General features: G+C 45.0%; 2 protein-coding genes and 1 pseudogene across 2 annotated transcripts; 2 read left to right on the top strand and 1 right to left on the bottom strand.

Annotated features, from left to right (window-relative positions):
- The first annotated feature begins 23,078 nt into the window (after nucleotides 1-23,078).
- Nucleotides 23,079-26,882, top strand: LOC128707872 (trithorax group protein osa). The gene has a single exon (XM_053802831.1). It carries the CDS (start codon nucleotides 23,079-23,081, stop codon nucleotides 26,880-26,882), a length of 3,804 nt encoding a protein of 1,267 aa, XP_053658806.1.
- Nucleotides 26,883-26,884: 2 nt separating this feature from the next.
- On the top strand, nucleotides 26,885-40,360 carry LOC128717798 (venom allergen 5-like). Its single transcript, XM_053811475.1, has 7 exons — nucleotides 26,885-26,962; nucleotides 39,100-39,261; nucleotides 39,334-39,480; nucleotides 39,562-39,643; nucleotides 39,749-39,896; nucleotides 39,977-40,191; nucleotides 40,257-40,360. The coding sequence occupies exons 1-7, from the start codon at nucleotides 26,885-26,887 to the stop codon at nucleotides 40,358-40,360; spliced, it is 936 nt and encodes a 311-aa protein (XP_053667450.1).
- Nucleotides 40,361-45,302: 4,942 nt separating this feature from the next.
- Nucleotides 45,303-52,240, bottom strand: LOC128707875 (uncharacterized; annotated as a pseudogene).
- Between the last annotated feature and the right edge of the window lie 19,849 nt (nucleotides 52,241-72,089).

Genomic DNA, 72,089 nt, shown 5'->3' with positions numbered 1-72,089 from the left:
TTAGAATATTTGAGGGTCTGAGTCCATAGTAATAGTACTTTTTGCGGTCTCTGAGGATATCCTTGGTGGCTCTTGACACACTCTTATTTATGGTGCGGTGCTGTTGGGTCATTTGTTAGTTGGATAACGCTTATTTAGTTATATGTCAATAGAGTTGCTCATTGCTGGACTCAATAACGATAACATTAGGTACACTGTGACTTTTTGCGGAGCAAGATATAGGGCAATCGTTACTGACGAACCATACAGTAGTAAAGTAGTAATGTCCAAACAAGAGCTTTGTTAGCAGGTAACGTTGGGTGTACCCTTTACAATTAATCGTGATTCATCACTTGTAGTGCGTTTAATTAAATGTGTATTAGCAATTGTAAAGTAATTCTTCAAACTAGAAAACATTATGTACCAAATACTACTTCGCGTTTTTAGGGCAACTTCCAACAACAACAACGACCAGAAATCTGTGGAATAGAACATTACTATCAACCACTTTCAGCGCATTTATTTATACTGCTCCCTTCAACAAGTTATCGTGCGTTGGTTAGGTACCAGCTTGGGTCGCACCACGATAAACCTGCCCACCACATTGATTGCGGACAAGTGGACACAAAAACGGAACCTTACAAAAACGATGTGAGGTCCCCATGTCCTTCTCCCCACAAACACACACACATGCCCGTGTGTCTCATCCGAACCGATGGGAAACCGACGACCGAAGCAAATGAATTTATTCTTCGGACACTAACAAGTGGTAAAATTGATTTCGGTCAACGGTGTAATCAAATAAACACTGAAGAGAATCTAACCTTTTTTGCACCTCGATTGCAACCCCCCTCCCCATTCCCCCCCTCCACCGCTCTCTACTCCGTTTAGTCACCTCATCTCGCCTCTGTTGAGTCCTTTAGAGCCGATTTTTCCTCACCCAAAGCATCTTTGTGTTGGGTGTGCGGTGGGTGAAAAAATCTTCAGGAGGTCACCGTTAACGGACGGTCGAGTTCGTTTGGATCCAATTTTTGACCCACACACACATACATACACACACTCAGCCACATCTCATTGTGAATGCTAAACCGTGCCTCTCGTCTTCATTTGTCGTTGAGGTTGACTGGAAAATCTTTCCCTGTGGGTCTTCCGGTCGGGCATCAGCGCGCCGGTTTTTTGGACATGGACCGATTGGCACATAATTTCGTACCAGAGGGGGGGCTGGCCGCTTTTGGTAAAGGGATTAAAAAGGCCGTAAACTGGTGGTTTGTGTAACGGTTCGGGTCAACACTTCCACTCCGTCGGGTCCACGTCGGTTGGACGACGGGCGAGGACAAGGAGGGCTATGCTAAAGGGGTGTCAATTCAAGAAACGCTGATCAGTTTTTGTCCCTCAATTTGATTTGCTCCCTAATGAACCGAACCGATAATAAGTGGTTGGACGTTAGCGTTCGAAGCCAAACCAGGCAATGGCACGGTTTGGAGACTTGTCAATCGGATGTGAAGATTTTTTTCCCAGAGATGATGAATTTATCTTGTGGAAAATCACACACACACCCACACTGAGGAAGTGGAATGCTTGCTTTGCTGACCGACCGACGGATTAGGACCTTGATTGCATTAGTGTGAGCAGCATGTTTGAATGATGGCATTTGTATGTGATTTTATGGACAAAGAAGAGGAATAGGTCCTGCTGTGAAACTGTTTAAAATTGTTCTAACGAATCTTGAGATGTTATATTATGTACAAGACGTAATTAGAGCCTTTTGTTTAATTTATGTGGCCAACGTTAGGCGAAAGTGAATCAATTTGAGCTCGGAGCGTTTTTGCTTATGTTTGCTTAATGAGTGCCGTTTTTTTTTCGTAGCTACACATAACATTTCCTAAATTATTTATACCTTTCTTCACATTTTGTCTTCCATCGACATCGCGTTGCTTTTCTTTCGTGGGGAAAACCCCGAACCCGGAGAAGGAAGTGCAAATTAATAATACACCTTAAGGATTTTCTTCACGGACCACGGATCGCCTTCTTTATACCACTGACCCATCTTTCCAGCACATGCAGACACACACACACACCGGTCTGTCAACAAAAATTGGGATGTAAATTAGCTTAAAAATTATCCGACCAACCCAACCGCTGCATAACAAAGTCATTGAGTCAGCCTCCCAGCGCCAAGATGTGTTCTTGTTTTTTTTGCTTCCTGTTGTTCGGCATCTTTCGGATATGGCTTTTTAATTCAATGCACCCTCCAGCCTGGATTTCTCCCGCTTTGGTGTTGATCTCGTGTTTTTTGTTCGTGTTGTTTTCATTTCTGAATGATGACCTTTCACCCTGGCACCATTTTTTCCCCCCTTTCGTCCACGATCCGTCAAACCGATAGCGATGAAAGTAAGCGTTAATTGAAAATAAAGCGTATGCAAAAAAGGACCTGTTTTATTAAGAAAAGTAAGGAAGGTACGAAAAAAAAACAGGCCAAAGGAAGTCGGCAAAGGGACTGCACCTTACACACTACCTTATGCGGGATTAGTATTTTTTATGTGCGTGTGTGAGATGCTTTATGTGAAGTGGCGCTGTTGCTCTTTCCCTTTTTTTCAGGGTCGTTGTTTGCTTCGTGTGCCTACATCGTTGCATAATTCATTGACCGGTCGACCGGTCATTCTTAAGTTTCAGTTTGCCGTTACCGGTTACTTAGGCTGTTGAAGTGTAAACAAGAAAAAAAATCACGTTAAAACAGAAACTCGACTCGAACGCACACACAAATTGATGAGGGAAATGAAATAACGTAGAAGTAGATAATAATTAACATGATAACGGTTATAGCAAAAAACTAATCAGATAATCTTCTGCTGAGTTTAGTAACATCAAAGCAAAGCTAGAGCACAGTACTGCAGGTATAGTAAAGAAGTATAAAAAAGGTATTTGATTATGTTCTATTCTAAATAATTGTATCACAAACTTCGGTTTCAGGTACCTTCAAACATGGTATGAAGTGTTTCAACATAACTTTGGCTTAAGCACTCAAAGAAGTTACTGTTGACGCACTGAGTAACCCAGAATGGCCGGTGTGCTTACGCTGCTGTAATTAATGACAAATATTCCACTGAAAAGATTATGAACTGTTCATTAAAAATAAAGGTCGAGATGGGAGGTGAAGTTTTACGAAAAGTGGGAAAAATATGCACACAGAAATACAAAAAAAAAAACGAAAATCAAGCAACCAAACCAGGACCTTACGTCCCTGGAACCTTTTTTTTTTTTAATTCGGTTCCGCCCCACCGTGAATGATGAAGATATGGGTGGGAAGTGAGTGAGTGCTTTCGGTAAGCACATTCCATAAAGTAGGTGAAAGTGAGTGTTTCATTTTGTGTTTCTTTTTCCTTCAGCGCTTAGTGAACGATCTTTCCCTTTTTCCCGTGGAGTGTGTTTGCATCAGCTAATAAGCGCTGGGCAAATGTTTGACCAGGCCGTTGTTAAAAGTGATAATACATTTTTGATACGGTTTAGGTTTGTTGTAGAGTACTTTGCGTGCGTGTCAATAAAAGTATATCATGTGCATGATTTAGAACATTTTCCTATCCCGTACGGTGGCAGGATTTTGGGCTGCTAATGGAGTGGCATGGAGAGTGGAATGGAAACGGGAGGAATGGATGTCAGGTAGATGTTAAATTAAAACAACCGTAAGAATTAAAATAACGCGTAAAATTTAGAAAGAGGGAAAAGATGAGCGAAGAATGCGAAAGAAGTCACATTCACAAAAAATGAAGTTCTTGTGTCGTTTGAAGAAAGAAATGTCAAAAAATACGAGAGAGTTTTGAAGTTACTGGTTAGTTGTAAAAATAAATTGCATCCTTTGGGGCGGTTTTAATAAGTAACTATAAATTTAACGCCTGAAAGTATACTATTCATACATAAACTGTCATTTTTAATGTAACAGTCCGGTCGTCGTAATTGTGGATTTACAATAATGTGTCGTTTTGGACATTTTGGCTGCAATAAAAATAATATTCAAACTTGTTTCTGTCCATTACGCAAATAGCCCATTTTTTAAACTATCTGAGCGTTTGGTTGATTTGAAATAGTTTTTAAATATAAAAACGCATGACAGAAGTGGATCTTTAACACTAGAACTATAGAACCAGTCATATTCATTGGTACGTTTTATGTTCAATACTCTAATTTTTGAGGTAAAACAATTCTACCATAGCTGATGCATGGCATTTACATATTTCTTCTGTAGTATGAGCGCAAAAACGATTTTTTTCATAATCCAGGTCTTCGACATTGTTTGTAAAGTGATCATCAATGAAAATCGCTAAAAACGCTCGGTAGTTGTAGTGTTATTAACTTCTTTTAAAATTTACCCCTTTAAAAAAGCCTGTTTAAATGTAATTTTCATTCCAATTGAAATAAACTATTCGTCCTCGGGCAGTTGCTGTCAGAGGCAATAATGAAGTAATAATGTCAGGATACTTTTTCACCCAGCAGCCATCCAATTCGCTTCACCTTTCCAGTGTATACCAGGCGGCCGGTTGGTTCGGTGAAGTAATATCGTTCACGCTTTTCCATTTCCCGAACAATTAATAAATAATTAACGATTTTGAGCACAGTCCACCAGTGAACGGTTGGCTCCTGGGCGGAAGTTCGAATTCACTTCGCAACCGGCCATCTCGCCGAGAAAACCAAATAGTCTCCGAATGGCTTGGCGGAGATCGGCAGCCACCATCCATCCCGCGCGTCTGATTGCCCCTCCCTGACTAATAATGGAGAAATAATCGTAAAGTTTTATAGAATAGTATTTCACCCGAAAGGTTGTGTCTCGCCCGTACCCGGTGGCTGTGTTCGATGTCGCCAGAAGACGCTGGGCAGGATGTCTTTTCAAAACCAGCTGGTGTCACAAAAGGCTTTGCAGACAGTGATCCCCCCACCAAGCGCTTGTGGGAAACGGTGGCAGAAAGCGACGTGCGCCTTCGTGTAGGCACGTATTAATGGAGGGCACCATGCTGAAACACCGGCAAAACGATAATACGCTCCTAAGGAGAGCGCCTAAGTGGGCCGGGAGATGGAGAATAGGAGATTAATTAAGCCTCCTGGTACCCGATGTGCGTGTGTGTGTGTGCGTTACGCAGCCAACGTGGTCCACCGGGTAGAAATGAAAGGAAAGGACAACCACATTTCTTTGCACCGGTTTAAGGTTTCGTTGGGTGGCACAAACAAAAAAAACGCACACAACTCAAACGGCACACAACCAATATTCATTCCTCATCGTTTGAGAGCGATGCCGGGCGGATGAAGAAGTTTTCGTGCAGCAAATGACCTACGGAAGCAATACGTAAGTCACTGCTGGATCGTGTCCACTTTATTGGGGGGCGAGGTGGCGGTGAGCATGTTATAAGCGTGCAAATTTATACTTTGAAATATTTCACCCGGTGCTATTTTTTTTTGCTGCTCCCATTATTTTGAGTGCTATTTGAAAACTTTCAAGAACAATGCCTAGAATTAATGTACACCGCTTGAGCAGAGCGTGGTGAAAAATTGGAAAATCATAAATCCGTGCTTTTGTGCACTGTGTATGTGCGTGTTTGGGTGGTGTTGTGCACCGGGAAAAGTGGGTGGATAATTTGTAATGCTCCGGTTGGCTGTACCGTGTAGCGTTCTCACGTGACAGGAACATGAATTGGCAAGCCATTAGCAACGAAGTGGTGCTCGTGGCTGTGGACTGAGCGCTGGGTCCACCCGATTCCAGTGAACAATCATTAATCAATGCACCTCACGGAAACGAGAGGCTGGTCAGTCGGGTCAGCGGAAAAGGAAACACGCGGCGGATGAGCTACGGGCGGCAGGGGATGCAGAATGGTGGGCTGGGGGGAGCAAGGTTTAAAATGCGACAATCAAAAATGTTCACAAATGGACATAAATTGAGGTTCGTTTTCATGCGGAGAAGTCGTCCGAACGCTAAAAGATGAATTATGGTTAGTTAAGGGATGGTAAAGGAAATGCGGAAGGCAGAAAAGGGATGATAAGTTTTCCTTCCTCTATTTTCCAACCAGAAGAACTAGTTGATCCGGTTGTTTTTTCCCCCGTGTGGGAAGATGCTGTGTACGCATTGGTGCTTTCTTATTTTCCCAGCAATTTTTTGTTGTTGTGTCCGGTGTCGTACGCGAAACAAAGTAAGCCATGAAGCCATATTTAAACCCCCTGCTCGGTGGAGTTACGGCGTGAAGCGTTTTTATGTATTGCGGGTTGCGTTCGGGGTTTTGGTTGAATTTATTTTACACCCTGGACGTGGGTGGTCAAGCCCGGGCGCGGTGAGACGGGCGTGAATGACTGGACTTTCTCTTTCTTTCGGAGCACAGCGTTTCCGAACTGGTTGTGTTGGTATCGGTGAGCTTTTGTGTAAAATTCTACCTCGCATACCCAAGGAAATTCAAACACACACACGCGCGCACGCTGCGAAGAAAAGAACGTATTGAGCAGTGGTCAGCAAAAGGGAAAGCGATTTGAAAGTGGACCAAGGAAAATTCAAACTAAAGCAAGCAAGCAACAAAAAAGCGCCTTTTTTCCTTTGAAAGTGAAAGGACTGAACGTTCTTTTCCCGCCCTCGTTCGCGTTTGCTCGTTCTCTTTCCCGTTTCTTCACATTTCCCAGTTCCAGACGAAAACCCCTTTCAGACGTTCCGTGCACTAGGTTCACATTTTCCGGGGGTGGAATATTCGCTGCGGAAAATAGAAACGGGAGCACCATCACCATCATGTTCTCATGGTCAGTAGAAAAAAAGGGGGAAAAGAAAAACAGACGGGCGTTGAATGGTGCTGCTGCTGGCACATCCTCCACGGCATACGTAAGTTGTTCAGTTGATTTTAGAATTTCAGCCAACGACGACGACGGTCGCACGGCGAGGACAGAGCGATGGATGCTGCTGGGCTAATGGAATGAGTTGTTAAAATATATATACGCACCAAAATACTGCGCCCGGCATCACTTTTCCTTTCCCTTTTCCGCAGTGTTTCCCTCCCACTTCCCTCCACACACCATCCCACCTCGTCTTCGACGGGGAAAAAGTCGGAAAAATCGGTTGCGAAGCGCTGTGTGCCGTAAAGGCGTTTTATATATTTTTAAGAGAACATTCGTGAGAAGTCAACGGAGTGACCGGGAATTTTACCGAATCACCGGTGAACGAGTGAACGGGACGGGTACGGGCAAAACACCCGCCGTGCTCGGGAAAGGATGTGGTGGGGGGTGGGGTGGGGTGGGATTTTTCTTCCACCCCCCCTTTCGTTCTAGGGGGTGTTTGTTGTGGCGATGCGTAAAAGAGCAGCAAGCACGATGGGGCGATTTTTCGTGAAAGGCTTTAACGGCATTCTGTGGCGGTGCGTGTACGTGTGTCTGTGACCGATGGGATGAAGGACACCTCTTCCCGGCAAAGCACTGGGGATGTGGAAGAGACAAAAAGGACAAGAAGAAAAAAAGCCGATATGCGCGAATGTGGTGGGTGGAAAGTGTTTTGTTTGTATAAAATAAGAGATGCTGGCCGCGTTCGTTGGACGCGCGCGTACGGACGCAGTTGATGTGCGGGCATGGCAAGCGGTTGTCCGAGAAAATTCGAAAGGGGGAAAACTCGGCACAGCCTTAAAAAAGAAGCTTAGGAGGAAAGAGTAAAAAAAACGGCCGTTGGCAGGAAGGAAGGACCATCGTCGGAAGAATGATACGCGTCCAGTTGAGAAGCACGTCGGCAAAATCGTTGCTCAATGCGGTGGGTGGCACTGTGGAGGAGTGTGTTTGAGTTTGTGCGTGTTAGGGGTTGAATAAAAAAAAGGAAACGAAACGGTGAAATGAATCACGAACGGAACGGGGGCAGGAACTGGGTGACTGATTGCAGAAGGGAGGGAAAATAGGAAGAGAGAGAGCGAGAGAGAGAGTGAGTGAAAATGTAAAAAAGTGAAGGCAAGAAAATTCTTTTCCTCACACTAGTGGACGCTGGAGTCTGTAAAGTGCGTACGGCCCTGGTGACCGGCGACAGGGCGGTGTTTGCGAGGACGAGGAAAAAAGTAATACACACGCAAGGGAGAATACGCACACGCACAAAATAAAAAAAAATTGTGTGCAAATTGAAGATGGGCACAGATCGGGACCGGGTGATGGTACCAAAAAGGGGTTGAGATTCGAATTCGAAGCAAGCGATGACCAGCGACAATCGGGAAGGAGGGAGGAATTGGTAAAGACCCCGGAGGGAGAAGGTTTAGAGAATGGGAAATGGGACGCGGTCGGTGGCGTCGAAGAACGCTAGGTGTAGGTGTTTGAAGAAGAAAAAATGGTTTAAAAAAAAAACAAGAACTCAGCAGAATGGGGGGAAAAGCGTCCTGTTGGTGAGGTGGTTTTTGGGTGCAAAAAAAAGGGGCGAGATTGTGTGTCTTTGTGTGCGCGCTTAGTCCACCCGAGTGGACACACCGCTAGTGAAGGTGAATGACAGCAACAGCGGTAGTATGGAAGAAAAAAAAATAAAATAAACGAACACCAACGTTCGACGACGATGGTGGCTGCGAAGCGTAAACAGAGCGCGATAAGGGATGAAGAGAAAACTCATTTGATGGACACACGGGACCGGGGACCGGACTGTTGACGGAAATGAGAGGCACTGGCACATGGACGGTAACGAACGCGCATCGGTGGTATATAAAGTACACACAAAGCATAAAATAAAATTTAGAAATCTTCTTGTAACTGATGGACTTAAGTCCGACCATCCTTTCCTGCAAAGGGAGCTTACGTTGTGGATAATAGGAACAAGACGGCGTGAGAGCGAGGGAGAAGAAATGTGGGGGTAAAAAAAAACGCTAGTATAAAGCGGAAAATGGGGGAAACCCGTTCGTTCGTTCGGATGGACATTGGTGGATTTAAATTAGGTCCGTTTGCTACGCAACTTTTGGCGCTACACAGAAAGACGTACTTTTGGACAATTTCTTTGTGACTTGCTGGGATGGGGAGTTCGTTTTTGTTGGATGAAGCAAACGAGCACACTTGACCGGTGGGCAGTGAATCGATTGGGTTTGAAGTTTAACATATATTTTTAATGTTATAATGGCTGTAAAAAGAATGTGCTGGATGCGGTGAACAAATCATGGTTTATTGTTACTGAGTTTTAATTGTATTTATTACTTGTTCAAATAATTCGTTTATTGTAAAATTGATGTTTTTTTTTGCACGGATCTGTTTGGAATAAGGGTCCCATTAAGTTTATGCTAATTCGCTGTTAGTCGCTGAATTGTATGAACAGTGAAATTAAGTTTGGGGATTGTATACCTTCAGTCGTTTAATTATTTTAAATACAAGTGGGTAAACTATAAATACGTCAAATTACGTATTACTTTTCTTTTATTAAACTGCAAAACTCACCTCAAATAATAGATTTTTTTAAATTCAGTTTTGTTGTTATCTATTGGTTATTTTTTAAAAGTTGTTCTGCTGAAACAATTTTTATTGATTACAAAACAATTGGATTAAATTAAAGCAACAACTTTAAATGATTGGCTCTGATTATTCAAAAAAAGTGTCAAAGGATTACACTATGCCTCGTTCGCAACACGCAACGTAATGCTGTGTTCCGAATTAGCAGATTACGGCCGAAGCATTTACTCAAATCAGCTGGAAAGCAAAACATTCCTCATTCAACAACAGCCCCAACAATGGGAGCATTGGTGTGCAAGTGAAATGAAATGAAAAAGCCCTATCTACTATCCAAACAGAACTATAACTTGCTTTCCGGTTTGTCTCATTTACACTCTATCCACTCTTTTCCGGCACGGCGCTTCGACATGCCGAGTGTTAAAAGTGCTGGTGAGCTCCAAATAAAAAAAAATCCCCCGGTTCACTCCACCACTCGGGAAAGATAAGCAAAATGCTTTCCTTCCCAACTGTGGCAGTGACCAGCGGTCAAAAATAAACAACCGGCTTGAAGAAAGGGCCCTAACCCTGAGACACGGCATAGTCAGCACGGTGTTAGCTATTTTTTTGTGTGTTTTTAATGTCGAGTTCGTCTCTATGCGCACGCAAAAATTTCCATTCCCAGCGTGGAAATTCCAGCAATGGTTGTGTGAAAAGTGCGCCCGTTGCTGCTTTGCTTGCGCGTTTTCCCGAATGTCTTGTAAGGCTGGAAGTGGCTGCTGAAGCGAGATGACAGCTTAAGCGAGAGTTGAACGAAGAAGCCACTGCTAGCGTATGTGTGTGTATGTGTTGAGGAGAAAATGAGACAAGAAGAGAGGAAGTGAGAGAGAGGTAGAGGATATTGAAAAGAGAAAGTGAGTTGTACGATCGTTCGGACGCACGATGATGGAAGGAAGGTCCAGCACGGTGGACTGTACGCCACCTGTTTCATCCTAGCAGTTTTCCCTTCGAATTACTGAAAAGTGAAGGAAAGCAAAAAAAAAAAACCACTCCACAGGGGTAACTGAGCAACTGGAAGTGAGATAGACGTCGTTGTGAGTCAGCGAAAGGGTTAGAAAATTCGAGCCACGACAAGGATGACGCAAATGTTGAACATTTTCCCAAGCGCAAACACAAGAAAACTTTCGAAAAGGGATGTGGAAATGTGTGTGTGTGTGGCTCCCACATCCACGCTGGCCAGTTTCGAACGTGAGAAAGGGGTAGAGCGTTGGTGAGTGAGGAGAAACCATTCCTAGTGTATCTCACTTTCTCTGCAGTTCGGACAACGGTCGTTGCCCAAAATTCGCACACCACAGCCGTGAAGTGAAAGTGAAAAGCGAAACACGTAGGGGTCAGCTGAGACAGGCTGGACTTTTGGCAAAACTCGACACACTTGGCCCTAATAGCCTCGTCTCACCACCACTTCACCGCACCACCTCGCTTCTCACCAGCATTTCGTGTGGCCGAGAACGTGAAGATTTCTTTCGAAGCGGACTTTGAGATATCGACCGAAAATTGAATGCCCCAGTGTACGTGTGCATATATACGGGTGCGTGTGTGTATGTGCGCGCGTGTATTTTACATACATAGCGAACCCTTTCACTACGGACGACTGAGGAGCAGAGGGGGATGGGGGGAGGGTGAGTGGAATTCTCGTCACGTTTTTCACCCGAGATGCCGACAGGCCAGGACAGCGCTTGACCACTTGCTTGCGTTCGATTTGCAGCTTCTTTTCCACTTTAAAGCGGTGGGTCGGAGGATTGTGGCGAGCGAGCTGAATGGATGGGCCGCCTCGGCATGTCCGATGTAAAATTATGTAGAATACATAAAAGCAGAACCGGGCAGTGAGGGCCGCTTTCACAAACACGCACGAAACGCATGCACACGCACGATTAGGATGGAAGGTCCAGTTTCTCCCTTCGGTCCCAGGGGGGACAGAGTGGTGGGTCGGTTTTACAGCAGGCGGGTGGGTGTTGTGAAGGGTGATGGGATGGTTAGTACGTGCGCCTGGAGCGCTCCAACTTTTGGAATACCAAAGAAGCTGGCAGAATTTTCAATTCCACCTTCTTGCTGTTGGTCAGTCTGTGTATATGAGTGTCGCTGCTGTTATCTATGTGTGTGTGTTTGCACGAAAGAGAGGGAACGAGCGAGAGCGAAAGCTTTTATTCAGGATGGTATTTAAAGTGCGCCAATCGATGGAGGCTCCTGGTGGCTCGTACGTAACGGACGCTGGTCAGTAGTGAGGTTATGGCGTAAGGACGATACCTTATCCTTTTCCTTCCTATGTGTTTGAATTTTAATGCCGTGTACCGAGCCGTATCTCACCGGCTAACGAGATTGGAACAGCGGGGCCGATGTGTGCGTGTACGGTCGAACCGTTTGCCCATCATTAGATTTGGGAACATACCCGCCGCCCCCGTTTTCCAACCCAAAAGTGACAATCCTTTACCCCTGGCGCTTTGTTTGCCCGTAATGATCGCGCGCGCGTGTGGCGCCCTTTACAGTTAGTTAAACACGGGACGGCCATCATCAACCATCTTGGAAAATTTGGTATACTGTTCTTCTTAAAAACTTGTGTACCTACACGCATACACGTGGATGCGAGTGAACATGTATCGAGTTTTTGAACGAGCAGAAGCGGGAAGCGAAGAGTGCAATGCAGAGTGGGCCGTGAACACGTTGATTCGCTTTCACATTAATTTATAATACGTTTATTTTCATTACTTTGGCATTTTTGCGGAAAGGAAAACGAAGGAGACAAAAGGGGGTTTGAAAGAAACAAGACACTATTCGATTGTAGGATTTTTTGATGATTGTTTGAGTGTTTGCGTCTTTGAGATTTCTTATGTTTTGTTTATAAATGGCGAATGGAACAATGTTTAAATGTTTTTATTTTATATGTTTAACGCAGGATGGCTTAAGGAATATAGATGAGGTTTAAACAGGCTTTTAAAGGAATTAAAGGAGCTCATTTACTTTAGGTAAACACATTTTACTTTGAGAGTTTACTTTGCGTACGTCGTTGAATGTCTTCAATATTTTAAGTTCAATATTTTTTTTTATAGCACATATACTGAAAAAATGAAGCAAAATAGCGATTCATTCCGCTAAGCGCCTAAAGTTATGCAATTTATAAAACATTTGTTTCTTATTTTTCCTACTAAGTGCTCGCATATAGGCACTCTACCAATGCAATAAAATAGCAAACCAAGAACGGAAGAGTTTAACGTCCGATCAGCAATCGTTAGCGAACATTATCATCAGTGCTGATATCGTCTAATGTTCCCAAAAGCATTCCCGCTGATTGCACCTTGATCCCCAATCGATGTCGTTGCTGGAATGGATTTATGTGACGTATGTTGGTGGGATTTGTTCAACGAACTGTAGGGCTTAGTGCTGCATTGATTTAAGATGGTTCGTTTGTTCACCATTCGTTGGAAAGCTTTGTGGATCTTCGGAGAAAATTATCTTGTCACGAGGGTATCGTATTTACCCGGAGGTTATTATTGGGAAAAAGAAATTCGTTTTTTCGTTATTTATTTTAAACTTTTTCTGAAGAAACCCTTTTTTCTGGGTAGTTTAACTAGAATCGTCAATGTTTGCTAAGGTTTTGTTCTGATTAAATTAATATAACCATTTAAAATGAAATGAACCTGCTTTGTATAGAATGGCATTTGACGGCAACCTGAGTTGCTATGCAAGAATGCCAAGGGGTTTTGAGGAGCGATAAATACCATGAATGCAATGTCGTTCGATACAATTTTATAGAGAATTTGCTGACATGGGATTTATCGTCTGTTCACGCCGTCCAGAACCGGATTAGTTGTGCTCCAATCCGGTGGCGAAGATGGCGTACATAAATCTCAAATCCATTTGGGCGGAAATGTTGGAAATGTTGGAATAAATTGAAAAAGATTTCGTCCACCGGCAACCGGGGGCCCGCTGTAGTTGTTGAGCACCTCCGCCCGTCAATGCTGCGTCCGCAGGGTCCGCATGAATAAAAATATGACGGTCATCGTCGAAAACGATCATTCATAGCGCGCACAAGGCCGCTGGAACTAAGGCGGCATAAAGCGAAAAATAAGCTTCATCGTGCGGGCGCCGGGAAGGGCCGGCATCGGGTGAAGTTGGGAAATAAAATATAGGATTCATAAAATCCTGTTCGATTCCCGAAACGAAATCACCTGCTGCCGGGGCCATTCGGTGGATTCGGGGGCAGTTTGTGGGTGATTGTCCATTCGTCCCATCCAATGTGTATGCTGTGTGGTGAACGAGAAGATAAGCAACCCCGTCCACCTTCGGTACTGTGAATTACTATCCATAATGCAATACTATCCCTGCCGGGCCAATCGCACGCATAGCACGGCTTCCAAACGGGTGGTCAGTGTGTGTTTTCGGTGAACGTCATTTTCCCGAAGCTTGGAATCCTTAAAAGATGCTGGTAAAAATGTTGAAAAAATAACAACATACACACGCATTCGCTAGGTAGCGACGGAAAATCCGGTAAAAGCGGACGAGAGAATATTTGATAATGGGCAAGAATGTTGTGCGGCGGTCCCCTACGTTTTGCCGGACACGGGCTGGAAAGATAACGCAGATGATGTATACGGCCGTGGGGGTTGAGGGTGGTGCTATGCTCGTGCGCATCGATCTACATACGCGCACATGGAAGCGACCATTTCCATTTCCTTGCACGGAAATGAAGAAAGCTGTACTTGATGGAAGGAACCACCTTTTCCCCACGCCACGGGACCACGGGGTGGATGAAGCCAAAGTGATGCTGACCACTCTCTTTTTTTGGTGGTCCCGGTACGAATGGTACGGGCCTGCTCTTCGTATGAAAAATCGACCATCTATATTGTATAATATATGCAAAACTTTTGCTTTCTCATGCCGCCTCACAGCGTCGTGTTAGTGGTTGATATGGCCCCGGGGATACGATGGCGGGCGGTAGGTGGAGGTGGTGTAGCTGGAGGGTTCCTTTTCACTTTCACATACACCATAAAGGAGTATCTTGCCGGACATTGTCGGACTCAGCTCGGCGCTGGAATGCTTTTGAGCGATCGTTATTGTCGATGCTGTTATTTCTATTCTTGCCTTTTTATTGGGCCACGCCACGACCACAAGACAACGGGCTGAGTTAGGCACGGGAAAGGGACACGCAATATCCACGTTCTACTCCCCCTATTTCCCTGCGCCGCTGTGTGCCGTTTGGTTGGGTTTGCCTCAAATTCTGATGATGCAGCCGTTTCCGTTCTCCAAAAACCGTGCTGAAAGTGAAACGAAGCTCGGAGTTAGTTCACAAGAGGCGCACCACACGTGCCGTTGTGGAGAGGGTGGACACCGAGGGTGGCATCTTATGGATGTGGTTGAAAGTGAAAAGTTCGTGTGCCGGTGTTGGACAGCTTTTCACTGTCCAGCTGGTTAGCAGAACGGTGCAGGGCTACTCGGGGACCATGCATGATAAAAGGGCAAGGAAATGTGCGAATGCGAACAAACGATGCCAGTTATGAGCATCAGAGGAAAAAGTACAGTGTGTCTCACATCTATGCACATACTTAGATGGATTTATATTTGAAAGAGAAATTATAACAATGTTGTTCACGAGTAATTAAAAAATACTACAATTGAACAGTGGTTGATAAGTATATAACAACAGAGAGACTCCTTTAGACACTCAAACTGCTTCATGGTTTAATTGCCCTATGCAATTTACATCTTTGAAACTCCAACAATTCAACGTCTTTGTAAACAGTCTAGTGTCATTCGCATGACATATGGGCTAGAAGAACCTTTCACGAGAACGATTTTAAAATGTTTGTGTCTTTGGGAGAGAGTTGAATGCACTTTTAGCCCCACCATTGGCAATTTTTTACCAGGTTGTTGTGTGATGCGGTTTTATTGCAATAAGGTTGATAATCAATAGATAAATTAGGAATGTTTAGAATGATTGTTTCGCAAACTTTATCAAGATTGACTTCGATATAATTGTAGAACTGCAATGAAAAATACCATTTCATGTTTTTTTTTGTGGATTAAATAATTAGATTCATCAATGTGTAAACGAACTACAGGAAAAATAGCTAGAATTTTGTTGCTTTTTTTGTGTCACACACTGTATCACCTTACCGTCCAAGCGCGAGGGTAAGTTTTTCGAGATTATGCTACCGGGCGAAGAACGACCACCTTCCACCCCCTTGGGTCTGGGTAAACTCTTCAGCGACGGGGTGACCACGAGCGAAGAAAGGGCAGGGAAGGCGAAGGAGAGTTATCTCGATGGACGATTTAAATATGCGTGTGTGATGTACGTTTTCCTCACCTCCATTCTTCCGCACCAGGGACATAGTAGGGGGGGACGGGGAATACGGAACGAAGGGCCATGGAAAATGGACAGCGGCACCGGTCTCCTTCCTCTCGATGTAAAACACTTTTCCTTATATGTGAGATGAAAATGCGTAAGTTGGCGAAATCGAGTCGATCCTGTTTACTCACTCCCCTCTTCCACCATTCCTTGGTCCCTTCTTCCCGTTTCCATCTTAGATTCGGCCCCTTTCGCTTTTCGTTACGTGGGGTTGTTTTTTAGCCCGAGCTCTCTTCTTCGCCCATGGCCAGCACATGAGAATATATTTAATTCGTGCGTATGTATGCGCAGTCCCCACCATAACCAACCCCTCTCTAGAGGGAGGAAGCGAATGTGGGAGAGTGGGTGGGGTGACTTTAGAGCAGCGCTTGTCCGGTACTGTCCAGCGGTTCAGGGGCAGTCGTTATGGTAATACATAAACACTTTCTTCGGCACATAAAAGTGATACGAGTGATCCGGTGCGACGGGCTGTACGTGTGTGTGTGTGTGCGATTTTCCCGGAAAGTTAGAAGGTAGAATAGAATATTGATTTTATTCTATTTTTCCACATAAATTATACGTTTCGTTTGCATGAGCGCGTCCGAAAGTGGAGTTTTGTGGAGATTGGAGCTAAAAGTGGGAAATATATTTCGATTGAAGTCGTTACGAACCGGGAATGTGTTTTAATCCATAGTCAGTGTCGATGAATTTATTTGGAGGCTTCACGATGCTGTTAAGATTAAGGTTTTGTAAAACAAGGTAGTTTTATTAGTGAAATGTATATTCGCTTACTGAGATGATATTTTTTCTCAGTAAAGACGCTCTAAAGATTACATCTTTCCCAGGTTAACATAAGTTTTGTTACCTACCAAGCAACTAATCTTCATCAAATTATATTTGTTAGAATCCAGTTGAAAAAACGTCTCCCTCATGAGGAACATTTATGTGGAAACATGTTTGTAATTGATGTGCATCAAATTACTGTAAATTATTCCGTTTGCTCGCACCTTAATCATTCTTAGTGCATTGTTTGTTGCTCGAACAAATTCAAATCGTGTTTTTTTTTACGATTTAAAGTACGACCAGCTCGTTCGACTGTGAAGCGAAACGGGGGCCTTTCCGTGGGTAAAATTCCTTCCCCGCTGACATGCAACCACACTGCAACTGGCATGCCAGCACAAGCAGCGGTAGCAGCATCATCAACAGCAAACAGCACCCGGGATTGAATCAATCAACGATCAAAGTTTGTGTCACTCGTTTTTCGGGAGGTCGTCGGTTTTTCCGTCTGACCCTAACCTCGGCTAACATTTTCATCAAGTTTCCTGCGAGGGTTCCGGAACCCTTCTCTCGAAACCGTGCGGACCGCCGGGCCCCAGACGGTTTTATCGTAACGGAAAAACTATCCTTTTTCCATCTGTGTTGTGCAAAACCCATCCTTTTTTTTCTCTCTACGCAACCGTCGCATCAACCGCCCCGGGACCCCGGACAGCCGACCGGTGGCCCAATGGCCCGGTGCCGTTTTGTTTTCTTTTCTGTTTGTTGTTGCTACTAGTCTATGCTTCTAGCCGTCCGCTCGGAGGTGGGTTTCCGGTTGCTTCGGTGTGGTTTTGGGTGGTGGAAAATGCTGAAAATAAATGAGCCAATGCCCGTACGGCAAGCGGCCTGCTAGGTGAACTACACTACATTGATAGTGATCGTGCCGTGTTTTTTCTTTGGTATTCATATGATAATGGCGTCCATCTGCTAATTACTATGATGCGTACGGAATGGTGCCGTTTGGTGAGATTCGAACGTCGAACAAATCATTCCGTAAGATCTTTGGAGTATTATAAATGGATTGTTTTTTTTGTCTTACGAGTTGAAAGGCAATGATTTGCAAGTGGAAAAAGCGATGATTTATATCTTCTTTTTAATGCTGCTGTCGCTTGATTGGGAAATTGTTCCACAGTGACTGGATGAATGTTGAGGCTTTCAAACGGCCGAACCACACAACATGTGCTAAAAAGCGTTTCAGCGTTTACCAAAAAGAAGATCAATTTAAAAAGAAACTAACAAAGACAACATTTCCAGGGTTCGGAGCAAAAACGACAAAAAAAAACCCAAAGCCAGGCAACAGAAGAGAAGCGAACAAAAAAAAAAATAGAAAAAGAAAACACTCAAACCAAGGATGAAAATTGGTTTCGGTACACACCAGCAGGACACATTGCATGCGTGCATTGGTGTGCAAAGCATAAACCAAAGCGCATAAGACCACATGAAAAGCACGACCGGGTAGCAAAAAAACTAGGGAAAGAAAACATCATTTCAACACAGCATAAGCTGACAGGGGGTAGGCCAGCAAATGCCAGCACCGAAACGAGGGGGTGGGCAACAACAGGGCAGTAAAAAGAAGAATAAATCTACGGCATAGCTACAGCGTGTGTGTGTGTGTGTTCGTGTGGAGGAGGGCTGCGTGATGCACATGCACATTTTTGCAGCGCAGGTAGAAACGAACATCAAACAAGCGAACATTCCACAAGGCGAATTTACGAAAAGAAGAACCAAGGGTAGTGGAAAAGCGAACATAAAACGCAGCATTCTGGCTACGAGCGACCACACATACCTATATATGCACCGACACGTACTGACACAACTGCAGCCATTAATCCACGGGAAAGGAATGGAAAGCGAGCGGCAAGCGAATTATGTTTAGGGATATTTTTTGTTAACGACCCAATATTTTTAATGCTCACTTTTATGGGATTTGTAAGGTGTGTCGTTGGGTTTTTCGGGGGAGTTGATTGATAGAGTTAGCAAAATAAGGTAGAAAACAAAGAGGTAAAAAAGAAGGTTTTAATTGTAGAGCAGATTGGCGAATGAGTGGCAAAACGCTTAATACAGTTTTAAAAGTTGGATAACATTTACATTGAGTCCAATGTGTTTCGTTTAGCGTCGTATAAAAGCTATGAGAAGTCATTTTATAGAACTATTTCCTTGAATTAAAATTAATTTATTAGATGAAGAAAAATTCCCTTTTGCTTCGGCGTTCCATGGGCAGCTTCCCAATTTTAGAATCGAGTGATTTATTGGCCACATGGTTATCGATCGTGCTGTAAACATAGTTGTCATACCAGCGGCTTGTCCTTGTGCTAATTAGAGCATACAGTTGGATTAGCGTGCCTCGTACACGCAGCATTGGAATTTTATGAAATATAGCAAGCCATGGACGGCATGGCAAGGTAGCATTAGTGGTGGTACGAAAGCAAAGGAAAAATGGTCTAAAATTGCTCAAATATTTGTCGTTTGTTTCGTTACCATAATTTATGCATCTAACGCACTATGCCGATACTGGAAGGATAGGGTGGCCAGGGAGGAGCGGTTAAGATGCGCCGAACTATGTGGGGAATTACATGTTCCCGATGCTGCTTGTCCCGATAGATGGAGACCCCCTGATAGCGGTTCAATTTATACATTGGAAGCGAGCAAACCGTAGCAAAACCGTGTGTCAATATGCGGAATAAATTTGCCGACCGGCCAGCGTCTGTCACAAGCAAACGGGCAAGTGAGGCATTGCTGTTGTGCTCTGTTGTGACAAATGGAAACTTTAGTTCCCTCCCTACAAAAAAAAAAATTATCAGCAAGCAACAGTTGGGGGCTTTGGGGAGTTAAGTTTTTATTATTATCATTTTTTTTTCTAGTGTTCGTGTGCGTTGCTGTTTGCTACCGCGCCTTACTAGTTTTTGATCGGCTAGCAAAAGTTCCCACGCCTTTGGTGATATAGTTTTGGTTTTCCGCCCTGATTGTGTCTCATTTATGCTTCATTTAGCCGCCCGGCCCGGAGCGGCACTCGGTTTTGCTCTCGGTCTTTCGTGGAATGCCGACGAGGGAACAGATGATTTAGTGCGGCTAGGCAAACAATCGCACGGTACCGTGGCATGTGATGTTATGGTGAAGAATGTTGATGCGATGTTGGAGTTTTTTTTTGCGACCACGGAACGGATTGATAGGGATATGGGTTTGCGCTTTCGGGGGTTAAAAGTATTTGAAAAAATAGTGCTACTTTATAAAAAAAAGATCTATTTAATTGAACAAATAAATCATCACAAACCGATTTAACGCTACAAATTTCTTAAGAATTTGTATATGTTTCAAAAAATAGGAACAAGTTTGCTTAGTTTTACAGGATATTATTTTTAAATTGTAACTTGATATACATTTTTGACCAACCATGTCAAAAATAGATGTTGAAAGTAGTTTCTGTTTGGTTCATATGGTTTTGTTTAATTGCATATAAAAATCGGAATGCAATTAAATACAAATTAAAATACAAATTTCCAAACTCATCGTTGCTCGAACGTTAGTGTAGCGGTCCGTTCGCGCCATTTGAATATAGAATCTAGTCTGGCTCCTTTTGTAACCAATAAAAGCTTCCTCCATCTCTATCGTGCGCCTTCCGGGCAACCAGGCAATCCTCAGCCACAGTTCGCCAAACGGAAAAGGAATCGTTGCGTGCGAGCAGGACAACCACTGCAATAACGCACAGGCTCCTTAGCATCAGCACCCCATTCCTTTGCACAGATTCCACACGCATACCAACACACCCGATTCACCCGATTCGAGGGGAGGAAATTTATGCTGGTGTTCATGCGATCGGTGATCGTGCACAGCGACGAAATGTGCTGTCAGTGCTGTCAGTCATCCCCGTGCGAATCCGGGGTTGGTTGAAACGATACCAGCAAAGCGCCATCCTTCGGATGGCCAAATGCTTAAACCGCTCGGTGCTACGAGTAACGGAACGCCAGCAAACGAATATTGAATGAAATTCCGACGCAAAACAATGACGAATTGCGTTGGTTTTGTGCGCTGAGGATCAAATTACTGGCTACAGGCCGGCAAAAATAGATTCCGACGGCAACTGACAGCTACAACTGTTGAAGAACCATCGCCTGTTCATTACCGTCTTGGCACTCTTAAACCTTTGCCGCTGGTTTTATTTTTGCCATGTAGCATCGAATGTCCTTTTGAAACCCCGTTTTGGGAATCTGCGAGCGTAGCATTGCAGGAGCACGGTGTACCAGGTTTGGTGGTAGTGTTGAGAATTTTCCCGAAACCCCGAAGCCGTACATAATGGCCAGTGTGCGTGTGGCTATGTAAAAGATGCTGCCCACCGTGTTGTGCTGTACTGGAGCAGTTCCTTTACCCTTGCCTTTGCTAGCGGGCTACAAAAAAACTACCCCTTTTTCTGCTTTGGATTGCGTGCGTGTACACGTGTGTGCGTGTCAGTCAGGGGAAAGGGAAGTTCCGTCGGATAGTGAGCGTCGTCGTCGTCGTTGGGCAAGAGAGCAAGATGCTGTGTGCAAGAAAATCCAGCGAGAGAGAAAGATAGCACACGGGTAAGCAATAGGGGTTGATGGCGGTGGTGGTGGTGTTGAACATTGCGACGCACACTCTAACCGGCCGGTGGTGAGAAAGAGTCCACCCGATGGGTACGTACGCATCTTTACTCTGCCGCAGGAAGGATAAGGAGTACATGGGAGGCTGAGATCGAGAAAAAGAGATGAGTTACCCGGTAGAAGATTAGAGACACGCTGCTCTTCTATCTCAACCCCTAAATAAGTGGCTATGCAGGGTGCCGTGAAGACGTACCGAAGGGAATAGCCGATGATAATGGTAGTGATGGTGGTGGTGGACATCGACCACTACATACGCGCGCAAGCACCATAGGGGAAAGGGAGGGCAGGGGTTTGCAAAAGGGGTGGTACGGTCCAGTGTTTCGGTTGCATGGGACATTCGGTCACACAGCCAAAAGGCTCGCGCGGCATTCTCGCTGGGCTCTGTTTGTTTGGGACGCATAGTTCGGGTTTCATTTTAAAACGCGTCCTCAACCGAAGCGAACGCAGGTTGAGCTGTGTCCGTCAGAACCGTGGTCGTCGTCGTCGGTTCGAGTATACCGTGTACCGAATCGACGCCCAGAAACGCAACAGAAGCAGCAGGGTCGTGGTCGACTTTGTGCGACTTTTATCCCCACGGGGGACAACCTACCCGCCCCACGAGAATTCGAATTTCGCAACCCGCAAGCTACGAGCGAGAATTTGTGGACACTCGGTGTTGGTTTTGGTGCGCGCGTGAACTTTCGGCGTTGCGAGAACAACGATCAGCGCGTGATCGTGAGGAAAATGCAGTGAGGTGACCGTGAAGTTTGGCGAATACAAATTGACACACATAAGTTCAAACGACAAAGTACAAGCAAGTAAGTTTACTACCATACAGGAAAACACATATCGAATGCAAGGAAACCGCGGAATAGAAACAAAGAAGAGCACATGCTGTTTTGAGATAAGGCAAACCGAAAGGCAAGCACCTTACCGTGTGGACAAACCGTTCGTAATGGTGAAAACAAAGAAGTGAAAACAACAAATTAATGCAACCGAGCAGAGACCCCAGTAGATATACGCCCGAAAGACAGATTCCGCTGTGCGTGTTTCCTACCCCTGCTCCTCCCCCCAATCTGTGTTCTACCACCGGAACCACGGCACTGGTGGAACACAACAAAAACGGTGATAATTAAAATTTATTGAGAATCTATGTTAATTTGCCGTTTGTCAACCGGGCAGGCGAGCGAGTGGAAAACTTAAGTGACACTGAGACCCCAAGGTGTGTAACGCGACGGTGGGTGCGTGTGTGTTTGTAGTGCGAGTGGTGTGTTGGTGCGCGGGTCTGGCCTACTGGCAGTCAGTTTGAACCAACGGGACAGCGCTGGAAGCCACTTGGAGTTGGAGTCCGTTTTCTACCACTGCCCGGGCATTAGTTGCAAACCCCTGCACCACCGATGTTGTAAGACAAAAAGGTCGCGAACGATCTTCAAACTGCTGGCGAGCAGGCTTCGTGTTAATTAGGATCGATTTATGTGGAAATTCTCAACGTAAGCTCAAACCCGTGCTACCTGCGAAGTTGTGTGCACCGAGCGGTGTGTGTGTGTGTGTGTGTGTGCGCGCGCGTGTGTTTGTTGAGTGGCAGTTGGAATTCGAGAAACAGGAGTAGCAGGAAAATCATGATTTTTGGCTACCTCGCGCTGCAGGCGTTCCATTAAAGGTAGATCGTTTCGTCGGGTAATTAAAAACGCGCGCGAACGACTGAAGTGACTGAAATGCGGTGAGCGAAGCACCATACTGTACTGTGTCATCATCCAGCAGACAAGTGTGTGCTCCTGCAGTGTGTGCTCCGTGTTCCAGTGCGAATTCCGCTATCCGACGCCGTGTACAAGACTTGCCGTGAAGTGCGCGAAAGATCTCGATGTTAGTTGGTGGAACAGTGTCGTTACGTCGCGAATACTTTGTGAACTTGGTGCTGCCATCGAGTGATGGCCAGTAATGGGGGGACTCTGCACGGGGTTCCCCAGAGTGTGTCACAGCAGCAGCAGCAGCACATCTGCTCCCAGTGTGGCCTATACTTTGAGAGTGCATCATCGTTGCAGGTGCATCATATGCACTACCATCAGCATGACAGCATGAACCGTTGGGGTTCGCAACAGCAGCCCGTGGTTAGTACAACACTCGGCACGACAGCGGTGGCAACGACAACGACGACCGCGACGATAACAACGAACGGTAGCGCACCATCGTCCACGACGCCAACTTCCTCCGACACGGAGAACAACAACCAGCCCGGTTCGCATACACCGACGCATACGGCCGGTCTGAAACCGGTACCATCACCGCAGCAGCATCAGCAGCAACATCACACGACGATAGCGGCGGCCGCCGACTCGAGTGACAATCAGCCGCCAACGCCACAGCCCACCATAACGGAGCCAGGAACTCCGCAAAGTTACGGTGGTGGTGGTACTCCACCCTACCACGCACAGCAGCAACAGCAGCAAGTGAGTCAACATCCGCATCAGCTTGGGTTGGCCAGCGGGCCACCGGGCAGTGAGATGCATTACCCGAGCTACATCCACCCGGGGTACGATCCGGGCAGTTACTACACCGGCGGACCGGGTACGGGTCTCGATTATGGCAGTGGCGTACTGGGTGGACCACTGCAACCGACGGACTATAAGTCCGGTTCGTCGGTAGTGTCCTCGGCCCGGTACCATCCGTATGGCGGTTCCAGCAGCAATGGCGGCGCACCGGATGGATCTTCCCCGGCAGTGGTCAGCAGCAATGGTGGCAGTTCGGCCGGCATGAGCCCGCAAGTGGTAAGTTCTTCCAATGGAGTTACCGTAGCAGGCAGTGGCAGCGGAGCAACCGCCACTACCGTGACGACCGTCGCTAGCACCACGTCCCAATCGTCCCAGCCGTCACATTCGCCACCGAACGGTACGGGCGGTTCGAACATTCCGCCCACACCTTCGCCGTCGCCGATACAGTGCGAGAAGTGCGGTATGGTGTGCGAGTCCGATGAGGCACTGCACGAGCATGAGGCCACGATACATTCGAACGTGCCTGTACAGTCGGCGCAGGATCAGCAGCAGCAGCGCGTCGATCAGGTCGATCTGCAGGGCGGTGGTGGCAGTGCCAACTGCTACTCGTACGGTGCCGGAGGAACCGGCACGCCCGTGTACCCTGTGAAGGAAGAAGCACCCGCATCGGACATTCTGGATCTCGACTCGCAGAAGATGGTTGGCTACGGGCCGGGTCCGGACGGTGGTTTACTACCCCCGATGAACTCGCTGCATCCACTCCAATCGATGCAGCGGCACCCGATGATGTCGTGGCATGATGCGCACAACTTTATGGGGCCCCCGTCGCTGCCTCCGCCCCACCCATCGCACGGCGGTGGACCGGACATGAAGCATTCGGCCGCCGTAGCAGCGGCAGCCGCGGCCGCCTACTACCATCATCCGATCAAGTCCGAGTACTCGGCAACACCGTCGATAAAGTCGGAGTACCTTGGTGGGGGAGGCGGCGGACATTACGGTGGGACCGGTAGTCCGATTGTGAAGAATGAGTACAGCCTGCCGCCGACATTGCCACCACCGGCCGCAGCGCCACAGCCAACGAACGCCCAAACGATGAAGCAGTACGCGGACGAGATGCACGACAATCAGCTGGCGACCAGTCCGTCCGACTTTCCGAGCACGACCACGCCGCAGGAGAGTGGCTCGCAGTACCGTACGTTCGAGCCGGCCACCTCCTCGCTGCCGGGTACGGCAGGGCCGACGAAGGGCACGGCCTGGAAGTCGAACGAGGCGCGCCGTCCGAAGACGTACAACTGTACCGCGTGCAACAAGTGGTTCACCAGCTCGGGCCATCTGAAGCGACACTACAACACGACGCTGCACAAGAACGCGGTCAAATCGAGCGGCCAGCCGGATCCGGCAACGTTGCCGATCAGCGTGCACCATCATCCGGGGCGCGACCCGAACTACGCCAACAAGGGTCGCCGTGGTGGGGCGGGCAACGGGGCGGGTGCAGGGGCAGGCGGTGGCAGCGGTGGCGGCGGAGGGGCCGGTTCGCAGATCCAGCAGCCTATACAGCAACCGGTACCACCGCCCGATCCGCCGAGAAGCCCCGAGTATGGGGTGGGTCCGGGCGCGCCACAGTACGGTGGTGGGGCGGCGGGGTTTTCAACGGCCGGGACGTCGCCCGGCCATCAGCATCCGGGCAGCCAGGGCCAGGTAGTCAGCTCGAACCAGTCACCGGGGTTTCATCACCCGTACGCCGGCGCGACCAGCGCGAACGGCACCACAGCCAGCTCCACTTCTTCAGCGGTTCCCCCAAACGGGGTAGCAGGTCCCTCCGTCCAAGTCTCCCAACCGAGGGGCCTGCAGATCTACTCGAACAGCAGCAACAGCCACATGGCGGAGCAAATGGAGCAAGCCACCCATACCATTACCACCATCCTCACGCCAACCACCCATCTGCACACCTGCACGGTGGGCATCCCGGGCACCCGGGACATCATCTCCACCAGCACCCGCACGCCCACGGGCACCCACACGCCCCCCACCATGGGCATGGGCTCGCCGCTGCCACCTCCGCAGCAGCAGCAGCCGCCGCAGCAGCAGCTGCCGCTGCCGCCGCCGCCCACCATCAGTTCAATGGAGCCCTACCACCACCCCCACACGCAGCACCACACAATGCACACCATCTCCAATCCTTTAACTATCAGCACCAGCATTCCATCCTTCCAAACCATCCTGCCGGAGGCGCCGAGCTATCACCTTATTATTGGTAATGCGGCCCACCAGTACCCGTCCCAGATGGGGATGGTGTCCGGCGAGGGGACCCACCAGCATGGGTGGGTCGATGGGGGCGATGGGCTGATCGAGTCGACGACGGACGCCCGTAACGGTGCGTTGGGGTTTCCCCGGTGTTCGGGGGGCGCCGAGGTGTATCAGGGCGATACGGCGCCCCCCTTTTCACCTAACGTACCGGACCAGTACCAGCGTCCCAGCAGCAGCGACGGGACGACCACCATCTTGACGAACCTGCACGATCAGCAGCAGCGCGGGCTGCTGCCACACGGCCAGATGATTGTACACAGCGCGATGGGCAGCAAGTACAAGGAGTATGCGCTGCAGCAGCACGACATCGACCCGTACCAGGAGCAGCTGCTGTACCGGGTGGCGACACCTCAGCTGGGTGCTACCGCACCCGCCATTTCCCCGGCGCCCTGCTCCCCGAGCGTCACCTCGACGGATGTTGGGCAGACGCAGCTGCAGGTGCCGCGGGCCGACTCGGCCGGTTCCAACAAATCCGGTGGCAATGGACAGCCGGAGGTGCACCGTTGCATCGAGTGCGACAAGGTGTTCAACAAGGTGTGCTATCTGACGCAGCACAACAAAACGTTCCACTCGGGGGACAAGCCGTACAAGTGTCACCGGTGCGGCAAACGCTTCCCGTGCAACCAATCGTACGAGGAGCATCTGGCGAAGCATGGTGGCGAAAAACCGTTCAAGTGTGAGCAGTGTCCGAAGCAGTTCAACCACAAGACCGACCTGCGGCGCCACATGTGCCTGCACAGCGGTTCCAAGCCGTACGCGTGCGAACAGTGCGGCAAGGGTTTCATCCGGAAGGATCACATGATCAAGCACTCGGAGACGCACCGGAAGAATGCGGCGGCCGGGCAGGAGCGGACGGGCGGTGGGCAGAAGCGCACCGGGAAGGGAGGCATCAAGAAGGGCGGCAAGAAGGACATCGTCGGGATGGTGGACGAATGACGATGGCTGAATCTGCGCTGTCTGACACCGGAGCTGTGAACGGCGGCGGCGATCCCGAGCCACCATCAACTACTAACCGGGTGGGTCGGCGTGTTTCCGTAGTGTGTACATTTTTCGTTCGTTCGGTTCACGAGGCCGGCGTTGTGGGAGGATGCGCGTGTGTATGTGGGTGTGTGTGTGTGTGTGTATGTGGATGTTGTACAGGGGCGCTCGGTTGTAGCGTTGGGCCATAGGATCGGGTGGGAATGAAACAGAAATTCGTAAGTGTATCGTAAGCAAACAGCTGTAGCAAGTAAGTCCAGAAAGGGCGTGAAGAGTTACCTATATCAGTTACATTTAACCGTAACCGGTATCAACCGTCAAACTACCTTGCGTTAAATGTTAATGCCATCGCCAGCAAAACGGGTGCCACGGGGAGTTTATTCCTCTCGATTCCAAATAAAGCAAACAAAATACAAGCAAAGCGTAAGTGACTAGAACAGTACCACGTACCAGCTACCTCAAGCGCATAAAGTGTCAATCGGGACATCTTTATGTTGGTTTTTGTTGCGGTTTGTTTTGTTTAATCAGATAAACATCATCAAACTGCACGCAAAGATGCGCCATTTCCCGGCTCAGATTGCCAATCAGTAGGATGTTTTCGCTTTTAGTTAAATTGTAACCAAGATTAGTGAGAACCGGTACTTGTGCACGCAACAAGTACAGCAGTTTTAAACTCAGGCACACAGCACTACGGGGCGTTGTCTTTTTTAACGCTCGCGAAGTGTGATCAGCAGTCCGTCGACATCGTCTGACATTCAGGATTCCTCAAAACGCACGGAACCTTCCGGTTCCGGTGCATTGAAAACGATTCTACCTCAACAAGAGCATGCATTTTTACGATCCATCTCCAAAATCCGACTAATGTACAACTGTGTGGATCGGTTGGAGGTCGCCGTTCGGGCGAAAACAGATGGTTTATTTTGTCTCCAATCAGTTCCTGTCTCCTGGTGGAGAGCTACCTATATATACATATATAAATATACATATATTTTACCAATAGAGGGGATGAAATCAACTAACATAAAACCCTGGTGGCAGAGCTAGAGTTACCGAGAGATAGCTGCGAGGTGAGCTACTGATGGCGAACCCTTTTACGATATATTTATTACTGTACTGTGAGGTGCCGGGTTTCGCAGCCCGGGAACCCATCTAGGACGATGTATTATGTATTAGCATAGATGTGACATACACTTTGAGACATTCAGAACATTTTAAAGCAATAAAAGAATCTACTGATGTGTACGCGTAGTGTACGTATTCTTCGTTCGGACGTTTTTGGTACCGGGTTCCAGTTTTGATCGAATTCCATGTGGTAGTAATTGTAGCAAAATGAGCTCGGAACGGATCGTTTGTGTAATATAGTATAGTGTAAACTACCTAGAGATGAATGTAAGTTTGCCAGCAGGCACCTCTCCTTCCCTTCTTCTTCCGGTTCCATCTCGTCCAAAAAAAAAGAAAAGCCCTGCACCTGTGGGAAAGTGAGCAGAGAATCAATCAATGAGAAAACGACAGACAAAATACCTACAATCACGTACCTAATCTGCAATAAGCATGTACAAAGCGCAGGAAGCGTGGGATAAATACAAATGGGAGACAAACAAGATCTTATAGAATCCACTCCTCGCTGCGTATCATGTCTGTACCGCGTGCGAGCAAGTGTTGGATGTGAGTGTAGTCTTTTTTTTTTTTGGTGGAATCTTTCGAAGCGCGTCAAATTTTGACAACATCAGTAGGAACAAACCAACTTACTAAACGATAATACTCTACATAAGTCACGTGAAAGCGCGAAACACGCTCATAAACTGACAGTAGAAAGAGAGCAATCCTCATCTCATCTAATAGAATAGAGTACGAAGAAATAACGAATGTACAAATGAACGATAATGGTGCAGCAAGTAGGTAAGCAGGAGACAAAGAAACATGCAAGAGAAATCAATGAAGCAAGAATACAAGAAATCAAATAAACAACATGTACGCGATATTCGAAGCATATTTTCCTGACACGGTTGGAAGCAGTTGACAGCGAAAGCGAAAGTAATTCGTGACGATGGTACAAAACTCTGTAGTAGAAAAGCGAAGGAACAGTCAGGGGAATGCCAAACGTAGGATGGGATCGTATATCAAACCAGAAATCATAGCACAAAACAAGACGATATCAACAAGCTATTAGTGTGTGGCACAATTTAATCATCGAACTTACAGGCAGGAAGGACCGTGCCGTGTGTTGTGTGACGACACGAGTCCACGCAATACGGCAATACATATGGGCGCAACTCCCTGCCCTGCAGATCGTTCGCGCGTGTGCGTTAGGTTTTATTCGAAAAGTGATTGTGTGTACTTTGCGTCAGGGGCGTATGGTTGTGTTTAGATTAATTAATGGTCCGCCAGGTGGATTCGGTGGAACCGTAAACAAAGTCACCCGTACATTAAGCGCCGTGAGTTACCAAGCGTTTCGATCGATCGACGGTTGATCGATTCGGCCAAACGTAATGCTACTATTAGTTGTCAACGTTCCTAGAGACACGCAGCCACATCGGGTTTTGCAACTTTGGCCCGGCACGGCAAAAGTAGCGTCCCGGTTCCGGCGGGGTTTTGTTTGTGTGCGTTCGTTTCATTCCGTTGCAGTCGCGTTCGGTTTGTCTGGTTAATGGCATTTTGGGCCGATAATGGGGCAGGGGCCGTTTTGGAGATGGTATCGCGCCAAAAAACCCGTTAGCCATAGCGTGGTGTGGTGTGGCCGAAGTACACTAATTAGTCTACCACTGGCTCGGAGACGGGAGACGTGATCGAGCCGGAGCCGTCGACGTTTGCATCTGCTCCATCTGTGTGACGTTGACGCGCTTAAGGTCAAGGCTTCAGGAATGCAGGCTCGTTAAGCCAAAATCGGTTTTAGTTGGTTTCGCTCACTGTTGTGTTCGGCCCGCGTCTGCCTGCACCAGGGCCAGAATCGGAAGAAAAGGAAACAGAAATAACTCAAAACTCGTGTACAATGACAGTCTCAAAGGGAGAGTTTCTAGAGAGGGGAGGGTGGAAAAAAACAAAAACAGTAAATGGAAACTTTGCAGCCAAATCTGAACCTCAGGGATACACGTAGAATTTAATGTTAGCATGTATTTTAGAGTCTACAGAACGGTGCGTCCCGTGGAATCAATGTTTCAGAAACGGGAACGAAAATCACTAACGACTATCATAAAACAAATCTTACGATTCGGTAACATATCTTGCCAAATATGGGTTTTTTTTTAAGTTTACCGATAGATTATTTAGAATACTGGAGATCTGTGAGATCCGCCACGAACTCTTCCATTCGGTAGAAGCCTCAACACGGTTCAGTTAGCTTAACCCACTTAAGTCGCAATTTTAAACATGAAGTTTAATTTGTTTTCAATTTTATCTGTTTTGCCTTTATTTTATGACGCATTTTATGCGCACGTTAACAACGGTTCGTTTTCGTAGCGAAATACACTTCATGATAAGCGTTGAACGACAACATTCCTACTCTAAGTTTAGCTCACACTCACAGAAGCGCAGACAGTGAAGAAGGAGCGGAGGGAGAAGAGTACTCAACTAGTTACCATAGTTACCAAATGTTATCCATGAGTTGGGCAGAAGTTCACGTAACAATACAGGAAGACATGTGAAAACCAAGATACAAACATACTTCATATGCTCAATCGGTAAATAAGTTTGTTATGTAGCAAAAAAAAAAGAAGGAAAAGGAGTGCAACCAGAACTTAAAGCAAACACATGCGTATATACGAAATATATGAAACAAAACCGAGGTAAGGAAGAAATAAAAGAAACTTAACAAATGTGTGTAGTATAGGAGGATAGGAATGAAGGTGTATAGAGTGTGTGGAACAGATAAGAAAAATTATAAATCTTACAAAACTATAAAGAAAAGGACAAACTTACAAACAAAGAATGAATTAATTGAATGCATCTCAAGAGATAGATATTAAGTGGTTAAAAACAGTACATGAAATGAAAGAGAGTAAGCAAACAATTGAAACTTGTACAAAAACAAACAAAACAAAACAAACAAACCCAAACGGAAAGAATCATCAAACCCCGATACGTGCAACCGATTATCAATATTGTTTAAAACAATCGTTCCATATCAGTGAGGTCATTAAGCTCAATATCAAGAGTTTTTCATGTTTTGCAATAAACGTGCGTATAAAACAGAAGAAAAAAAAACATACACATGTAGGTAAGGTAGAAGCAAACATATCCCGTACCCGTGCGAAGTGATTGGAACAGCACCGGCAAAAGAGAGAGAAAGATGTGGTAGAACAAAATCAGGAACAAGACGAATGGGTTGTGGAACAAGCCAACATTTATAGCAAAAGAAGAGGAAGTTAAAACATAGTGAAATTGCGTGGGATGAAGTTGTAGTCTTTATTTTGGTTTTAATAATTTGAACGTTTTTACGAAACCATCAATACCTGTCAGTATTAAAATTAGCTTGAATGGAAGTGTTATTCTACATTTCCATTGCCCAAAATTGGCTCGAAGGGAAGAAAGTTGAGCGAGTGAGATAGGGAAGAAAGAGAATCGTCCTCATTACACGATATATCACGGAAACAGTCCGACCCGGTGCTTTAGTTTAAGAGGCCACTTTGGTTTGTTTTTAAAGTAATCCTTAAGTTATATGGCTCCGTATTGTTACAAGTGTTTCCGATGTATCTTATATGTTTACCAACTTTTAAGAGACCAACGTAGCGCTTGGCTAGTTGGCGGAAGGAATGAATTACGCTGCCATATATTACTACTACTACTACTACTACTACTTCTACTATTACTTATCACAACCATGTTGAGTTTCATTTGCCATAGTATACACACGCACACACTGCAATAAGATAGACACAGTTAATGGAAGCTCTTTTCAAGATGGTAGTTAATAAACCACATGTTGCCATTTAGTTGTCAGTTGTTAGCTTTTAGTTGTAATGTATATTGCCACCATGTTTATTATTATTATTACTATAGAAACGGAAGAAAATAGTATAAATGCAAAATTCAATCTCAGGTGTACGAAATGCTTATTCTACGAGCATATATATATATAAATGAAGAGTACAATGTAATGGCAGGGCATAGAACAAATCATAACGAAGGGGATGAAGTATGAATTTTAAGTGCAAACACAACATACAAACATAAAACGAAAATAAAAAAAGTTCATCTGCAAATGTGTAATGAATGGTACTGTAACGAAACTATGAAACAAAAACACAGACACCCGCATGAATACATACGAAACACGTAAAACAAACAAAAAATTAACCAAAATGGTTACAAGTGTATGGAAAATGGAATAAAGCAAAAATGATAAAAAATGTATGTGAAAATTGATGTTTGTTTGATTGGCGTGGGTGTGGATTTAATTTGATGACAAATGGTAATGAATGGATTGAAGTATTGTTGGGCATGGCGATCAAGGGATTGAATTTACTGGTTGGAGTTATCGTATTTCCTCGTTCGTAAATTTTACTTCTTGGTATATGTTTTACAGGAATCTCATGGAAGTTGCATATGAAGGTATTGGAAAAGTGCACTCACAGCAAAACAATGGCTTTTTGAAATTTTTACGTAGAAAACCCTGAACGCATCATCAACCATTGAAGCAAATTTGGTGTAAAGAGTTTGCTGTACACTCGTTCAGCCTCTATTCTAAGAAGGATAAGGAGGGCCTTTGGTGGGAGCAGTACAGAATACACTACTATGAGTAGGTTCAGTACCTTCATATGCTTAATCGGTAAATAAGTTCAACCTGACTAACTTTGTAGTTCCGTGTTGATAAAGTCTTGAAATGATAGGTGAAAAACAGTTGCAATACGATAATCGGTTAGTAGCGATCAATAACCAAATCGCGCTTTTCGACATCCTCTTACTATTGATCTTAATATTATTATTAATATATTAATTAATAATAATTAATTATATTAATATTTTTATTTATAAAACATGGTCAGGTGGTATTGCTTAAATCTGTTGGAATCTTAACCTAAGGTACAATTCAAATAAGGTAGGAGACATTTACTTCTCCAAATAATGAAAGCGCTCCTTGTCCCGGGTGTATTCGGCCAAGCATGCTAATTGTTTTACAAAATAAAATTAATACTATTTAAAAAAAACTTGCAAAAAAAATTCTTGCTTTTTTTAACTTTTGACATTTCATACAATTTTAAAACCGTGCTGATTAGTGTTACGAGTATATTTGCGGAAAAAAGTGGATTATATTCGTTGCCTCACGGTGGCTCAACTACTCGAATTGTGCTCTAAAATCTGTATAGCTTTAACCTCAAGTTGATTATGGCTTGTTCTAAGAAACGAGGATTGCACCGAAGAGGGTTGCATTTTGCACGTATCCAACCACTGCAAAAGAGAAAATGTGAAAGTGTGTTTGGGAAAGAAATCGGGCCAATATCGTTTCGCCCAGGCCCGGGTCCGGGATGATTGTCCCGTAAGGTGACGAAGACCGAAATTCCCTTAACGCTTGGTAAGACAAAAACTAGCGAAGAAGCAGAAGGAAATATATTACACTACCGGTTGCGAAATATTGTGTGCACCCTTCACACGAACCCAAGAAATAGGGTCAAAAGGGTTAGATGAGTCTTTACTGCTTTTTTTTTTCGTAGCTGGTCCCTTCTTCTTCTGGCTGTTACAGATCTGTGCGCTTCGGTAAAGGAAGTAGCAAAAAAGGAGCAGCATCCAGACGAGGTAAATGAGGGCATTCCCCGATTTGTCCCTGTACAGGAGGAGACACCCCTTAGGTGTGTGTGTGTGTGTTGTATGTTGATATTCTAGCAAAAGTTTTGCCATCCGTAGGGCGACCCGGGAGAAAGCGTAAATTTAAGACAGCGCTAGAGGGGTGCGCTAAAAACTAAAGCGGAACCTTTTCGGGTGGAATTTCGGCAGCATTAAAGAAGAGAAATCAGATCACACAGCATCGCACCAGACAGTGGGGGGCAGGGAAGGGATGGTGGTGGTGGTGGTGGTGCGGAAAGGATGAAGGATTTTCCCTCCTTGGCTGGGTGTGTGTGTGTGTGTGTGAATGAATGGGAAGTAAACAGTGGCCCGTAACGTTACACTATGCGGTGGTCCCAGCTGGGATGGCTGCCGGTTTTTATGTTCGGATGAGCAAACATTTCTGTACAGACGAATCCTGGAAGGATGAAGGAATTCAAGGACAAGGTGAAATGAAAGCGGTACGATTGCGGTTTAGGATGCTGCTGCTCCGGGATGCTTCTTGCGCTTCATGCAGCCCGTTGCTGCAGCTTCCGTAGGAATCTTGTTTGCTGAATCATCCTGTCGCTACCTCAACCGGTGGCGGTGTGCCGTGTTCGATCGGAAGTGGTTCGACCCGTTGGTTGATTTGCTGTTCTCATTTTCTTCCTCTTTCATAATGGTGGTTTTCGATTGTGTTGCACGTTGAGCCACGATCCGGGACGAATGTGTCGAATGTAGCACCCTGTCCTGTGGACGCGTTTGGGGCAACCAGCTGAAGAACGGTTCCCGAAACAATAACGATCGTCAGAGGAACGAACGAAAGAGGAAAGTCATCGGATGCATTGCTATTGTAACAGTAAAGCTTGCATGTGAAAAAGACGCTAGGGAACGACCAGTAAGAAGATGAAACGTAAAATTCCCATGAACTTTACGCCGTAAGGAGTCAGGGATACGATCACGGTTGGTTGTACAGGAGAGTTCACACTCTAGCACACACCGCTCGCGAGGCTCTTGATTACACTTTCCCTCATAAGAAAAGCAAAACAATGTTCACCACCAACGAACACTTCCTTCCTTTGGTTTGATAAAACTTAATTATTTATCAAAAAATCACAACGCACACAGGAAATTCATCTCCGAACAGCGCGATAATGAGCGTTTTATTTAAATCATCATCATCAGTTTTGTTTCCAGTTGGCCGTTGCTGCTGCTGCCATCTGCTTTCCCATTCGAACTGTGAATTTTTATGCTAATTGCAGGCCGCCATTTGATTGCCGAACTCGGAGCGGAAGTTCCGATTGCCCGGTTGGTCCCGATTTACGGGATTTTTATACCCGCAGCGAGTGAAGTGTCACTGCAAACGCCAGCCACGAGTGAAAAGTGAATGGAGGCGGAAATGCTGTCACACGGAGGTTCGTTCATACCGCCGGCTCAAGTCTTTCGATTTTTCAACGGATTTTTCGAACCATACGAGTTTGTTGTGGTTGTTGGTTTTTTGTTTTGTTTGCCCCTCTCTTATATTTATTGCGCTTGTTTGTCGATAATGCTTGTGATAAGGTCCGCACGGCGGCAGCTGGATTAGGTGGAAATCGATCGACGTTACTCGGTGATGGTGAAATTATGCACAATCTGTGAACAGCTGCAAAAGAAACAAACAGGTCCAAAATTTGGTTGATTGGAAGAAACATCCTTCCGGCGGTGTGTTTATGTGTGTGTGTGTGTAGGGGGGGATTGTTTTTTTGTTTGTTTCATCTGTGGAGAAATTTCCCTACCATGTGCTTTCCTGCTTTGGTCATCACAATGTAGGATATTACTTACTCGCACACACGTGAACTCAGCGGGACGTGAGCATACCGTAATGTAAATAATAATTGGCAAGCACTGTCCTAATGAAATTGACCTCGCGCACCAAGCAGCAGTGCCTAAACAAATAGCGCTTGCGATGAACGCACTCAAACAAGCCTGCGGGTAGTGGGAAAGAATCCCCGTTTCGATGATACGTTCAATTGGGATGGCAAATCAATAAAGGAAATACCTTTAATAGGGAGATGCTACCGCCATTGTTTCGTTTGGACCATCAGAAATAACATTACTGAAGATTGATGCGCTGTGTGTTTTGATATGTTTTGACGTACTGGAGCGTGGACAATGTATTTCATATTCCGTACGGTGTGGTATTAGAATGATAAGAATTAATTTTTATATTGAATCCTCATCATTCGCTCACAGAAGCACCAAGTTCATGAATAAAACATTCATTATCGTTTCTCATTCAAAAGTTCGCACACGTTTGCTCTTGAGCACCAGTTAGCATTTAATCCTGTTTACTGGCAAGGATTACGATAGAGCGCCTTATTAAATAACGATAAAGTATTGGAACGAGTAAGATATGCAAATACAGTTTTATTTCATCATTATTGGCAGCTTAATAAGCCCGACCATGGTTTGCAGTGAACGAAATCGATTCGGAATGAGACGAAAACCGATGGTACGATAGAATATCAATCCGATGAAGATTTACGCATTAACATCACATTAATCAGCTTAGCCTCGAAATTGTGCCGTGAGCAAGTAATAGTTGTGACAAAATGTGATTTGTACGCACCGCAGATGAAATGTGCCCCCTTTCTCCTGCTGGTAATTAAATACCATTTAGATGTGTTGTCATATCAGCCAGCGAAGAAGATGGTAGAGATTTCACCGGATGGTCTTTAAAATCTATCGATCGGTGTATCGAAGCTTCCGGTCGCAGACCCTCCATTCCATAAGGCTACGGTTATTTGTTTTTTTTTCTTCTTCTGTTTCTACTATTTTTGGAACCGGCGATAGTAACCCGCGCCGGAGTGTGGAGAGTGAGAGAGACACACACGATAAAAATACGCAACACGAGGCAATTTAATAACCACATTCGATCGTATCGTTGGAAACATTAATATTTAACCGAAATAATAACCATCCACAGAATCGAAGGTTGGGCTGGCGGAGCAACCGATGGTGCGTGCGGAGGAAAAGCGGGAACCGGGTAGGTTCCGAGACAGTAGGGTGGACGATTAAATGCGAACGCGGCACAAGTTGGCGCTTGCGTTTTGATTTGTGATTGCCACGAAAATTGACCACCATCAGATGGAGCGGGCTGCCCCGGATGGGGAGGGTGTGAATGGGAGAAGTGGAAGAGCGAAAAGGGTCTTCATCGCCACCGCATCGTCGCACCGCACGAACAGATGGGGTGTTATTAATGTCTATCTTCTCTAGCGCATGATATGTTGTCTGAAGTGACAGCACAGTGGGCATTTCCGCGTTGGTTTCAGAGGGAATGCTTTATGGATATTGTTACCTTTATTGTGCGGGTTTATCTGACTGTCTGCATTTTGAATAAGGAACTAAAGGCACCAAAGTATGTTGCTGATTTTAATTTAACATATTTGCGGTACGCTTCTTAGACTTGACGAAATGACGAAATCTTTTTAGTCGACATCTTTTTTATTATTCAAAAGGAACGGCCAGGGCGTATTGCTTATAACTCAAGGTAACTTAATCTGATGTACAGTTCACATTCGTCTTGGATTCATGCCTAACTCCGGTGGTTTGGTCATGTCATGAGAATAATACTGAACTTCCCAGCTCGTAAAATCCTTTTAGGTCGAGGACATGCCCGAGTACAAGCAATAGTAGGACTTCAGTTATGATGGATGTAGTAATACATAATTTAATAACATGGACGTTTATCCTCAAGAACTGCATTTATTTTAAGTTTGGTCCTTATGCAATTCTTAAAGCCCATTACATAGCATAGCTCATCATTAGAAGACCTTATTCTATTAAATGTATTCATTTAAATCTTCCCGATTCCGTCGCCCAATTTTAATCCCTCCCAATATCCCATAGTGCCGCTGTGCTATTGCGAAGATTTTCATAAATGCTCATCAGACTATTCATTCCCGGCGTTTTCGCGGTTCGTCCAACCCTCCGCCACCGATTGCAAGGAAGTAAAGTGGAAGATATCCACTCATCACGTGCGTTTGTTGCCTTTTCAATCGTGTGTATGTTGCCCGTCGGCAGCATAAACGCACATAATCATAACACTACGCCAGGGGTTTTTTTTGTTGTTGTCGGAAACCTAGACACCGCGATCGACAAGATGTTGACGGCAGAAGAAGTGAGAAGAAAGACGGCTACAATAATAAAACCAAGAGCAAAAAAAAAGGTCCCAAATCTACTCCGCTAGACAGATATGTTCGTGATAAATCATCAAAACGCGACCAACCGAGCGCGCTGGGTAATCGTTGGTGATATATACCGCTGGGATGGTTCCCTATGAGCGCTAGCAGAATGGACAGCAAATGCCTCACCATGGGCCGGGAGACGCACCACCGAACCACCGGGAGGGAAATAAAGATAAATAAAATAATACCACGAATTATAAATAGGTAGGTGGAGCTTTTCTATGCGCTTTTCGGCTATTTCCCGTTCCACCTTGTCAAACTGTCGTGGTTTTGTTTTCGCTTTGGTTGGTTTCGTGGCCGATAGTTCAATTCGACCGTCAAGCGGCCGCTTTATCAAGCCGCCAGCGCAACGTATCGATATGAAGACTGTGGGAAAATTGGCTGCATAGATTGAGACCCATAAAACTGGGGTGGAATTAAAATAGGAGGCAAAAAAGGGATTTTTGCCAATTTGCCAATTTTTTCGAATCAACCGAAAGAAAGCCAATGGAAGAGTTGGATGGAAAATAAAAGATCTTTTTATTGTAGGTGGAGAACTGTGCTGCTAATTTAAAAAAAAGTTCGCTGTTCTAGCCGTATTGCTGTAAAAATTAAATGGATAGATGCTACCCAACGGGAAGATACTGAATGCATATTCTACACCGTGAGTAATATTTCTCGACTCCATCCAGGCACGGTATGGTCATGGCCATTTGTTACGTTACGTTGCGTGGTATAAATTATTACAAGCCAGCTCATCTGCTGTACCATTAATCGTTACATGTGCAATATGTACTAGGAAGTAAATAATAAAAAAAACAATCGAGAAAAACACATTAGCGGAAGTCCTGGTACATAAATTTGCAATCGATATGCTCGACATCAAACGACACAGCAGCTTGAAGCAATAAAAAGGCACTGTTTTATGTGCAATCTTTGTGCCGGAACAATACCGGTGGATGATTAAACATTTATCGTACGACATTTGGTCGATCGGATGCTTGCTTTGGGTCCGTAAGAATATTCGTGAACCTTATTTATGATCCTTTCATTCCGTAGTGGTAGTAGGCCATGATATCCAACGGCAGATAGCTAACTGGTTAGGTAATACGCTAATGGAGTAAGGATAGGGTGTAACGTTTTTGCTTTTGCCGAAAGCTCAAAGCAATCCATGAAGTTCCTTGTGACGTGAGCGGAACCATATTTGCCCCTGGTTTATTCGTTATTGGGGCCAGTTTTCATTGCGGAACACAATGATGAAGATAGCGATTTTGATGATGCACATTATTAGCGTTTGTTTCGGGCAGTACCAGTGGACCATTTTCGAGCAGGAACATGTGAATCTTTGCAACGAAGGTTCCAGCTGTGGTGGACGCGTGCATACGATGTGTTACAAGGTTGGTAAGCTGCGGTTCGACGTGGAAGTCTGTTATGTACAGCAGGGAGTTTGTTTCCCCTCCATCTTCCAGCCAAACGAAACACATCCGAGATGCGAGAAATTTGCACCAATCCACCTGGGACAGGATAGCATCAAGAGCTTTATGATGGGACACAATGGGCTGAGGAATAAGGTCGCAACGGACCCACGACAACCTGCTGCAAATATGCAGTTTTTGGTGAGGAATGGATTGAAGGACGTGTCGTCGTATTTTGTTTTGCTTTCTGCGATTGACAATCTTCAACGCTCTTTTTTGCAGCACTGGGACAGGGATCTTCAGACCATGGCGGAACGCTGGGTACGGCAGTGTATCGTCGGGTATGATGAGTGTGATTTCATCGGTAAGTAACATATGCCTTTGTGTGGCTTTTCGCTTTCGATGGTCTTGGGACATGGGACTCATCACACCCGACCAAAACTTTGTGTCACCCTTCGGCGGTTAAAAGGTAACCCCTCCTATCCGGTCGGGCAGAATGTTTTCTTTCATCCCAAACCGATACTGAGACACTGGGAAGCGCTCGCACTGAGTACGTGGTTCAACGAGAAGGACAAGCTGGGCAACAACCTGTCCATCGGTAGCTTGCAGCGTGCCGGGTACGTCCGTTGGCACGCGCCACATCCCATGTGCCTTTCGTTTGTTGACTTTTCACCATTGCATCTCGTTGGCGTTCAAGGGTGTCAAACTACACGCAACTTATCTGGGCCCGTACCGAGTTTGTGGGTTGCGGTGCGGCCACCATGTACGGAGGACATCTGATCGTTTGCTACTACTATCCCAGGGGCAACATAATCGGGCAGCCGGTATATACGGTCGGGCGCGGTGCGTGTACCGGGTGCCCACAGGAGCGTGCGTCCTGTTCGCATGTGTTTCGCGGGCTTTGTGGAATTGGTAAGTTTCCGGTGGGAAGGGAAAGAGATATATGGCACGTTGCATGGCTTGCGGATTCATTGCAGACGATAAACATTCCGCTGGACACAGACAAACTGGGTACATGGTGAATTCAACGCTTCCAATGATGTTGTTGGTAATATCAACATTCGTGAATAATTTCCATTGAAGTAGCGCCGTGAGGAGTGTGTACGCGGAACAAAATGGACATTACAGGAGCACCCAATAACGCAGGATTAAACAAACCCGAAGCAACCTTATGTGCATGCAAACTCGCATACAAACGCGCCACAAATCAGCGAGCACGAAGAACGCCAACTTGGCGAGTTAATTAAATGAAGCAGGCAAAAAGAAACTCAACACCGGAATGAAGTTATAAAAAAGTCATTAAGTTGACACGTTCACAATCTGCAATCCGCGATATGCGTGTGTGTGTGTGTGTGTGGCTGCGAAAACCTGCGAACGCAACGTAAAGGGGGCGGTGGGTTGAATAAGTTTGCCGCGTTTCGACTGCTGCTCATTAGAACCGGGGCCCGTGCGGTGTTTGTTCGCGGCTTCTCACGACCACACCGTTCTGGCCGGGTGGGGTGGGCGCATTGGGCCTGATGGGAAACGGTTTGTTTTACGAGTAATCCCTTGCTGTTCTCGTGCGCGTGTTTGTCTGGCAGTATGGAATTGTTCCGAGGGGCGATAAAGGTGGCGATAATTAATATGAGGTAATTTATACCAAATCTAAACGTTTCCATTCGGTGGTTTGTTTGCGTGGCGAGGTCTCTCGTAATCTTCTCAATGGCTCATTTCAATCATCACATCGAACAGGCGCAGGAAGGTGATGCTCCGATCGACTGAAGTTGCGAGAAGTTGATTGCAAAATTAGTAACAGCGCCAAGCGTTGGTTCCTCTTTGCATCGGGTTCAACCAGTAAATGATTTAAAAAAGCTTGAACTAATCGCCGATGACAAGCGCTCCACTAGGGGCAAAACCCGCCACAGTGTCCGTACGGAATGGGAATAAGACGCACGGCGAAACTCCCATTAAACCAGCATGCCAGACGCGTGAGCGGCGTAGTGGACACGTTTATCGTTCGGTAGTTGTCTGCGAATGTTTTTAATGTTTCATTTGCAAAGCATCAAGGTGCTGCGTGGTGCTGCGGTTGTTGCTCGTAAAACGATATCAACGACACTGTTGCATGTTAACGGGAGCATTAAAGACTTTCAGGGTGAGCCGGTTCATGTTGTGTGTGTGTGTGTGTGCTTTGTTGCTGTATTATTCTTAGCCAATGCTGGTCGTTCGGTCACGAGCTGCAGACAGAATGTGCAGAAAGCTATAATTATAGTTTCATTAGCATAGCTAGACGATCAAACCAAAAAATAAACAAAAAGCTCCAGACACTAAGCTTCTTTTGTGGAATGATTACTTTGTGTCGCATCTGGTGTGTTGTTTTTTTTTCTTCTCGTTTGCATCATCAACTGGTGCAGCAATGGCCTCCATCCGTGATGGATGCAACGTGCTAAAGATCGGATTAGATGTTAGATTGAGGCTACGGCTTCGCAAATATCCTTTTATAGGCAGGCTCGCAGAAGCTAGCAACGATCGTTATTTGCGACCGGTTGCATTATCGTTCGTCCATAGCTTAAACCATTGCCCCGGAGGTGAAATCTAATGAGATCTTTCAGGTGTGTGTGCGAAGGTTTCTGCCAGCGCACCACAGGTACGGGGGGAGTAGATTAGGTACGAACTGCATTAATGACCGAAATGATGTCTCGCCAGACCGGGTTGATCGATGCACCGAGGCGTTCGTAGGCGTTTTTCGTAGAGGTACCGGTTTGTGGAACCATAGACACAGGGATATTTAACATTAGCCAACTGGCCATAGCCAAACCAAGGGACCAGGTACCAGATACGTCGAGGATCAGCACGGGATTGATGAGTGTGTCGAAGATTGGCTAGGTCGCACCGGTACGAAAGGGCGACGGTACGTCCAGCCCTAACAACCGTGTGCTGCATATTGAAGGCTAATTATGTCTTATTGCTTATTAAGTTTACGGCAGCCACAGAAAAAAAAAATGGGAATCGGGCATTGAATTACCCGTTGGTCGAAAACTGTACCGTCTACGTAAATGTAGTTTTGGGAGAATTAAATTTCCGCATACCCTTGCCGTTGGTGCTTTTGGAGAAGGGAAGTAATGATCGTTTGTTTATTTCGCCATTGGCCTTCGGCAAATTGTTTTGTGTACCGCGTTGTTGTGTTGCTGGTGAAGTGCGCGAACGGAAAATGAGCGATCGTCAACAGTCTCTCCGTCGTTAAAGGCTGCAACGAGTTTTCTCAGTCCTGCCCAGGAAAGCACCATTACACACGGGAACGGTACGGGTACGGAACGATGGGCCGGAGAGACCGGGGTAGCAAACCATGATGCAGCCATAAATCTCAGTCTTCATCACATTCGATCGCAACGGTCTCCGGAGCCGGTGATGAGGTGCTCAAGACGCAAACGCAATGAAACAAATCCCTTTTCGGCTGGGCCATATTTTAAATCTAGTTTCTGCAAACAAAACAAGCAATGTTAAGTTGCCGGTGTTGCCCATTAACGGGACGATCAGCTAGAAAAATGGATTCTATAATGCCCAAAAGTCCGAGTGCTGATGATGAAGATCTAAATGGATCGCACTATTGTGAGGATCTGTACGGCGATAGGCATCTTTGTACATGATGATTTTGCTGAAAGGTTGCATACTTTTAGGAGCGTATGATATCATTCGGACCAGTAGCGTAGATCTTGGCCACTGATACCGTTTCAAAATGTAAATATCTTTATGTTTTGGCTGCTCGGTCAGGCAGAACCTTTCGGGGTTTTGGGATTGTTTTCGAAAGCAAATTGCCGGTTCAATAGCATCCGACGGCAACCGTTAATCCACGTGGCGGAACAGTGGCAACGAGCCTAATCTCCATTGCCTAATGATACCTGATCTATAGGGCAGATCTTTGTAAACGAGGAACTCTCTGGTCTGTGGAAAGTGTGATCTCTATTTAGTTGAAAAAAATAAGACACACTCACCCACCCATACATACACATACAAGAAAGGTTCTGCTTCCAGAGCCTCGGGAGAGTACGATTCTGGTCAGAACCTTTTCTCCTTCATCCGTGCACAAGGCGCCACCGGACCTAGGCGGCACACAAAAGCGATGTGCCATGAACAAATCTGTCATTTCTCAACAATTCATTCCAATTCGCTTTTACACACGGGAGAAGGCATGCACGGTAGAGCAGGAAGACTCGCAATAGGTACAACGCGCCGCAAAGCCACCTCATCCTGACAAGGTTCCCGATGGCCGATTCATCGATTCCCAATCGTGTGACGTCTGACTGGCGACGAAACACACGTTATGTGTGTGCCCGGCTGTTTGGGTAATATATTATTTTAATTATCACCGTGCAGCGATAGCTCATCGATATCCCTGCGATAGCAGTGTGTAATGGCGCATCATCTTTTCGGTGTTCCATATCATTAGGACTCATAAATACAGCACCGGAGGAGATTTTTCTCCCTCGCCCGGGGTGTGTTTTTTTTTGAAGATTTTAGAGCAAAAAACAAATGCCAAGAGGAAATAAATACACCACCCTGTGGACGAGCGAAGAGGAACCGAGTGGCAAACTTAAATCAGTGCGAAGGGAAGGGAATAAAATTGAGCCCTATGATTTTGGGATACGATGTGGCACGTATGTTTTTTTTTTTTGTGTGTGGTTCCAACCATTTCTTTGGGACCTCCAATCCCTTGGTTTCACAATCGAAAGCTATTTTCTAGCTATGCCGCGCATCAAATGGCCGGCGGTTGGGTTGTGTTCGCGTGTTTCTGTATTGTTTGCTATATTCTCCGTAGAGGGATTAGGTTTTTGCAATGGTTCTTAAAATTGCATGCGAATGTTGAATGAAGATTTTCGGGCGAATTTTGATTGGAAGAAGAAATTTGAAGGGACCACAAAGAAGAAAAAAAATAGTGGCTTTGGTAGCAGCGCCAGGTCTAGAAATGCACCGTTTGTTTCGCTTTTGTGTATATAATAAAGCGAAGTTCTTGGAAAGTTGATTGACCTTTTGTGGGCCGAATGGTGTAAGAACACCCGGAACATACCGAGAGGATCTTAAATGCTTCGGTTGGAGCGTGTATCACGAAATGAAGCTATAAGGGCTATTAAATCGAATGGATCGGTAAGAGTTTGGACCGTAAATATTAAAAAAAATGCTCTATTTATAGCTTATTTTGGGACAGTTCACTAAATGTAGTCCACAGGAGCAGAATTTAACAATGTTTTTTTCTTTGTTTCGAATAAAATTGACAAATATGAATAAAGTTTTCAACACAAACGATCAGTTAATTGTTTGGTCGCGGAATGCACATCAAACAAAAGCATCGCTGATCGCATTTTCACCCTCGAAATGCACTGGGGGTGGCCGTCTCGTACCGGTTAATGTTTCCGCTATTAAAACAAAATTTTACGACACACCGACGCCACTGTCTGCATCGGAATCGAACCGGCCATCATTTGCGACAATGTAGTGCAGGCATCAGTTTATGGCCGTGTGCGCGCGTTAGTTAATTTGTAGCCCATATGGAAGCTCATTTTTGGTGCAGTTTTCGGGCGGGAAGCAAATTGGATTTCCGAACCGTGGAGTGGTTATGATGCGCTGCGATTGAGGTTGGGATTGGGAGCAACTAATTAGGCAGGTTGGATAGGGTTTGTGTCGAGTTGTTATTATTTTTTCCTCTTCCAGTTTGTGTGCAATAGCACGAGCCTGAAACAGCTGTCTGGAGTTGTTGAGGATCCGCAATTTTCTGTTCAGCTGTCCGTTGAGGCATGGGGCATTCGTGCGCGGTGCTGCTTTCACCTGGAGTGGTCGATTTTTTTTGGGAACTTTCTAAAAGATGTACGCTCGGTTTCCGAGAAGGTCTCAGAATAGCACATGATCATGGTTGAGATGGGTTGCGGGTGATATTTAATGGGACATATATGAGCAAAACAATCGCACTATGTCTAAACGAGGTTTATTTATTATTCGCATCTTCCAACGATTAAAGCAATCACCAACGATTTGTTGAAACTGGGAGCAAGCTTTCAATACTTTTCCCTGCTAGTAACAATATCCACGCGAATGATCTGACGCGTTTTGGGGCTTGGAGTTCGGTAGCATAGCGATCGGTACCCCGCTGGAATGTCGGGGTTCTGATCATCTTGGCTCTCCTGCGTTACTGCCAGCCGGTCAGCCGAAGGACCCGACGCAGACTGTCCCCTGCTAGGTTGTCGCTCACGCTCCTCGTGCGAATCCATCCTTCCATCCATGGGCAGCAAAGCATCGGTGGATGTTTTGCTCTCCGTCCGCTCCATGCTGCTGCAACCCTCGACGTGCTGGAAACAGGTCGCACTACCACCCGTGGCTCCCGTGATGAGCGGACTCTCCGTAATGGAGGAAGCCGTCGTACCGAGCAGCTTCTGCTGATGGCGCTGTATCATCTCGAGCGAAATGTTGGAAATGTTGTCCAACAGTAGCGTGGCGAACGTATCCTCATCGTTTTCGGTAATGATGTTGTACTGCTGACTTCCCTGCTGCTGATCGTGCTCCGCCGGTCCGCCCGAACCGTCCACCGCTCGGCGATCCTGCAGCTCGAAGCTTTGGATGAATATCTGAGGAATTAGACCACTGCCAGGGCCCGATGTACCGACCACGGTTGGCACTCCGGAACCGGTCGCCGTACAGCCCGGTGGTGCTGAGCAGTACCTTCCAAAGTTGCGGTACTGCATACAGAAGTGGGGCAGTTTGTGGCGCTCCGAGCGGGATGCGCTTTTCGGGGCCAGTGTCTCCGTGCCGGGCGGGATGTTCAAATTAACAATCATCAGAGGCGTTTTGGACCCTTCGGTTGATTTCCTGCAATGGTAGCGAAGGAAGGAAAGGGGATCAGAATGAGAACACCTCGAAAAGGCGGAAGACGATCTTTGAAGCAAATTATGAGTTTCTCCCGATAGCCATCAGCGCCAGGAATGATCTGTGATACAGGCGAACCGGAACGGTGCTGCTCGGTGGAAGAAAAATGTATAAATTAACAGCAAACGCTTCAAAAGGCCGCCGTGAAGACGTTCCATGAGGCGCTTCCACCGGTTGGGATTGTGTGTGAACTTCTTCCGCTCGGTTTCGGCTGTTGCGAAACACAGTCGGAAAACCCCCACCGAAGCAACGAACAGCACCAGAACGCGAAGAAGGTAGGAAGATGGCGCTCGTTTTCGGAGCGTGTGAAAGCAGCCTCCAACTGTGAGGGTTAAGATGTGTGATGTGTCTTCATTTTTGGTATGTGTGTTGCTGTTTTCGTCCCCCTCCCCCCCGTTGGATCGTATTCCTGGACTTTTATGAATCAACGCACGAGTCGCGAAACACCTAACGAGGACTCGGTTCGGTAAAGACGTTTCAGACTTTAATGGGATCTTCGAAGCCGGGAGTGAGAATAAGCTCACGGATCGCTAATGGGAGTGATTTTGGGAGTGCTGGTGCGTTGGAGCATCCGTAGCCATTGTCACTTTCATCAAATCTTGCCGATCCTCGACGCCAGTCTATTTGGCGCAGACGGCAAACCTTCTGCCGCCACCAACGACGTCGGTGACTCCCGTGTCCGTTGCCGAAATGATTCACGCCGTGCGATTGTTGTGTGCTGTTATTCGTATCCTCACCCTCCTAATGACATTCGGAGTTGGAATGGAAGTTGGCAGTCCCCGAAACGCTGATGACAGAAACAATTTACGGTAGGAGCAAAACAACGCGGGAGAACAAGAATAAAGCAACAATGCAGCAAAACATCAACAAAATTACGCCACCAAGTTCGTCAGACGGAGCGAGCGATATAGATTGGGCTGAAATAAGCAAACAAAGCACGAACACAGGGAAATTCCCGCTTATTAGTTTTGTTTTGTTCCTTGAATGTAACCCGATGGGACGTTTCGTAGAATGAAGCGCTGAACGACGAGGAATGCAAACGACGTAGCGTGATTGTATCGCCGTATTCGAGAATGTTGGCCAAGAATGTGAGCGAAGCCACATAAATAGATCGTGTATTGTTTGGAAGAGGATTATAGAATGTTTGGTTTTTAAGAATTTAGTGTGCGAAAACTACACGGTGATACTCGGTATAACAATTCACAATAAAACGAACGATCAACCCGAAGATCGAGCTGGTTCGAGACTATTTAAATTTTGTTAAAAGTCGTAGATCACTTTGAGGCAAATGCTTAACCAAGACAAAAGAATGTTACTCTATTCTACTTAAGTTTCTTATGCTTAAAGCTATGATACTTAAATACCATTTCAATCGATTATGTTGGCAATACGTAAGGCTGTTTGATAATTAAACATGCTACACCTAGAAAATGTCTAGTCATTTACTGAAGATGTTCAAATGTATTTACGTTTTTAAACAAGGTATCGTTTCGACGGCTGATATTCATTTATCACTTAAGGAGTTATACTAGCCGGTGGTTATCATTAAGGATAATATTCGAGGGTCCATAGATTGATAGATTGAGAGGGATGCTATCAAAGCTCAAACAGATATAGTGCTTCGATCGTTTTGACAGTAGAGGGCGCCACCATTAACAGGGACAGAGAGTACTATATTCGACTATTGGGCTACTCATTTCGAACACTCAGCGTTATAACCAGCTGTAGTGTTATTGAATATTATAGTATTATAATCATCTGCTTATGCTTAAAACATTCATGACACACTTTCTTTCATACCACAATCTAGAAAAAATCTCTTTTCAGTAACAAAACGATCGTATGGTTGAAATTACCGTTGACTGACATTTGTTTTGGGGCTATTACGAGCATCTTAGGATGGTTATCCCATTTCAGTGTTTCCCGTGGTCGCTTGAAGCGAAACTCCACCTTCTCAAAAAAACAAAAAAACCACCAAAACTGCATGCACACGATACCACGCTAGTGGTACGCTTTCGTCGTCGAATGTCGCTCGCGGCCGTGATCAACCGTGTGGACTGCGTGTTATTTTTTGGCTTCAGCTCACATTTTCTCCCCGCGTTCTTCCGCGGGTCAGCGTAGTAAGATGAGTCCTAGCTTCATTAGCTGGCGGTGGTCGACGATGCGCCACCGGGTTTCGGGTGGGTTTCGGTTTTGGTTAGGGGTCCGATGCGCATCGGACGCGTTCTCGGAACCGTGGCAAGAATAGGCCGCCGAGGCGAAGTGTGCTTGAAGACGGCAAACACCGGCCCGTTGGTGGATAACAGGGCTTATACCGTACGCGAAAATAAGTCGCGAAACTGATGAGTGATGTTACACGGAATTATATCTCCACCGAGTAACCCCCGACGAGGGGTGTTTGAGCATGTCACTGTGAGTGCAGAGAGCTACACGCAGAGCATTTAAAAGAAAAAAAAACAGACACAATGAAAACGAGCGACCAGCACAAAAAAAAAAAACCCTATTCCCCACATGACATACGGGCTCAAGCAGAAGAGGGGCAGACACATCGCCCGTTTGCGAATCGGATATGGATATGTGGCAAGCGTAACTGTCCGGCCGGGGCGATACACGCCGTCCGCAAGCTGGGCAAAGCGTCAGATCTTATTTACATAAATTTTTAATTATATGAATGCGCTATATTGGCTATCAAATTTTGGGAATCAAACGATGCCGCCCCGTTTTGTGATGTGTTCGCGCATGGAGTCGCCAGGGGAAACAAGGCCGCACACAAACACAGACGGCCTGTGTGCACGATCGCGAATGTGAATCGAGTTATAGATACTCTGCTTGTGCCGTGTGTTCTATGTGTGATTAGTGTTGCTCGCGTTGCCGCACGTCGTCGCATTGCGTGGCGTTTGAGCGGTTTTGCCCATCGTCCTAGACCATCGCCACCGCCCCGTACGGGCTTGAGTGCTCAATGCTCACCCAGACGGCGGCTCCACTGTGGTTAAATGGTACGTTTCTTTATTTTATTATTTTCCAACCCCAGGTTTCGTTTTGTGGCAGTGCAAGGCGTTATCTAAAATTTTAGAAAGAGAGTAAAACATACAAAAAAATCGTATGCTCCCTATCATAACGCACGCCTGTGTGGATGAATGGGCCGCTGTGGAAAGCTGGGAAGATGGGCGAGAAATAAAAGACACCACCCTTTATTTGGCCCGCTTGATTTAGTGCCCCGAAATAGATTTGTAGCCCCGCAAGGGAGCGCATGATGATTCGAACGCGGGGCTAATAAATTGCAGGAAATGAAGCGAAATTGGATAATATACATACCAAAAAACATGTGCGCGTGCACACACACAGAAAGGATTTGTGAGAAAACATCCGAAATCAAGGGTTTGAAGCCAACCGGCATCGAAATGATACGGCACCGGGCTAGCGATCGAGATGATACCGTACGCCGGTGCATAGATATCGGTGCCGGTGCTGGTGCTAGAGAAGACCGCCGGAGTTCCGTTCCGAGGGTTTTGCAATCAATTTTATGCTCGGTACTAATTAAAGCTCGCGCCCGGGAACGGGTGTGCGGGTCGCCGATCATCAAACGCGAAAAAAAAGGGCAGGTTGGTGTGGCAAGATATTTCGCCAAAAAGCTTGCGAAACAGCATTGCGCATTGCGAAAACGGACAGGTAAAAGCACATCACCGGGACATGCTAAACCAAAATGTTGTGCGGCGTTTGGTTGGATTGATTGACATGCTTTTACATCGGGGCGATTTTTTGTTCGTTGGTTCTGTTGCGTTTGTTAGAGCAGTTCAATTAAACTCGGCAATTCCCGTGACAGTGAATGGTTTACGATTTGGCGGTTTGAGGAGGTATTTAGTCGTCGCGGTATCCTCATCAAATCAGTTGAGCAATAAAGCGAAGATTCGTTTTGAAGCAGGTAGAAAATAATAAATTGTCTTTGGCAAAAGTTAAATGTTTGATGATTTATTAACCGGTAGAGATGGGTGTAAGATGAAAAACGAGGGACATCAAACCATTTAAACTTAAAACGGCTAGACCAAACTTTTGATAATTGGGAATAATGCATAATAAATTAATTTATATGCAAGCATGATTAATGGTAAATATCGACATGACACGATGCTTTGTAGAAGCGGCACCGACTGTCACACGACCATCCACCAACAGACGGAATAATACTGTCTGAAGCTTTTGGTAATATAATTTTTTTAAACAACCTTTGTAGATCCTCTAGCAATAGATTATTGCTGGAAAATGGTCTGTCATTTTTCATGCAACAAAATAAGGGAATATAATACACCATTATCAGCATCTATCAGCTTCAGGGAACTAGACCACACCGACCACCTTGCATTCGTTTCGCCAAATGCACATTTCTCTAGCATTCGAATAAAACTGCTTTACCACACGACGGTTAGCTTAGCCGGTACCGGTTCATTTCGCAAAGACATTCCATAAATTAAAACATTTCTTATCTGCACCCGTACCATCTACCGGAGCATACCCGTGCCTGGGGGGGGGGGGGGGGGGGGGTGGGAATTGTTGGTCACGTTGCTTTCCTTCCGTGAGTGGTTGCTACAGCTCATAAAGCATGCAGCACCAGCATCCATCTTGCTCTTGTTACCAGTTGCATCATCATTGTTTGTGCCGGCGGGGGGGGGGTCGGTGGGAGGTTACTATTATTTTGTTTCTTTTTTCCGCGCGTCCTCCTTCGCGCCGATCGTATCGCTAGCAGGCTGAACACATTTTCAGAACGGGCGATAGAAATCTAATCTAATTAATTTAAAGCGCTGTACGGGATGATTGTTGCAGCCACCAACAGTGCCATCAGGATACGGGGTGGATGTGAGCAGTTGGTCCATAAATTCTGCCAGTTCGGTGCCATAAACCGATTAGCATAATAATGATAAGTCGGCGGATTAGGTTATGCACCCAGGCCAGCTAACGCTAACGCGGGTTGAGGTCACATCAGTGGTTGTGACGTAAGGATGGAATTTTTATGTTTCTGCGCTACACCTTGAAGCAGAAGTCCAGCTGCAGGAGAGCAGCTCTCGTTAGGCTCATTACAAAGAAGGAGCAGTTTTTTTGTTGTTGCTGTAAGAAGCTCAAAACTGTAGGTGATTTAAGCACTGAAACGTGCTGTAATAGAATACATTGTTAGAAACGTGCGACTGCTCTATTGACCGAGGACAAAGGAAACTTCGAAAGTCATACACACTGTAAGGAGATTAATTACCGACGCAAGCGCAAAAACCCCCCGGACAGGCTGTCACCTCGACCGGTCGGTTGACACATTCTAGGATCTCTCATTTCCGACGGATGTGGTTGCAAAACTTGTTGCAACACACGGTAGAAACCGAAATTAAAACTAAACAGAATGGAACTTTCAAGGACTTGTGCGCGGAACAGTAAAAGGAGAGAAGCAAACGAATAATAATGACGACTTTCGGTGGTCCCTGTTCTGGCCTATTCAGGCGAGTGAGCGCAGGTAGAAGGATCAGGGAAGGATGACGGGGTTCCATTGCGAAAGGTTAAATGTAACGCAAAGAAAAAGTGAAGCACACCAATAATTGCAATCTCTCGATGTGAAAGCACAAACACAAAGCATCTACCTCCCACGTGGTGAAAACGGTTGTCCCTCACAGTTCGTTCCGGCCTCATCTCCCGTAGGTATCGTGATGATTGTGTGCGGGGAGCTGTTGGCGATATGGGCGGTGGTGGTTATGGTGTTGCTGGTGGCAGTGTCCAGGTTCATCAGTTTCCGTGCGGTACATGGCCGAACGATCGGTCCTTCCAGTGGTTCCCTCGGTGTTCCCGAGTGTTCCCTCGGTGGTTGAAGATGGCGCTCGGTCAGTCGCATGCGACGGCACAACATTGTCAGCAAACGGGTCCCCGATGTCTCAGATGTCGTCTCGAGTGTGCGTTAGCAGCAGTGGACATAAACGTGGATGGGGAATGAAAACCTGTCACGAAGAGAAATGAAATATGACAGATTAAACGCGCGACTACGGGGTATGGCAAAGGGAAGTAACATCATAATCGACACAATCGCGAACGTCACTGACATTGGACACCACCGAAAAAAAAAAAAAAATGGTGGAACAGGACCCCAACCATGCAAGCACCTGAGCGTCTGCGGGTGCGTAACAGAATCATCTCGCACACCGGCCCACTAGGCGGCACAAAACCTCGGAGGTCTATTGGAGTTGTTGCTCCAGATTTGCTCCGCCGTCAATCAATCAATAGGCGGACAAATTGAAAGTTCATCTGCCTCGCGTGGTGGCTGGCCCTGGCTGGCGGTACCGGAGGTTGCCGTTGCGTGTGGTACGTCCATCGTCGACGGGAATGGGTTGTGTTGGTGTTGGTTTTGGGGGTCGCGTTTCTTCCCGGTACGCGGACAACGCGAGATTGAAATCAAACTTCAGCATCGGAAAGCTTTATCCAAAGATCGGGAGCAGAAAAGTAGCACGACGGTGGCAATACTGTCTGCGACAGTAGTGTTAGACACCGCGAAAGGAACTTAATGATCTGGTTGCTATGATATAAGTGGGATTTAGTAGTTGTAACTCCAAAATAAGTTTGAAGATTGGTCTTGTATTCATTTGTGTAGCTTATATGGATAGTGTAAGTACAGATGGAGTAACTCTAGAGTTTTTAAGATATTTAAGAGCACCAGATCCTTACTTATCCTATCATACTGGGCTTATGATTATCAACAATTTAGACATATTAGACATCTTTGCTTAACGGATGATGTTAACTTCATAGTTTGTACATTTGCACCATTGTACTAGTTGAAACCCCGAAAAAATGGGCTGTCATTAATGTGATTGAGGATCAATGCGACGAACCTGGCCCAATAATTCAAGGCTACGATTTGAAACTTGTAGAGTACTTGCAACACCTTCCAACTTTGTATAATAAATTAAACAATTAAATCATATAAGAAGGGTAAAATTGTGGGTCCAAAAGAGATCAAACTTCTTTCCTATCTTCTTTTCACTCTCATGCACATTCAAAATACTAAATATAAAAAATACTAGACATAATTTTGCCAAGGTCAGTGGGTTCCAGAATTTGCATTATATTAAACTTTAATGTCCGGTAAATTCATAAAAAGAGTTTCACTGAACTAAAAGCATCTTGTAAAGTTTTAACTAGAGCTTTTAAATTTTAGATAATTGAAATGTCCAATCGTTGATTGTCCAAACTCTGCAAATAGTTGGCAACTATTATTAATTACAAAAATAGAGAACTTAATTGTCATATTTCAGGTTTCATTTTTCACATCATATTTCGGAGGCAAGTTCTCCGGTTGACCATTTGGCGACTTCGTTCAATAACACTTGAAAACTTATTAACGCTTCTACTGTGAGCCACTGTCCAACAGCCCGCTTGATTCATATGCTGGTCGCGTTCGCTTGACAGATCCGAGCAAGGGCAAGAAAAGCACATCCACGGTAAGGATTTCCCTGACCGAACGTCATTCCACCCCACGGAAGCCTCGTTATCCGTGCCTGCGGGCTGCAGTTTTCGGAACTCGCTGCCTGCTATGTCGCCTATTTCCCCGTCCTCGGGCAACACGCTTTATACGCTAATGTAACTCCCGTAGCGGCTGCCCGTGTTGGTGGCGTGCCGGTGCGGAATATAAATTATCAATGATATCAGATTACACATTCATTGTGTTCACATGTTCCTTGTGCGCGTGTGTGTGTGTGTGCGTTTGTATGTTTGCATCTAATGTTGCCTTTTGGTGCTTTGCTTTGGTGTTCTCTTTCTGTTCGCCAAAGCTCGAAGGAGTGTGTTGGATTTTCTTTTCTTAATATCGTACAGTTGCTGTGCTGTCTGGTCTATATCTTGGGCCTGCCAGTCGATTAAATCCAAGCCGTTTAATGCCGCCGGTGATGGGAGGGGGCTGGTTGGGCGATGGCGTAAAGCAACGGGAAGCGAAGCAACCACCTCTTCACCCATTATCGCTGCGCCGACTATCTTAATCTGTAGCGCTGCGAGGCGTGCTTGATCGTGTGTAAAATAAAACGATACGACGCTGGTGAAGATTGTCCAGTTGCCTCGTTCCAATATGCTACCAGTTGCTACTATCGCGGGCCGAAGGAAACCGTCTGCGGTGTCCATCCGAACGCTGGTGACATTTATGTGGTCCCGCGTACCACGATGAAGGCAGAACCGAACAGGGGGGGGAAAGCATACAGCTCGCGAGGTGCGTTTGTTAGTTGTTGCTTTTGCTTCTTCCGTCGGTCAGCCAGCGGGCTGGATCGTGGAGGATCAAATTAACTTGTACTACTTGCCGTGGAAAGGTTGAATTATTGTACGGGCCGAAACACTCTTCAGCGCGCTCAGGAATCAGTAGGTTCGGGTGGAAAATTATGGATGGCGGGTGGTTCTATATCACTCGCTAGCTTTAGACCCCGAAAGCGATGAATGTGCGTGATTGCATTGGAATTAGAAGCTGTCGACGGAGGGAAAGTGAGAACATACCGCTTGTTATTTGGAAACTTTTCTTACAAAATGAAGTTCATTTTGTGTGTGTTTTTTGTGGGTTGAGAGTTGAGTTCCAAATAGTAAAACTCATCTCATTTCAAATTTAAATAGCCATAACATTACATCATTGATTGTTGCGTTCTAGGCGTTGAGCGCTTGAAAGTCCCCTTTCTAGGCCACTTTCTACTACTTGCCCAAAAGATGCTTCTTTTGAACTTTTTCATACACGAAGGATACGTCTGGCGAGCATGCATTTTCAACCCTCCCGCCAACACTCGGCAGTGTAATGAATCCCCTGAACCCCCGGGGACGCTAAAGCTGGCGTCTAATACCCGCTGTGCTACGGTTGAACTGATTCCTACGAAAAGCTGGACAACCGATGTCGAGTAACAGCGACAGGCGAACGAAAGAAACACAAAATCCACAAACGGATAAACGAAGGATACGATTGAAGTGGAACCGGCACCAGCATGCTTTCGTTTCGACTAGCGGTACGGCGGGGCAGTAAAGTTAAAAGTAGAATCATTTTCTCGGAACGGAATGAAATGAAGCAAAAAAAAAAAACAAATGTCGGATAGGACGTAGCAGTAAAAGTAAAAACTGCTCTACATACAATTTTCACCATCCCAATGGGCTTCCGATTTGCAAGTGGCCGTATTGTTGCAGAACATTCAATGAGAAATCACATTACGCTAATGGAGTGCGCTAAATGTACGCAGAAACCGCGCAGTATCGTTTTAGTATCGTCTGTGTGGGTGAGTGTGTGTATTTTTGCTTCTTCTTTGTATTTCACCCTCTACCCGCGTTCATTCTTCAGTCCGATGAAACTTGAAACGAGAGAAAATTGAATAAAGTAATCGAAATTGGTCTTTGATCATTTTGTGCCATTCCACCGGACGGGTGCGTTCACGAGTGGGTTCGTAACTCACCTGGCGTGTCAACGCGAGCAGCAATGATTGCGATGATAGTAGAGAATACGAACCCCGCAGGGGACTTTCCTCTGACGTACATAAATTGTAATGCTCGCCGGATGGATAATGTGGAGCTTATTAACGAATGGAAGAAAGAAAGCAGGATAGAAGAAAAAAAAAACCTAATCCCTCCCTGACTGGTCTATTGTACCTCATCAATCTGTCACTATTTTAATCGATGGGAATTTTCCCTCCCTTTCGCTGGAGTATTATTTCGTCGTGCGTGTCTGCTCAAGCTTCGCCCGGGCAGTATATTACGCTTCAGAAGTGGTAATTAAAATTATCCTTTTCGATTCCCTCCTTGAAACCCAGGCCCAGCATGCATTAGCGTTCGAGCATGTAGAAGCATAATTTAAGATTTAAGAAAAATTGCTTCGATTTTCGGCCGAAAACGGATTGCTAGCATTTTGGTGCTTGGTTTTGTACATTCAACTGTGCGCAAAAAAGATCGCCACGATCATATCTGCCAGCGCGGGGGAAGTGCACTTGAAAGACAGACGGAGAAAGATGGATATGGTTAGAATGCTTTAGGACATTCCATTTTTGCCCATTATCCTTGCCGTGTCGATCGATCCATCTTCGCAAGGACTCGCACACACTCTCTTGGCTCACAGCGCTAGTGTGCAGAACACAGCGCATTTTTTTTTCTTCATTCCACCCATAACCGAACTGCTTCCCATGGTTCTCAAGTTTTTCCTCATTTACTTTTCAAACTGTTGTTGTCTTTTCTTCTTCGTGCCCTTTTACTTGCTATTCCCGCGTGCAAGCTTCTTTCGTTCCGGCACGCCAGTCTTCTACGCCTATCCTACAACGCCGTCGCCGATCTATGAACGGTTCGGTGCTTCTACTTGCTGGTCTTCTTCCACATGGTACCAGAAGCTTCTTTTTGTGCTGCTGTCGAACAAACCTATGCGCACTGTATGCTGTGTGCTAATGTGTTTTTTTTACTTCTCTTTTTACGATTATTCGCATTTATCTCGCTTTTCGCTCTGTTTAATCTTTTTCCCTCTTCATGCTAGCTCTTGCGACCATTTTTCTACAGCCACAGTACACTTTTCCAAACCGTTTTCGTGCCGTTCTTTTAATTTTCTTTTTACCTTTCTGCTTCGTTTGTCCTTTGCCGATTTTGCTTTGAAATGTTATTTATGTTCAGCCAAACTTTTATGACCGTGCCCGAGGGGGGAGAAAGGGTCTGGAGGGGTATGTTGCACGTGTGTTTTCGTCCTGCCGCTAGCACTGAGATGCTGTTTGCTGGAAAAAGGATCACGCAGGATCAGATTCCAGCGAGCAGAGTAGGAGGACCGGAGGGAAGCAACAGGACGAAGAGTGATAAGCAAGAACACACCAACAGAAATGCGTAAAACACATTGCAAAGCGAAGCTTATTTGTTATGTGTGCGTGTGTGTGTGTGTGTGTGATTGAAAGGTATAAAGCTTGAAAGTTGTGGGTGTTGTTTCGTAAAGTGCTGTTTTTCGTTTACACTCACGAACGCAGGATAACGAAGCAAAGGGACGAAAATAATGTAGAAAAAAATAAAACGAATAAGAAACGGTCCGCGTAGCAGAGCGACAGGGAGATAAGATTGTGAACCCAAACTCGTGGGAGGTAAAAGGAAATGGGAAGAGAACAAAGGGCAAAAAATAATAAATATAGTTTTCTACTTCTTGCTGATGTCCTGTCAACGTTTGCCTGACTATTGTTGCTGGCAAAGGCCGTACGGCGTAATGTGATTTAGTAAATACTTTTGTGATATGTTTAAAGAATAAGTTTTGATTGCATTTTTGCTGATGTAGAATGTGAAAAGAAGAAAAAATTAAAATAAAAAAAAAATAATATGATAAAACTAAACATTACTTACTTAAAAACAAACATAACATTACTAAACATAACCAAAATTATCAAAATCAAATAAGCAAAATGCGAAACAGGATTTAGCAATTGTCATGACAAATTTAGCAGCATTTTAGATAAATGATACAACTGTACTTTTAGCTTATGTATTTATTGGCGAATATGTTTATGAAGTTAGTCATGAGCAACACAGCAGCAAATCCTTTACAATCAAAACGTGCAGTTATATAAAATCCAAACTGCAGCTTTACCATCAAACCATGCAAGTCATTAAGATTGTTATTTCGAATCATAAATTTATGCTCACAGCTTGCACCATTGGGCTGTGGTATTTATCTTTTTCATTCCCTGAAACTGCTCATTGCTCCTAGAAGAAGCAAGAAAAAACTTAATGTGCTATTGCAACGAATCCATTCGGATGCGATGGCACGGCAGCTGGGAATGGGCAAAATTCTAGGAAAAAAACCAACACATTGTTGATGGCACATAGAAAGAATAAGAAACACACTCTGCTGTAGGACGCAAGAGTAAAAGAGAGCGCGAGAAGAAAGCGGCACAGCAAAGATGACAATCTGTAGAACTAAACCAGGAAAGTGGCATCGAAACAGAGAAGCGAAGCGAGGGCAAGAAAATATTCGATCTTTATGCTCTCGAATGGCTGTGCTGCACATGGTGATCATACAGCAAACATTCACCGTGTTGAAAGTGGTGTGAAGCACAAGGCAAAAGAAGAAAACGCAAAAACGCACATAGAAATAGAGCAAACGAACAGATTTGGAAATGAAAGTAGAAAAAAAAGAAGTAATCTCAAGATGACATTAACAAAAAAAAAAAAGAAAAGATAAATTAATGCGCGAAAGAGAGCAGCGAGAAGGGATGAACGGCAAACATTGGCAGGAACAAACAGGGAAAGCTTTTGCAGTGCTTTAGAAAGTAGAGAACTGACATTTGATATATGAGTGTGTGCGCGAAGCAAATTTGAGAAATGTCCTGAAGCAGAAATTGACTGTGATGTATGGCTTTTCCTTTTTGCCATGTGTCGAAGGGATTCGAAGAAACACATGAGTAGTTGCAAAAATGATTGCCAAACACCGAAACAGGATAAACGCAATACGGCACATGGTAACAGGAAGCGAAAAATAGCTGCAGGAAACTGATCCTAGGCGTCAATCATTATAATTCAAGCTCCCGTGAGCTCACAGAGATGGTGAATTTTTATTTGCACAGCGAAATGTATTTTTCCATCGCTTTGCTTGGCGGATGGTAATGAAATGAAATGTTAGCAACGGCAAATGATAGACAGGAAACGATCGACAAAAAGGATCCAAATCCATCAATGCGACTGAATAAAGGTGTACGGTGACCAAACAAACAGCTCACCCACTGGAAGGCGGAGATGGTGACTCAAATAGATTTGAACAGAACAAGCGCACCGAACAGAACAGGACACGCTATGCAGTAGGGAACACTTTCTCACGGTTTTTGTATTTTTGCTAGGCAGGGAATGGGTAGAAAAGTCATTCCAGTTCGATAGAAGGACTGCTTTTTATTGTATTGCTGGGACGCTTACTGGCTGGTGCAGGTGCGAAACAATGGCAAGACGACAGCATCCGATGCACTTGAGCGATGCGGCCCCGTGTACGGCACATCCTGTATGGCTTTGGGTTTCGTTCAATGTCACGCACCGTAGATCTTGCTTTGTGCGAGGTGAGAAAGAGGCGGATGACGGATGAGAAGGGACGGGCCGGGTTTTGGCAATGTCCATTGCCAACTGCCTATGATTGATGAGGTGGTATTGTTTTGCAAAGATGGTAACGTTCTTCTTTGCTGCGAGTTATCACTGTTTGATGTTTTTTTTTAATTTTTGCTTTACGATAAAGTTTAATAATACATATAATTGTGTATGATGTGAAGATATTGAATCGATTGTATGAAAATGATTTGTTTAAGACAAATGAATTTTTATTTAAAATATTTACATATTCAGTGACATGTTCTTAGTCATCTACTATCTAAAATATCTGGACCTTGTATAGTGGATATTGAAAGTCTGAAGAGAACTGAAGCTAAAAATATATTAAAATATGGATTCTACTAATTCGAATATATCGCTATTAAAATATATCCACATTCAAAGTAGCCATAAAACACAATTAGGAGTGTCATTATTGTGTGTCATCGATAAATTATCGGCAATCATCTCGATTCGTGCGAATCTTCGTAAATTATCGTGCAAGCAGCGTTCTAGAGCTGTAACTCATTGAACGAACAATAATGGCCAATTGAGAAACATAAAAGTCAATTAGAAGTATCAAGGGGATGGTTTTGCATGATGCAACGAGTGAGGACTTTTCCGCACTACTTCCCGAACCCGTAACGAATTCAAATGAAAGGAACTCAATTTACTCGACCGTATTCTACCCCAGAATGAGTCGAGCTTATTTCGCTGAAGAAACTATCGCTTTTCTTGTATTTCTTTTTGTCCCACAGTTGCTAGAACCCTAGGCTGGGAAACCCACAAGAGGACACCTGTAATCAGGTCCTGCTGGGGGAAATGAGCAAATGATTCCTCATGCTTCCTTTCTCCCCTTTCCTGCCGAGAACAAACAGGCTCCGTTCAAGCGTGCTACTATCACCGCCCTGTCTGCTCTGTCCTATGAGTTGCCTCTTAGCGAAACCAAACCTCGCACCATACGTACAGTATGATCCGGTGGTGGAATTTATGCTACATCATCATCTTCTCCACATCAAACATCATCGATATCGGTCCCCTCTCACGCACATCGCCTGCGGCTTATTATACGACCAAGTAACGCCATCCCAACCGGAAGCAACGAAGCTTCCCTGTTCGCGGGAGTTCTTTTCATGCCAACGCAGGTATTTGAGGTGTTCCGTTCAGTCAGGGAGTGTGAAAAGTTTACCGTTACCACTGCTGCCTATGCTCGGGACCACAGGACCACAAGTCCTACAGAGTAGGCAACAGGAATTATTCCTTCAAATATTAATTTCCGTGTCGGGCGTATCGGGCCTTCAGGTGGGAAATAAAAATCACTGTTACCGTAAACGGGCTCTCACCATTGTACGGGGTTTGGTACGGTGAGTGTTATTCGACGAAGCAATGAAACAGGCAAGACGTACAGCAAGACCCTGTTGAACGAAGAAAAATTCGTCGCTGGTTTTGGAGAGGTGGGCTCGAGGTTGTTTTTTTTTCTCAACGTTTTGATCCTCCTCCGGGGGAAAACAGGTCCCGGTTGCGCTTTCTTCGCGTTCCAAAGGGATTAAATATCGTTTTCTGGGACGCCCTCCGAACGTGTCGCGTGTGCTCAATATTTGCTCACTTTAGGGTTAGTTGAGGATCCGGTTCGCGGGCAGTACTGGCTACGCAAAGGGTGGTTGTGGAATTTGTGCGAGTTTTTAAAGGGCGGAACCGGAAAACCCCGTCTTCTCAATGACACTCAATTCAAAAAATAATACTACCATACGTTTTTTGATTTTTTAAAAAAATCAAAAAAGGATTGTAAATGATGTATCGAAAATAACACGTTAAGTTTTGGGTTCCTTGCTGAAACAGTAACCGGACATAGATTAAACTTCAAAAAAGGAAATCCAATATGTAATAATTTACAATAACAAAGGGCTTAGTTTGGTTGTAAGATAGTTGAAATTAATTTATCAAGCTTGTAGCTAAAAACATGTTACTTTACATCAAACGACATTTTTGGATACGATCATTTAATTTAAATCACATTCATTTTTAAGCAATATCGCTTTACACGTTTGGTTGTTTTAGTTTTGAGTAAGTCAACATCAACATAGAAATTACTAAAATATTCAGCGTATTGCAGACTTTTAGGCGCAAATGTTTAGCTTCACGTGGAGAGCAACCATCACGCAATTGTTTGTGTGCGATTCGATTTGTGTGCGTACAAAATAAAACTCATTTGGCGCGAATACAACGTACTCAAAAGACCAAATTGAAGTATGATTTGTATGCGGATTGCATACATTGAGGCTTTTTTTGTGGCACAACGATATTAACAGGTTGCCGGCTTTGACACTGCTTTCCAGTACACAGTAAAGGATACAAAAAAAAAAACATGTTATCGAGATTTTTTCCCAAAATTAATACCAAATAGTAAGTTATTTGGATGTTACAATCGTGAATATGCATACCATATATTCAAAAACCTCATATATTACTATAGTTGACCGTTTTGTTTTAAAGTTATCACTACAGCAAGTGCTTTTCATTGAAACTAACTCACAACGCATAAACTCACGCACAGCCAGTTCTTCAACTTACATAGCAAAGTTAAGCATAGTCTCAACCCAGCCAGAATGCCATTCCCGTCTCGTTGCGCTCACTTCATTAATATTTGATCATAATTATGGACGAAGCTTTTAAGATTCAATTCGGTTGATTATTTTTCATCCATCTCGCATACCACAATACCCACCACCGATTGGAAGCTCGCTGATTGGGGAAGGGCAGAAGCGAGCCAAGAGTCCTGGCAGTATCTTGGCACAGCTCAGCAACAAAAAAAAAGAAAAGAACAGCGCACAAAACACTTCGAACGATCATTGAACGCGCCCTTGGGCGGAGGGAAGAAGCGATTTTCAAAACAATTTATCCACCACCCACAGTTTGTTCGCGAACTTTTCGTGGACGTGTTTGGTAGTGTGCCGCTTGGCCGGCGGCCTGCCGAAAGATAGCTTACGTTCTATGCGAAACTGTTGCTTTCTTTCTGCCGTTGTTTCTTCCGAACGACCAGCGTGGTGGTTGGGGTTTGATTAAAAATTTACCTTCTAATTTGCGTTACGAGACCAATGACTTTCCGGTGGAATTCAAGGATTTTCCCGGTGGCACGTGTATTGGAAAGAACGAACCGAGACTTTCGTCACTTGCTTTGTTGGTTCGGTTGGTTTGGTTGGTTGGGTTTTTTTTCCCACCACCACTACTCTCGTTAAGAATTTTCTCCCCGGGGTGGGTAATTTGGAGCGACTTGAAAGCATTTTTGAAGAGTAGATAATTAAATCTCATGGTATCAATTTGTTTTCGTAATGATCCTATAACGGGTGTACCACAAAGTGAAGACGTAAAATGCTCTCGGGAGATAGCTTTATCTTCCCCAACTCCAAAGCCCAAAGCCTGTCTAATGATGCTACCCCACAAACAGTAAGGACGCGTTCGATTACTTGCCTTCGACTACCCAACCCCGAAAAATCCAGCTCAATCGGATTGTGCACAAAGTTTATCAGCGAGCATTTTCGGTTGAACAACAACTCGGCCGAAAATCAACACCAAAATCGACTGCACTTCACAACCACACCACTCACAAAACAATACAAACACCCAAACACACAACACCCTCACACAACCCCAGTGTCGATGGTACGTGGCGTGGCGCACGGTTCCGGTGGCGGATCATAACTGTGCAGTCGCGACGATTGGGCTTATGGTTTTATGGCTCTAAATGGTGTTATTCTCGACAGCCACTTCTGGAATGGAGCCGAGCAAACCGAGCGGTTGGAAGGGAAAGGATAAAGTTATTTTCACGCTGATTTCCGCGAGTTTTCACCTCACCGGGCCCGGATTCCCGGCCACCTGTGCCTGTGCCCCCTTCCAAGCAAACGGGGTTGGGCTTTTCGCGCGCTGCCAAAACAATCGGTTCAATTCACCCTACTTATTGGCCCTGCGGGGGTTTCTGTTGTTACCACACACCCCGGTGGTGCCGGTGGTAACCGGGCACGGTTGGTGAGAACCACGTCTATAGCAACGAGTGACGCACGCGACTGGCAGAGGATATGTTTTTCTTTTTCCCTGTAAGCATTGGGAAAATTGTAGGGAAATTATCCTTTCATGCATAATCAATTGACGACGGTGCTATCAAGTGTGGGAAGTCGTTTTGGTGGTTTTTGGTCGCGAACTTTATGCACCAACTGGGACGTTGTTCGGCTGCAGAAGTGCACATCTGCGTGGATCCGTTGAGAGTTACGCGCATCATTAGGGGGTGTCGATGTGTCGCTAAAGTGGGGTAGTTGAGGGAAAAGCTAAAATCAATTATCGTTTATTAATGTTTCTTGGCTGGTTTTGGATGGTTGGTAGAAGCGAACCGCGATTAGTGTTCTAAATTTAAAGGTATTATTAATTCATATGAAATGAATTCTTAATGAAAGTTTTTTAAAATGTTTAACGCTAATACTTAACAGTAATACTTAATGGAAATGAACAAATCCTAAGTCTAGGCGTGTTACTTTCTGTAGCATATTTAGCTAAAGTAATCTAATCTAATCTAAGCAAGTTGATTTACTAAAAATATGCTTTAATTAGAAGATTTAAGTCAATATTACTTCCCAAATTCTGCCATGTTTATTTGAATGATTGTACTATTTGGGGTAAACTTATTCGAGCGTTTTGTATGCTACTTTCCGATATTACGCTTTATTGCATACCTTTAGGGGCAATCGACATGAGAAGCGAACCGTTGTGATTTTAAATGAAAATTACTGTAACAACTGTCACTAACTTAATTTTTTAAGATGAATCTGTAAAAACTTCAACTTTAACATAAAGATTCCAAGTAAAAATGCTTGATGGTTTGTTTTGCGAATTGCATATTTTAATCATTTTTCGTTCTCAAATGTACCTTAAAGTATGCAATTTGCATTGCTAAACATGAACATTAACAAAGCTGTGTAGCAAAATACGGTTATTTTCATTCGAGATAAACTGTATTAGACACTAAAACAGGTCAGTCTTAAAATTCACATTTATTGTCAACATGTTTCATGTTACAAAACGCAACAGAAAACGTCTACGCGCTCCAAACACCAAATACCCGATCATAATGAGGCGAATTGTGGTATGGTGTTGGTTGGGCCCTTTAAGAACTTACCCATGTGTAATCGTTCAACTCGTTGGGTAAAGCACGCAAAACCAATTGGCTGCGTGTTGCAATTTTCATGCCGAAGCAAAAGCATTGTTCGCCTTGTACGGGTCGCTAAAATACGCTTACTTCCTGTTTGCCTAGGCTAAGAAGGGTTTGCCGGGTTCGGAGCGCTCGGAAGGAACTGGAATGTGCCAACGAGCCGTCATTAAAAATGAAGAGTATCGATTGGGCTTCCGGTTGGCACGTTTCACTGCATAAGCCTCTTGCTGCTACTAATACAACTGCTTCTACTATCACCACTACTGGCATCGATACTGCTGTTGCTGCAGACTCGTTTCACAGCTGACCCCGAGCACAAGTTGAATAGTCTTCACAAACACAGTTACCCAAACGATGAATGGGGCGTTGCTTGGGAGCTTTTGCAGAATATTCAGTTTAAAAATATACACCACCCTGTTTTGAACGCCCTTCCTGGAGGTTTCGATATACAACGAACGACCCCACCCAGCACAAGCCAAGTGTTGCCTGATTGTCGGTCAGAAATAATAGCAACACTCCCGCAGATCGATTGTAAGCGGGGGAAAACTTAAATTTTGTCAAAAAATAGGCTAAGTCGGGGAAATCGGGTTGATTTGTTGAGAAGTTGGAAACGAATTTAAAATATAGGAAGTAAAAAAGGAACGTTTGCTTAACAGACACGCATGCACGGAACGTCCACGAAAGCGTTCTTGCTAGTCAAGTGCGAGTTGATCGTCCTGACAGGTGGCAATGAAAGTAAAACGCTAGCTTCCGGCGATTGAATCATAACTAGCGATCCGTTACTGAGTGTTTTGATAGGTTAAGTGGGTCAAAACTGTCACGTTAGACAACATAATGGCGCGAACGTAGGTGTACACATTGTTGCATGTGTACAGTATAGTAGAGAAGAGTTCAAAGTAATAAAAAAAACGGACACTACTCATGCCCAAAGGGCCGGAGTTTATCCCACAATCAAAGAAGATGAAACATAAAATTAGATTAAAAATCGTAAACATACTCGAAACTTCAATTTTGCAACCGGTGCTGAAGTTCCAAGCAAAAACAAATCCTACCCTCAAACAACACCTTCACTCTGGTACCGCTGCACCTGTCCCGGAATGGGCGTCAATAAATAAATATAAAAAAACACACACCAACCGTTTATTTGCAAGGGTGACATTTTATTTTAAATCCACCTTCAAAAGGTAAGGACACTTGGTGATCTACCTGTTGCCCTACCTGGGGTGGTTCTATATCGGCCGAAGGCTGGGAAGCTTCGTGCGGGATATTTATGGCGAGTATTTCCCGCTTTTATTGCGGTTATCGCAAAATTTCCACCCTCCAGCACCAGATCATAACTCGAAGGGACTCGGGAACGTTACCGATGCACCGTGAACGGATGCGAGCTGGAAATTGGTTCTCGTTGGATGCCGGATTACTGGATGCCCGCTCGGAAGTAGTAGTGGCAGCTTTGCAGGAAATGGGTTTTAATAAAAATTGCCCGATTCGATTTATGCCCACCATTTGTGCGAGTCTGTCTAGTGACCCAGTGTGTGTGTGCGTGCACTTATTTCTAGCGACGCTTTGCTCAGTGTATGACGCCACAGAAGTGTATGTACACTGTGTATGTCGGTTGGTACAAGAAAATCTATTAAAAATATCAATAAGCTCCGATCAATCTGGACGATGTTTATGTATGTTCCGTGGAGCTGATTGATGCATAAAAGTGTTACCATTTACTACCTTTCCGGAACAGTAAATGTGTGGTATTTCGCCAGTGGATCGAATCATGTGGCTTTGATGTCTACGGCTGTAATGGTGTATGACTAATGCCATCGTTTAGGTTAGCTTACACGAAGTTTGGAAGGATAAGACGGATGGAAATGAAATAAAAACAACTTCGATTTTATTTTATTTGTGACACGTTTGTTTATGAGTCGTGGATTACTTGTTATACTTCTTGTTGGCGTTACGACCTACTAGGTTATGCCTGGCTTATTTCAGGCTTACTGGACTTATTTTAACCACGTAACCGGATAGTCAGTCCTTGGTACGTGGGATTGGTTTGGATTTTGAGACGGACCTGTCGTATGCAGAATGACGCCGCTACCACCGAGCCGCCCCTAATTGCTTGTGGCAATTGTGTGTTGCATAATGAACTAGATGTTTGTACTTGGGTTATATTGTGTATAGTGCTTTTTATTTTAGAATTGGTGTACGTACTGTTTTGTATCGCATCGCTGATAGTTTAAAATTGAAGCGCCTAAAAGTATGTACCATTAAAAACTTTAATATTTTCACAAATTTAGGTAATGTACAGATTTTGTAACAAAATGAAATTACCTTTTATTTTAGTTTTGATTTCTCTTGAGCCAAGTAGAGATGAAAATAGACCTGGTAAGACTTTATTGAACAAAATATATCTTGTTTACTCATTTTATATGTTTGTACAACAATGTATGTATGATTGTACAACAATAAACTCTTGATGAATACAGGACATGATATCCTGCGTTAGTTTTTACTTAAAACACGAAAATTAAATTTAGCTTGCATACTTTTGGGCGTTTTAATCAGTTAGTTCATATCTTTTGCATTCGCGCTGTGGGATTGTCATAGCCTAAATATATGCAATTAAAATAAAAAGTAGATTTTTAAACTGCCGAATTAAAGAGGCAAATGAAGCTGCCCAGCTCAAAGTCTCTATAAAAACAATAAACAACAACAACTGCCGAATTCTCTATCTTTGCCAAAAGCCAAACATGGCTAAACACAACTCATTTAAAAGCTCATCCTATAAACTTTTATGTGTAGCAGATTGATAGTGTATAATCCATGCTCGTTTGGTCTTATTACAAATAGCTCCTGGGCAAACATAGTTCCCTATACACACGTGTGCACCCTCGCAATCTTGAAGCTGATCCCGATGAACAATCGCAAACCGCACCGATATGAAACGAAAACAAATCGTGTGAAACTTCCACGGCACCCGGCATGCCTTCCGGTGGTTTGAGGTGGATTAAATCTGTCTCGGTTATGAGGTTTGGTTTGATTCCAGCAATCATACGGTCCGCACGGTCCTGTGTGCACTGTGATTTAATAGGCATCAGCGTTTAAAAGGCTTACCCCCATGGGTTAAGTCACGCAATGCCGACCCGCTGAAATCGGCGCTAGAAATGGACTTTCGACACGCAAACCCGCCACTCTCTTGGCAATCCTGTCAGCCGCGGCTGAGGTTTCAAATTCCTGTGCGGGCTGTGCTAGGAAAGTTGTACGTTTATCTGCCTCGCTGCTGCTCGCTTTGCAGGAACGCTAAGTCGGTGAAGAGTTATTACCCGTTTAAACAACAATTATAGCGCCCACTTGGTGGGGGCAAATGTTGGCTATAAAAGAAGCGCATTCCATGCACGAATTCGTGGCCTATCTTACGGGGGCGTTTGTTTAAGTTTAAATCATAGCGAATTATCGCTAGCAGTTAACTGCAGTTGGTGCATAATGAGTTTGCTGCTCGTTTCCACTGCAGTTGGTTGCGCAACTGCGTTCGTGCCTTTTTGTTGGCCGTTGGTTATGCGGTGCGAGTTCCTGAACAACAAGGCAGACGTGTCAGGATGCATTTCGTGTTTCTTCTAGCAGCTGAATGATGAAGCGCTTTACGTGGATTCCATTATGACATGCAACAAGATGGTAAACAGACTATTGCTGGAGACATTGAGTTACATAATTTGGTTTTGTGCGCTATAATTATGTAATTCCTCAAATCTTTAATTATTAACCATTAAATCAACTACTCGGCAGCCCATAATGACAACTGCCACTGTCATCTGATAAGTTCATCAAGCAAAAGGATTGACTATTATTACTAATAAATGGCCACCATCAAAGTGACTGCTTCATCTGAAAGCTTCTACGCCACTTCAATCACCTTTCGTCAACTGGCTGACCGGTTCGACGGTTGATTAGAGCCGCGGTTGACAAGGACCAAATTGAAATTGACGTCCGAGCGTAATTAGTGTTCCGTTTCGCCGAAAGCCACGTTCCGTTCACACCCCACGAACACGTTCACGCACGCCCGTGGCAACACTTTACAATCTCGTTGCTGGAAACCTGGCCCCCAATGGCACAAAGGAAAACTACCCGATCAGACCGAACATCCGAAGACGGGCGTTGAAGGTGTTTGAATATTTATCAAGCAACTATAAAATGTTCTTACGTTGACAACATGTCAACGGCAGGCGCGGGCACGTTTCGCAAAAGCTGGCTGGGCTGTTAAATAATTCATTACCAGGTTTGTTGGCAAGGAACGGGAATCAAAGGAGTGGTGTGTGTGTGTGTTAAGGGGTCGAGGGGGGGGCTTGATTTGGCGCTGGAGTGTTTGCCCCTTTGCACGAGCAAGAGAAGAACTTTCATCGAACAGCGTTACGGTGTGTAGCGATATCTTCTGATTTGGGCTGAGATTGTGCAAAACCATCATCCTGTCCCCACCCGTGGTGAGCTCATGTGGGAATATTTACGTACGAACACAGTACACTCACGGGCAATATGTTCCAATCCAATGTTTGCAAGTTGTCGGCACAGTCGGTATGGACGGTCGAGTATCGGTGGAAGGGGGTGAGAAAGTTACGTTTGCACCTGTTTTTTACTTTTTAAAAATACTTTCTGGAGCTATTCAATATTGTATTGGACAGTTTGGTAGAATGAGCGTACAATAGAGCGCTAGAGGGGACATTCAAGGAGTGGGTTACAGTAGTGAGTGTAAAATATTGTCAATAAGCTGGACAGGACGAAGAAGGTTAAAATATAACTTTAAGCTGCCTGTGTTTAAACAAATTTTGAGAGTAAACATAACGACCTCATTTAATGGAGGCGCCTTGTAGTTTACTTAGGGGCTTATTTTTCCCTCAGTATTTACGCAACTTACAATATTGATATAAACAATAGACAACTTGAAATACATTTGAAAACAAAGCGATTGGAACTAATATCGATTTTCTAAATTGCTTTTTGTCTAACTGAACAACTTTTCACCGGTAAATAGCTAATTGCGCCTAATAGTATGCAATTTGCTTCACAACATGGCTCATTTCATGCTCTAATGAGAAGAAACACCTCACACCAGCTTGGATGAATGTTCTTTTATGCTTTTAATTTTACCTGATAAGCTCCATCCGTTCTCAGCCAGTCGCTAAAGCTGCTGAACATACCGTATCAAGCCGCGCGACATGTTAAATGAACTCTTAACTCATCTCTTTTACGGTGTAACGTGGTAGAAAGTTTAGAGCGATATTTATTCACACACCGTCCGCTATTTGTTCAGCGTTTATATAATGTATTACTTTGGCCGTTTTGCAGTGCACACTTTACAGCTTTCGTTCAGTGATGATATGTTATCAATGGTTGAAATCTCTGTTCGACACCATCAATAGTGAATGACGCTGACGAACGGGACCTGTTTGTGTACCTAAGTTTATGTTGCGTAGTTTGCCGAGTCCAAAGTTTATTGTTCTGTTTGCTACATATGAGACTAAGTTGGAAGTTTCCAGTCGTTCAAAGAGTGAAAGTAGCAACATAAAGCCGGCGTTAAGGACGACCTTCGAGCAATTTATAGCGCAACAGAATCTGTGGGACTTTTGTCAACGGGAGAAACGTAATCGGAATTGTGAAAATTGTATTGCTAAGAGTATCTGCATTAAAGTTTTATCATTGTGGTGATAAAAATTAAATATATGTTTTACTTAAAATTTGAATATTGTAATGTCTATTTCCAAGCAGAACAGCATAACGATTCGAAAGCGCACTTTGTACGGTAAACATCAAGGACACACGTCCCTGTTCTCCGTGCCTGGTGCCCGAAACCAGGGAGAAACTACTTTCGATTTTATGCGTGGCTTCGTGTCCTCTTCCACTGGACATACCCTTCCGCTTACACCCAAGTTGAAAAGATGAAACGAAAACACAGAACAGCACGCGGATGCGAAGCAGTCCGTGTGGCTGCAGTTTGTTGGTTCGGTTTAGAATGTTCCACCGCGGGGAACTCGAGGGGAAATGGTTCCGAAAGGAAAGTCGTGTCCAAAATGCGAAGACCGAAACCAACCACCTCCGCTCCCGTTGGCCCCTCGACAAAAAACCGATGGGCAATGGTGAATTCTTCCCATACATTACCACACATACGAACTCAGTCCACCCTTGCACACATACACCACCCTCACCAACCACTGCTTTCGGACGTTATCTGTTTGTACCCTCGCCACCCGTACCAACCGCGCCACAAAAAACACTCCCACAAGCGGACGCAATTTTACTGCTTTACATTTCCATCGACCTCTCTACCTATGTAATGCTCGACGCACTGTCCTGTGCTATCAGCTCCGGCGTACGCAGCACGGCCCGGTCGGTCGAGCTCGTCTTTCCCGTGCGTTTGGTTTCTTGGTCGAAAGAAAATAGCCTCTTTCTGGTCCCCACATGGTTTTAAGCTTTTGAAAAACCCCTTTTACCTACGCCTGCAAGTCCGCTCCTTCCCGGCGCGTTGCCTGTTACGGTGACCAGCGCCGAGCAGCCGAGTGGCCACCGGTCCCTATGTACAGCGCATAATATGTATACGCATGTTGTAAAATATACACACAAACACACATAATCCTTGCTCTCGAAGTCGAGGCTTGGTTCAAAAATGCTGCTTTGCTTTCTCCTCACACACCATTAAAAGGCTTCGAAGGATGCTGGGCTGGGACTGGGACTGGGGAGACGGCCGCACCCGGGTGGGTAGGGGGAAACCGGTGGGAGTTGAGAGTAAATTATGCGTGTCACCCTTTCACTGCAAAGCCGTTTCGTTTGTCCTGATGCTGCTGCTGTTGTTGCGTCACGTCGCCTGGACACTATCCTTTTGCTCTGGCCGATGCTCTGGCCTGCTTCCGTACATATTGTAATTTATGTTCTGCCACACGAGAAGGACAGAGAAAGGGGAACAGGGGATGGGGCACGTGTAAAGGAAGGACGGGTATGCGGGAGATGGTAGAGCGAACGAGTAGAAACTCCACGCAATGACTAGTCCGCCGGCCAAATGTGTCTATGACTAGGCGGTTGTTAAGGATGGTCTGTTGCTTTGCTTACAATCTTTCCCACTTTCTCAGCTGGCCATTCATCTGACCGTTTCTTTTGCTGCTCCACCGGCCCATTGAAACGGATGCACAGCGAGTACGTGGCATGATATAAGGATAAAATTTTATTTTGATTAATTAATTATTAGTCATTTTATCAAAAGATTATTCTACGATAGTTGGCTTAACTTAGAAATGGTTAGAAAAATGTGGAATTAAAAACACATTTTAAAACCAGCTTGCATAATTTTAGGCGAACACGGAACAGCAACCGTGGAAATAAAATTGATAAAAAATAAGATAGGTATCAAAAAGATAGAGTAATTGGAAGTAAACTTACTTGTTGAAAAGCGGATTGCATAAATGTAGGCAACACGAATAATCCATGACATAAATTTGCCAAGGGGTCATTATAAAAAGTACATGGACGGACCAGGCAAGTGGATTGCATAATTTTCGGCGTATAATGTAATAATTTATCCATGAGTGTTCAAAGCGGTAATCCATGCGAAAAGAGCAACTAGTCAAAGGAGATGAAAGTATTTTATTAATTTAACTTTAATTTTAATACAAAAATTATTTTCCGAATGGAAAAC

The sequence above is a fragment of the Anopheles marshallii genome, chromosome 2 (genome assembly GCF_943734725.1).
Source record: "Anopheles marshallii chromosome 2, idAnoMarsDA_429_01, whole genome shotgun sequence".
NCBI lineage: Eukaryota > Metazoa > Arthropoda > Insecta > Diptera > Culicidae > Anopheles > Anopheles marshallii.
This window is presented reverse-complemented; position numbering and strand designations above follow the sequence as displayed.

Excerpts from the sequence above, each read along its gene's own strand:
- LOC128707872 (XM_053802831.1), top strand. The coding sequence starts at position 23,079 with ATGGCCAGTAATGGGGGGACTCTGCACGGGGTTCCCCAGAGTGTGTCA.
- LOC128717798 (XM_053811475.1), top strand. The coding sequence starts at position 26,885 with ATGGCTGAATCTGCGCTGTCTGACACCGGAGCTGTGAACGGCGGCGGC. Across the intron at positions 26,963-39,099 it reads CACCATCAACTACTAACCGG|TTTTCATTGCGGAACACAAT; the intron begins GTGGGTCGGCGT and ends TATTGGGGCCAG. Across the intron at positions 39,262-39,333 it reads TGCATACGATGTGTTACAAG|CCAAACGAAACACATCCGAG; the intron begins GTTGGTAAGCTG and ends TCCATCTTCCAG.